A 72089-nucleotide genomic window follows, 5' to 3' on the forward strand; every position below is an offset into this window, starting at 1 on the left:
AAAAGAAGCACCGCATCAAAGAGCCAGTGAAACATTCTGCCGCTTGTATGTGTAATTTCTAGCATCAATTTGAGGGAGTACCACAAGACGTTTTCCTTCGTGCTGTTCGTACAAACCTGATAGATCTTGTAATAAAAACTCTCTGTCCGCCTCGCAAACCCCCCCCCCCCCTCCCATGTTTCACAAATACATAGAATCCCCAATCGTTGAATGGTTGATGATGGACGCGATTAATCCAAATACTCCTCCTATGTTTTAAGTATTTAAACAGCAAAGGGAGACACTGACCTAGTAGATATGCAATATTCTCTGTAGTTCGCTGCTCCGAGACATCGCTTCGTTGTCACCATCGCTCATTGCTCGGCCCTGCAATTGGCAAAGGCGATGCTCTTTGTGAGTGCGTTTTAAGTAAATATTCTAGTAACACAAAAACTCTAATGAATTGGCACATAATGTCGCTGAGTTTTTCAGCGCCATAAAACAAAGTGGCGTTCTAATCTGCTCTGAGCAATCAATTGAGGAAATACTTTCAAAAAGAGTTTTTGTGTATAGCGCACATAAAATACGCGTGAAGCAACTATGCCTGAGCCTGAAGTTCCCAAACGGCACCCTAGGAGATGTATTTATAAACCCCTTAGACAAAATACAGCAACAAATATCAAACTAGATTAAAAACATTTAGATACTTTTTTCAACGGCGAAGTGGAGAATTGGTAGAGAAAGTTCCACCACAATCAAACATTATTCTTCTAAAGAAAACATATGTAAACAGATTTATATTTTACCAATTTTAGAGACTTTGAACCAATATATAATTTATTTACACTTGTTTCGCTACGCATATAAAATATTTTGAAATGGCTTTCATATAAATCGATGGGCCAATTTGTGTTTCATATCATATGGCTGACGCGTTTGATGTATCTCATCGTCCAAATGTTAGGAAAGTTGCTCAGGGTTTTAAACATGTTCCACTTCCGCGGCAGAAAAAAAAACGCGCCATGTTTATTGTTAATGGGCAACCTACGATGGTAGGTATAAATGTGATGAAATTTATCTTAGGCATCGAGTTATCATATCTGCACAGCTAATTTTTTAGTCAAGTTAACACTCAATGTCAAATTCGATTTGTGGAAATATCACGCGGACGGCAGGCGTGCTAATCAGCTGCATTTGATTTTGTATGCTTTTTCGTCATTTTGTGCTTTTATTGTTTCACATCATTATTTTGCGGTTATTCTGCTATGCATGGGCTCCGTCGTCCGCCATTTTCCCACTCAAAGTTTCTCAAAAAATCATTCATAACTTTCAAATGAGATAACGGTTAGCTCTGAAACTTTGGCATCTCGTTCGGACCGCTAGGGCAACATTTTGGTCGGAGCTTGAGCGTTTGTCGATGCATAGTTTATAATTGCTGTGAAGAAAACCCTGTAAATTTTCTTTTCGCTTCTTCTTTTTTCTTTTTTTTTTGGGGGGGGGGGGGGGAGGACACCTTGAATATAATTTCTGACAGATAGCAAACTGCAAAAAAGAAAAACGTGTGTTAACGCATGGCAGCTCGAAACGTGCGCGGCGAAAACTCCCGCTGCAGAGCCCAGGGATCCTGGGTCCAACACCACTCCTGCCGGTTGCTGTCTGGATGAACATTTTACCGGCGTGCAGCCGTGTATCACTGTCGTGCTACACGTTAAAGACCTTGAGCTAGTGGTTGTACTGCACTGGCTAAATTGATCCTTTACAGCTGAGAGATAAGTCGCCCGTTGAGGCAGACTAAGTTCTAGGCTGTCTAAACGTACAAACAGCACAATTTATTATTTATTCTCCGTTTTGAGCTGCACGAAAAGGACGAAACTATGCCAGTATATCTTGTTGTTACTTGTCTTTCACACGCCTGTTGTGCTCGTCACTTTGGAGACAGAGGCGTTTCTTACATATCCTTTGCATCGAAGGACATCTTCATCGTCTTGACCCAGGACAAAGCGCTCCATCAGGTGCGGACTGCGCTCATATGCTGTACATATGCGTGATGACTACTCGTGAAATTTCGCTTTGCCTACTCGAATAGCCCCCGCGGCTTCTGGACCCAAAGGTAACTTTTCGCTCGGTTCTATACACAAATACTTTCTGTAGTCTGGTTATTATAGTTTTTTGTACGAGCCGTTTGTATGCACCAACATTAATCATAGGTACTCAAAGTAAAGAAAAAAAATCAAGTATGACAAATATTAAATTTAAATCTAAGCAGTATGGTAGAGTGAGAAGAATTTCGAAAACATTGCAGCATCTCCAACCGGCAATTATTTAGCATTATGAAAAATGAGGCAATAAAGAAAACCTTATTACACACATTGTAGCTATGCAATCATAGTGAAAGCATAGCTTTCAAATCTACCAGGTAAATAGCAGCATCTATGTTTTACAGTTATTCAAGGAGAGAAGAAGGTAGCTTTACGAAATACATAAAATGTTGGGCAGTTTCAGTATTCAGCTTTTTTCATTATAAATATTACATTACATGTAATGAGTCACAATCAACTAGCCGGCTAGTTGATGTTGGCTGGAACCAAAACAACTCTATTTCCATTTTTTCCAACTCTGCATTTTGTGAATGCTAAACAACGAGGGAACAAACAAAATAAATTATCATATACACAACATAAAATATCATTTACCTGGAACAAGAAGTCGAGCATCGTTGAACGCCCGTAAAGCGGACCCGAAACTACTCTGGCAAGGTGAGCAAGGTCAAAAGAGATAGCGACGGTACTCCTCCAGTTTCCGCTGACACAGATCAGAAACCAGTTCAAAGATGGGCATCGCTCGACGTAATAGTCGGTAAGAGTGCAGAAACGACCAGCTGGGCTCGTTGGTCTAGGGGTATGATTCTCGCTTTGGGTGCGAGAGGTCCCGGGTTCAAATCCCGGACGGGCCCGAATTTGTTTTTGCCACTTTAATGTAGACAACTCTTTTTGCAGTACCTGAGTTGAGATTTGTGACTTATCAGGCTATCGCGAGTTTAGGGGACAGGTGTTCCGGTTTGGTAGTTTAGGATGCTGTTGACATTGTTTCACTCGTCTTTTCTTATATTTTATATTATTACCGTTGATTCTGTGGAGCAAAAACTTGTTTATTTAGTTGTCTTATTTTCGTAGCCTGGAAATATTATGCTATAACTTATTTGTTTTCTTATTTTCTTATTTTTAGGTCCTTGTCTTATTTCCGTCTCCTGAAAATAATATGCCAGCATCGGGCGCATGCCATAACATACGCCCGATGAGTACCTGGCGTCGATTGTGCTCATCGCGAAGCAACTACCGGGGTCACTTCATAATCTATACGCCCGACGACGCCGGGAGAGGCGCGTGTATCGGTACGGCGTTGGATCTTTAGGGTACCCATACCATTCCCTGGATTTTTCCCTGTCGACTTACTACGCACGCAATTCCGCATATGCGACTTGGAGGTGACGCAGCGGTGGCTGCAAAATTGCTTCTATGGGAACGCGAGCCACGGGTATTCACTTCTTGCGCACCCACCATCGCCATGCGGCACGTGTCCGTGGACGTGTCAACAGCTGCTACAAACGGCATATATGGAACGAGTGGACAAGGCACGACTTCACTTATATCACCCCCTTCGTGCTTCTTGTGCCACCCACACGTAGTTCTATGGAAATTTAAGCGGTAGAGTACAGATATGCACTGACCAATCTTTGCTTGGGACGATTATTTTATTGTTGCTGCCGGAAAGCAGCGTTTTTTGTTGTTGTTGTTGTTCGTTTGTTTTTTATTTTTTTATCGATTTACCTTTGTGTAGCGTGACGGGAAACTGCACGCCGAAACACTGCCCGTATGCCCGGTGCGAGCAACCAGCACATCTAGAGTCACTCGTATCTTTCGAATAACATGAGGTGGCTTATTACGTTGACGCGTATTGCTTCGGGTTTTTTTCTTCGCAGTTTTATTCAGTTCCTAGAGAGTTTTAGGGAACTGTTTTTACGCATCTCATACGGTGCGAGGGTCCCTCTGGTACCAACTGCGTATATGTGATTCTTCTGTTGTACCACATACGCAGTTCGTACGGGAGGGCCCACCGTGCCATGCCGAATGTGCAAAAGTGGTTCTCCAAATCTCTAATAAGGGCGCCGAAGAACAAGTCACGTATCAAAGAACCTGAACATAAAATCCATACTGAGTGAGTCTTAAGTCGTCAATCATTATGGCTACAGTCGCTGTCGTTCTGGTTAGCGTGGTCAACATAAGTGCAATGAATTTGGTGGGTCTCTAAATGGCTGGTATGTTTGCAATCCTGCGGTGCATTATAATTCACAAAACCACGAAATCCCTGGGCATATTTAAAAACGCCCATGGTGTTGGTGCTGTCTTCTAAAGGTTAATATGGTGCGTGATTTCATTTACTTAGCAATCATCGATTTTGAGGTTAATCGATAATGACATTGCCAAGCGTCTCGCGTAGTGCCCGGTACAATGATATTACTCTGACAAAGACAAAGATATCTACGTATAGCAGAGGGTCGTCTGCGATCTAGGTGGTTCTTTGGTTTTCAGTTGAAATTACCTTAATGTTTACTAATCAGCATTCTAACTTTGCATGTACAGCATGGCTAATGTACAAGTAACAACAAGTTTTAAAGGGTATTTTTCTTTCCCGAGGGGGAAAATAATAAAGAAGAAATCTCCAGATAAAAAAATTATTTCTGCAAAACCAAAATAACGTTATCGACCATTGTTGACGTCATATTGCGATCAATAAATAAAATTAGCAATGTGAATACCTAGAATTATCGAGTTCACTTTCGAAATAATATTTCCAACTGTCATTACAATTAAGGATCCTTGCGTATTTTCAAACTATGTCATAGCACTATTCTTCGGCAATTTAAAGCTATGATCTCATGAGACACCGAAGTTATATGAAACAAAATGGCAAAATGTTAATTATGATAGTAATCTTCATTGGTTTCATGTTTAAAACGGGAGACAAGGGCAATGCAGCTTGACGGTGGTCCAGGCCTCTCCAACCGCAGAGAATTCTATAACACAAAGAAATACACTAAAAGAGGAAAAAAAATCCTCAGGGCACCTGGAAGCGACGTTTTGCTCCACAGCGGGAACGAGTAACGAGGCGCCGCGAGCCTGTACTGGTCACGTGACCGTAAAATAGACACATTTTGCTCTATCATTGCGCAGGCAGTTTTAGGTGCACCCTTTCTCTTAGTTTTTAGTATGGCCGACACAGCACAACTTTGCTATCGAATATCGCCAAGTAGCATTTAGTTGTCTTAATGTTAAGATCTGGCGTAGTACACTTCTGACGAGGAAAAACAAATTTATAATTAGCGTGTTGCAGCTGAAGCGAATATTTTCAAACCTAATTAGTGAATTTTAGGAGATCAGCTAGCTAAATAATGATCACTTTACCCTATCTACGTTACGTTCGCCCCTTATAGTCTCAATTGCTAACCTCATGCTTCAAACACTAAGCTCACCTCAGAGTTGCAAAAAATTTGAGCAAACAATAATTAGTAAGGCACCGCATAAAACTGCCAGTAAAAGATTATGCCCGTTGTGGTGTGTTATTTCTTGGATCAATTTCATTGAGTACTCCCAGACCTTCTCCTGCGCGCGGTTTGCACAAAACTCGGTAGATATTGTACAAAAAAAACCCTGACCTCCTTGTAAGCCCAACTCTCCCCCCCCCCCCCCCCCCCGCCCCCGCAGATGCACTAAATCTCCAATAGCTGAATAGTTGGTAAAGGACGTGTCTAATCTAAACAACCCTCTTGCATTTTATGGAATGTCTGTAGGCAGCAAAGTTAGACACTGACCTCGATATGCGAATTTCTCTATGGTTCAGTGCTTCGAGAGTTCGCTTTGTTGTCACCCACCACCCATAGTGCTCGACCCTGCAGTTACCATCTGAACTTCCCTTTGTGTCAACGTTTCAAGTAAATATTTTAGTAGAACGTAAACTTTTATTATTTTTCACATATGGTATGAGTTATTGACCACCATGAAACACATCGGCTTTCTAATCTGAACAATCAAGGCCAGGGAGGGAGTATTACTTTCGATGACCGTTTTATTCGGGATTCTACGTAGAGCAATGTAACAAACGCGACTAATTTAGACGACATGATTTACCATTGGCAGCATTTTTGATGCTTTATTTTATTTTTTATTTTTTTTTTTGTACTGGGATTTTTTTTTTTTTTTTTTCTAAATCGTGTTGTGAAGTTTATCTCGACCTGTAGGAGGTGAATATAAGTGCCTCTTAGGGTTGATGCAACAAAAAAGGTCAAATAATAAAAAACATTTAGATATTATTGTGAAAGACATGGTGGGGAATAAAAGTTTACGCAAGTTCACACTCAATTATAAATCCGACGCACGCAAATATCACACGGCAAGGCCTAGCGTTCTAATCCGTCGCATGTGGTATTCATTGGCAATTACTCCAATTTTATGCTTTTCTCGTGTTATGTGATGCTTCAGCGTATAATGTAATGAACAATATGATTCGAATTGTCTTTATTATTTTGAGAAACCCGGTGAGCACAAAATCGGTCGTGATTGTGATTACGCCTGCGTTATTTCTAGACTCTTTCTAGACGTTTCAAAGGCATTTGATTCTATTAGTCATAAAGTACTTAAGAAAAAAACTTACGATTACGGTTTCCGGGGGCCCTTTTTTGTATTCTTGAAGATTTCTTATCGAATCGGACGCAGCACGTTTCAGTTGGCAAAACCAGCAGTGTCAGTATAAATCTGAAAGCTGGAGTCCCTCAGGGGTCTGTTTTATCGCCACTCTTGTTTAATCTTTACGTAAATGACTTAGCCAAAGCTGTTTCCGGTTGCGATATTTATCAGTATGCCGATGATACTTTGTTAGTTTCTCGGCATATTAATTTGTGCAGTGCGATTTCTTTACTGCAAACCAATGCTACCCGGGTAATAGACTGGTTTGAGGCAAATTGTATTAAAATTAACATTGATAAAACAAAACTAATGTGTTTCAGGAGTCCCCTGAAACGCAAATGTCCAGAAATTCCCTTTGTGGTGCACTCATCGAAATGTACGCGCTGCATATGTCCACCTATTCAATTTGTTCCTTCCAACAAGTATTTAGGAATCTTCTTCGACAGTGTTCTGTCGTGGAATTCCCATCTAAGCTATGTTGCCAAGCGTCTGCGAAGTGTATCATGTATGTTGTATTCTACAAAGGCCTTTTTTCCATTTTCTGTTCGCAAGATGATAGTCAATGCTTTAGCCTACGGGTTGCTACGGTACGGTATTACTATTTATGCAAACTGTTCAGTGCTGTGGCAAAATAAAATCGACACGATCCTAAAAAGTATTTTGAGGGGTGTAGCATACGCGTCTATTTCTATGCCGAGTAATGAATTATTCGCATCCCTCTGCCTGCCGCGTTTCCTAGCTCTATTTAAAAAATGTGTAATTAGTAAGCATATCTGGCAAAGTTCGTTTAAAACGCCTCGTGTAGTGGAACGTGTTTTGAGAGACGGTGAACGTTTCATCACGTGTTTATACAAAATATGGAAAACGACTGCGCTCATTTTATGTACCCGAACTCTTTAACGGCTTACCGGACACGTTTTTTAGGATAACCACAAAGCGCCAATTAAAAAAAACTATAAGAGCAATATGCTAAAGTTATACTTACGCTCTTGTTTTCCAGTTTACATGCAATGTTAGTCCCCTTCGGCTTTATATCAATAATTTGACCCTAATCTTGAATAATCTGCAGATAGTCCCCGATGCTGACTTTAAGCTTGGTTTCCCTTTTGGCCTTTGCCTCCAATGAAATAGCAATAATCGTAACACGTGCTTGTCTCCAGTTATTGACAGGGTTTTTGTCTGCGGTCTGGTGGTTTTTTGGTATAGTTGTGTATGTGCTTTATATTTAAATGAGTGTTTTGCGGAAATTTTCATATGTATCCTGACTGCTGTGTGTTTTTTTTTGTTTTTTTTTCCTTTATCTTTCATTGTTGTTTTGCGTGATATCTTTCAATGACCCGTTTGATGTTTTATTACACCGCTGCCGGGTTCAGTCCCACAAGCCGCTATTGGCTTTTGACGGACCCGCATATGTATGTATTGTATCTATATTTGTGCAATAAACATTATTATTATTATTATTATTATTATTATTTGCTCTGCTTGGTCACGGGTTCTTTGTGTGATTTCGCATGCGCTGCACACAAGGCACACGATTGTGTTCTCCGGATTATTCAGAATAATCAAAACAAATCTAAATTCAATCAGGAGGGGAGTGTGTCACGAATATGCTTTGATAATAATTTCTTCAACGGCTCTTGCTTGTTTTGTTGTTTTTTTTTTGCGTGCATTTAGTATGCGCGGAACCTTCTATTTGTAACTGATATAACCATTACAGGCAGCGGTTTAGCGTGTCGTTTACGCTCCATGAATATTGAAAGCTGTCTGAAGTTGTGACATAATACACTCGCTGCACTATCCCGTGGTACGTTATAAGGCACCCCTTGACGAATCTACATCGGAAGCTACGCTTCGTGTTTCGGGAGATGCATTTGCGCATGCCGATTATCGTCTTCCTACTAAGTATGCTGGACTAAGTACCGCTAGCTGCGGATATTCGCGTGCTACCCGCAGCTGACCGTCGGCGGCAAATCATACTTAGTCCATATGCTTGCGCTCTCTTACATCTATTCCTTTGGCGCAGGTCAAAGACGTCAGACTGAGGCGCGCATGGGCCTGGGGTTAGATCACCGCTAAGCCCCTAGGTGAATCTTGCTGCTTGCAATTATAATTGTCCGTAGTTAGGATTCTGTCTAAATTATTACGACCAAGTATGCTTTCTAATTGCTTTGGATTCTTATGCAATATCTGCTGTGGACTTAAATGACTTTTGGTACCTTGGCCTGCGTGTAACGCTTTTTCTTGACGCTTGATCCTTAAATTTGTCACATGACGTCCAGCACCTAAACACGTTAAAAATAATCTCCTATAAAAATTACAAGATTAAAAATTGGCTCAGCCATTCTTTGAATGGGTTTGAACTAAGCTAGCCAAAGTGAATTACTTTAGCCCTTTGCGATTTTTTAGAGTAACTCCTGACAATATAAGAAAGATATAGTTGGGAATCCGTTATGGGGAAAGTAAATGTTGCGACATTTGTCATTCTGAAGCCCAACAATACCGCCGCGATGAAACCAGCATTCTTGAGCCTACAACTGATAGTCAAAACAAACTTCAGCTTATTTGACGATTACTCCAGTAAGATAACATCGTGAAGATGAAAATATTAACACACAGTGGTTTTCAAGCTAATGGAAAATCAACGCAACAGATAAGAATAAATAAAACATTTCTTTTTTAAGAAAATTATCCTTAATTATCTTCAAAGGTCAGGTTTTTATAAATTTTAAAACAAAAAAAATCAATATTTCTAGCTGGTAGTCTAGAGAATAAAACAAATTACGTTAAAGAAATATATATTCCCTGAAATTTTCAACCTTATGACATTTATGTACAAAAAAACAAAAACATAGTGGTCTTCTTAAAACAAATTACCTAAAGACGTCTACATTTGAGCATTAAGGAGCAGATATATTAGTTTTCCTTAAAAGTTACTAACGTGAATATCACATATTAAAATACCTTATGTTCACAGCTACACGCAAATGTTTATTTCATATATTTTTAAAGGTACATTTTACCAGAGCAATATGTATCGTATATAAGCAATATTCTTCGCAATTCTATGAGAAAAACAACATAAAGACAAAGGTATGTTTCTTTCTTTTATTTATTGCCTGAGTAATAGTCCATGCTATGCGAGAAAGTGAGCAGAATCGTTGGAGTCGACAAATTATAAAAAGTGACCATATTAAAAATTCAATTAACGTTATGACGTATTCCACAGCGTAGATTTTCAGATTTGTTTCCCACAAATGTGTTCGGATGTGCATCGGGTTTCACGCGAAGGACAGAAAGATGGCGCGAGTGGCTTAGCTTAGGTGTACACGTCCTGTTTCTACTTTAATGCCATCTGAAATCGCGCCACCACCAAGTACCATCGTTCTATTTTTTCGACGAGGTCGGACCAACGAATCTTTACAGGAAGGTTCTCTTAGACCTAGAGCCATCGCCAGCAGTCCTCTTCAGTACTCAACATCCGACGCGCTACAGATGACGACGCCTTCAGACTGCATTTTTTATGATATCGGGAATTGTACTATACTCCGTTTCACCCTCAGTCCGAGCGCAGCGGACGCTAGGAGCCATCCCAGCCTATCCATCGTTGAGAAAGTGTCATGTGACCTTGAGCTCCCTGTGTCGCTACCCCCCCCCCCCCCCCCCCCCCCCCGTCAGGTCGCGCGATTTTCTCCTGGCGCTGGATCGGCTGGGTAGCTCGAGGCGTCCACTGCGCTCGGACTGAAAGTGGAACGAAGTATATCACATAGTGATTGCACAAATTTAATAGACCCATCTCTAATGTTTCTTCCAAGTAAAATGAAACTGACTTACTAATGTTACACCCTTACCACTAATTTTAATAGTACCCAATGTTTTTGATATTCGGATCAGAACAGGTCCAGAAGCTTTAGGCATAGGGTCGCTGGTGGTGAAAGTGCCTTTATTATATATAATGTTATGTCAAACTTCTCGTTCTGTGCTTGTCTCGCCGGGCCAGGGAGGAGGGGTGAGCGGTTAAATTGAGGGAGGGTAAGAAGAGGAGGGACTGCGGGGTGGGTTGCAAAAGATTTTTATCGCCCACCTGAACAACTAGGTACTCATTTGTTGTTGCTGCGTAGTTATTGACGTTTATTTAATTTTAGAGATGCTGTTCTTGGTTTAGAACGTAAATCCCCTTGAAGAAAAGCGGTGATGCTGTGTTCGCACCAACAGCGTCCGACACTGTACATAAATGCATGCACGAAGCCATTTTAGCACCCCTTTTAGTGCTATACAGGAAGAAAAACGCAGGATCCAATATATTCTTCTGTGGTGACTGATAAATGTTCCAGACTACCTAGTAGGTACAACATATTCCAGGTATTCGCTCATATCTTCAAGAGCATGGAGAAATGCACTCACCTTATTACATAGAAATGCACTGCCGAAAGTAAATTCCAGTCTGCTTGCCGTTTGCTTCCATTTTAAACCAAACACTAGCACTAATTAAACCTCTAACGTACATCGTAATAAATTCATGGTAACATTAGTTCACTCCCAGGCTTGGCTGCCCAGGTCTTTTGTTAGGCATACCGTAGGTGGCGCCATGAACGTGCTAACGTATACATATATTGTTAGGATGACGTTGTCGGTAGATGAAATGTCAGGTCAGCACGCGAAGATAGAACACAGGATTTATGAAAGCCAGGCTAACACATAGGGCTTGCCGTGAGATGGTTGTGCGCTCCATTGCCATGTCATCGACATCACCTCCCTAACAGTACTCTTCTCGGGGAGAATGGCCGACCCGCCCTGTGATTATATGAACAATGAAGCAAACAACAAACAAACACACACACACACACACACTCTCTCACACACGCACACACAGACAGATACACACACAAAAACACACACACAGGCAAACTCAGAAGAACAAATGACAGCTGCCGACAGCGAGGGTAGCGATGAAGATGCTGGCCTGGAATGGACCCCCATCAAAAAGCATGTGCCGATTTAAAAAAAAAAAAAGTAATCCAGTGCACAGTTGTGGAACAATATTTGTCAACGCGGAATGTTCAAGCAGCGCGAGCGGGTATTTTGGACTCGTTTTCCTGCAGCACGAGGGCTTGTGAACCCGGACGCATTCGAACCCAAGAACCTCGCACTTCTGTTCCCCATTGCGCGGGGATTCCAGAAGTGCCAACAGACGGCACATTTTCGAAATGAGTCTATTTCGGCCTCCTCCAGAGCGTCACAGGCCTCAGCACCAGCCACAGCATCACGATGGGACGGTCCGGGCTAGGGCATTCACATCCAGAGGCGTCAGAACGTCGGGGGCTGGGGAAAGGGGCGGCGGATTATCAGTATGCATCGTCCGTTTCGGCTCGTCATAGCATCTGAGCAGCGGCTAAGCGACGGAGCCATGGGCTTGTGTTGATCTGTTGCTGCGCATGACTCCCACAACGAGGCGGACGAGCTGGATGATGGCGCCGACTATGTTAGATGCAGGAGGTGAGGATGACCCCGCACCTCCACCATTCAGTTAGGGTGATGCTGTCGGCAGCAGAAAGGACAGCACAGGACGCAATGCTAGAACAAAGGATTTACGAAGGCCGGGCCAGCACGTGGGACCGTGCGTGAGACGGTTATGGGCGCAACTGCCCCGTCGTCGTCGTCGTCTCCTTCTAAGCAATATACATTTTATTTATTTTTGTTTTTAAGATTTACAGATTTATTGAAACAAAGCCCTGAAAGTTACACTTATGTGGTTTGGGCAGATGAGTTATATCGCCTGAGGGACATAGTATAGGGGGCTAATCGTAAAAATGACTCGTCTAACTAATTAAAATATGTTAATAAACTTTTTAAATAAGAAAAATGGACATATGGTTCCATTTAGAGACTTGCTGAGCGTCATCGAAAACCACTAAATCAGTAATTTTCAGAAAGACTGAGCGCTTGAGAAGGGTAGTAGTGCACTAAAGGTACCACTCGTGGAGCATGCACAAGGCTAGCGGTTGCGGAACGCGTATGATTAGATTATCCTCGCGTTTCCGCCACTGCTATCTTTGCACCCGCTGCACGAGTGATAAATATGGTGCGCCCCCGACTTTCCCCCATCTTTCAAGTCTATTTAGTGGTTTTCAGTGACGCTCTGTAAGTTTATAATTGTAACCATATGTCTGATTTCACTAATTAAAAGTTAATTACCCAATTTTATTAATTAGCCGAATTATTGCTAAGATTATCCACCCACATAATGTCTGCGTGGCCATATAACTCACCTGCACAAACCGTATAAGAGTAACTTTCACGGCTTTTTCTAAACAAATATGTAAATCTTTAAAAACAAATACTCTGTATATAACAACAGCGACAGGGACTTCAGTTATGCTTGTGCATAATTCAGATAGTGTGATATTCGTACCAAGAAAAGAAGCGCACTTCCTTAAAAAAAAAAATTTAGATCACTTTTCTAGCGTGGACAAACATAAATAATGCGTTCTTTTCCGTTTTTTACAACGACTAATGTGCGTTTTTTTTTTTTCCTTCGAGTATGGATCTTTACTGTTTGACACATCGGTTGTCGTTTGATTTGTTGCCGAGAATAAATGTTGAAACTCTTTTGTTATAAATGTTGAAACTCTCTTGTGCATATATCACAATACACATAGTATAGGGGTTTATCAGTAAGTTTTGTCGCTGCGACCGAGATATCGGCTAGCGATTAACTGGGTGTTACAAATTCCTCTTCTAGCACATATCTTCACGATTTTTAGGGGGTCGGTGGCCTAGTGTGTTAACGCATCGCAGCTTGAAGCGTGTGGAGCGAAAGCTCGCGCTCCAGAACCCAGGGATACTGGGTTCAACCGAACTCCTTTCCCGTTTCTGTCTGGACAAGCCTTGTACCGGCGTGCAGTCCTGTTTCGCTATCGCGATGCACGTTAATGACCCCGGGCTAGTGGTTGTACTGCACTGAATAAAGTTATCATCTACAGCTGAGAAACAAATCACCCGTTGAGGCAGACTAACCCCAGGCTGCCTAAACGCACAGAGAGAAAAATTTAATAATTATTCGCAGTTTTGAGATGCATGAAAAGGACGAAACTATGCAGTACGTCTTGTTGTTCCTAGTTCTTGACAAGCATGCTGCACTCGCCACGTGGGAGCCAGAAAAGTTTCTTACATATACTTTGTATTGTATGACATCTTCATCTTCTTGAACCAGGTCAAAGTGCTCCCTTAGGTACAGACTGCGCTTATGTGCTGTCCATATACATGATGACATTTCCTCACATTTCACTTTGCTTCTACAAATAGTCCCCCGCGGCTTCTCGGCCCAAAGGAAACTTTTGGCCCGGTTCTAGACAAAGACGGGTTTCTGTAGTCCGGTTATCAGTTTTTTGTGCGAGCCGTATATATCCATTAAACATTAACCATAGGTACTCAAAGTTAAGTAAAAAGGATTCAAGTAAGACAAACAATCATTTTAAATCTGAAAATATGGCTGAGTGAAAAGTTTTAAAAACATCATGCCGTCTCCAACCTTTAATTATCCAGCAGTATGAAAAATAAGGCAATAACAAAGTTTTATTGTACACATTAATCTACGCGATCACAGTGAAAGTTTTCAAATCTACCACGTCAGGAGCAGAATCTTTGGGCTTAAGATATAGAGGGACAAAATCAGGAAGCTGGACGAAATAAATAAATGACCAGAGGACTTTCAGTGTTTAAATCTTTTTTATAAAGAACATATTACTCGTAATGAACCATAATCAACTGAAGGACTAGTAGGTTTTCATTGATACCAAGAGAACTCTTTTTTCTATTTTTTTCATTCCACATTTTGCAAATGCTAAACATCGAGGAAACAAACAGAAGAAATATTCATATACAAAACATCGAAATGCCATATACCAGGAACAAGAGGCCATGCAATGTTGAACGACCGTAAAGCGGACGTCAGTGAAACTATTCCGGCGGGGTGAGCAAGGTCACTTGAGATAGCGACGTGCTCCTTCATTTTTTCGCCGACACCGACCAGAAACCAGTTCAAAGATAGGCTTTGCTCGACGTTGTGCACGGTAAGTGCCCCAAGTCGAATAGCTGGGCTCGTTGGTCTAGGGGTATGATTCTCGCTTTGGGTGCGAGAGGTCCCGGGTTCAAATCCCGGACGGGCCCGCACTTTTTATCATTTCAATATACACATTTATTTCATTATCCAGTACCTGAATCGAAAATTATCACTTACCAGGCAATCACAAGTTTGGGATACAGGTAGTCAGCTCGGTGGCTTCGGCAGCTGTTGACACTGTTTCATTCGTCTTTTCTAATATTTTCTATTTTTATTGTTGATTTTGTAAAGCAAGAACTTGTTTCGTTGTTTTTCTTTTATTTCAATTTAGCAGAGTTTGGCGAACCTGATTCCTTTCGAACTTGTTTATCCTCTGCCTCGGTACCATGACCACCACTTCGCCCGTGCGCTCTCTGTCTCCAGACTGGCCCCAAGTACGACGGTTTCGGGCATTTCAGAAGTTGTAGCCGCTGCTGTGAAAGGAAAGACTGCCGTATGCACTAAGCTTGTGTCTAAGCATGAGAGCTACGCTTCTTTCAATGTATCTGTTGATATTAACGATTTTGAAACACTCAACCCCGCAGAAATTTGGCCGACTGGATGCCTTTTTCGACCCAATTTCGGAAAGTTAAGAAATATGCCAGATGATACTGAGATCGCCGGTGATAACTAACACAATGGAGTGCAGGGTTTATTACCAAAACGTACGTGGTATCAGAACGAAATTTTCTGAGCTGATGTCTGGAACTTTAGGAAGTTCCTTTACCGTGTTATGCCTTACAAAGACGTGGCTGGAGGAAGGTATTCCTAGCACCGATTGTTTCCCCCCCCCCCCCCCCCCCCCCCGTGTTATTCCGTTTTCGCCGATATCGAAATTACGCAAGCACGGGGCAAAAATATGGCGGTGGTGTACTTACAGCCGTGAATACTTCTTTGCGAACAGGGAGAACGCAAGATCTAGAGTCTTACTCGGAATGCGTTTGGGTAGGGCTTGCATCGAATGATGGAGTCAATTTCTTAATTGGAAACTATTATGTTCGACCCCAGTTTAGCTCTGATAATTTTGTGGCAGAGCTGAGAGCTCTAGAGCAAAATTTAGATGTGTCAATGTTTCGCGTTCACATTTATGGAGACTTTAATATTCCGGGGATAAACTGGGTGACAGATGTAACAGCGGATGGTAATGATCTTGAATCAAAGGCGTCAAGCGTAGTAGATTTTACGTATATAAATGGGTTTGAACAGTGCAATCAGCTACAGAACTCAGCGGTTAACATACTTGACATTGCATCAGTGTCTTCGCCAATTGATGGTATCAGTCCACTTGACAATCCCATAACACATGTCGATCATTTATGTCCTCCTTTTGTTGTTTCATTCTTGTTTCCACCCAATCAACATTTTTTTTTATAGCTTGACTTGGTTTTTATACAGCGAATCCCTATTGGAAAAACGTACAATAAACAAACCTGCAGCTTGTACACTTTTGGTATGACAACCCCATAATTTCTTGTTATTATACATGCAGCTAGTTTCGTTTGGCGTTCTCCATAACTGGAGATACCTGCACCGCTATGGCTCCGGGTCTGTCTATACTGGCAGCCGGTTTGCTCGCCGATATGATTCGGTATGGCTGGTATGATTTTGCGTCCGATGACGTAGGCGACAGACATCTTTCCAACAAAACACTTATACCACAAGACCACCGGTATAACCAAACAATACATGCAGAAAGACGACCGACATCTTCCAACAAAAACGTCCATCGTTCACCACCGGTATCGTTATATACACCATACATGTCGAAAAAGAGCATAAGCCGCGTTTACATGAATGCGACTTAGTCGCATTGAATCCAGTTGCCGCATTCAGTATGCGGTCATGTAAACGGCATAATGCTCAAAGCGCATCGCATTAAAGTCACTAGACAGAGGTGGATCGAGATAGCGAGTCCGCATTCATTCAGCCCATGTAAACGAAGATCGCATCGCATTTTAAAACGGGGAGGATTATCGGAAGGCGCTCGCTGAGGGAGCGAGTGAACAGATGAGAACATGGCGGCGGCCAACCTCGTCGGCGGCGCGGAGAGGGGTCCCGCAATTTTTTTCCCGAGAACAAACGCAAGCTTTTATTACGATCATAAGTAAGTGGAGTATAGCGGAGCTGCTCGGTGAGGGCGGCCCCGTCCAAACCTTTGCGAAGTACGACTTGCGCGTCCAATGGGGTCACAGAGGCTTCGGTGCAAGCACGAATGACGCCGAGAGCTCCGAGCACTGTAGAGCACTGCATGGTAGCGCAGAACGAGCAGCTCCTACCTCGGTGCCGTTCCTGGCTGCGCAAGAGCCTCTCGGACTCGGGGTCCGGTTGGTCCGCTCGCGATCGGCGAGGTCTGGCGCGGCGAAACGAGGAGGCTTCCTCAAAGCGTGCACTCACACGTCGCCTCTCGTTCAGAGTGGACCGGCGGCCCGGACTGGAGTCCTAAACGCCTTGGTTTTGATGCTTCTTCCGTCTCCCAACTTCTAACACAGCGCTGAAGACAGCGGGCACGAGCTTTACGTTCACTGAATGCGTCGAAAGGCCTCCACGTGCGATGCACCGGAAAAAGTGGTGCTGCTGGTGCCGGAACGGAACTGACGGAAATGCATAACTTCGAGCTTTGAACGTGCACGGCAACAAACCGATCGTGACACTAAGCCGCGGATACCGCATCGCCGGTCGACAGCGGCAAACGGCCCGTTGCTCGTATCGTGGGCCGTGACTCGTACTCGGCCAACTCGGCGTCTTTTCGTGGCCCCTCGCGTCGTCGCAAACAGCCGCAAACCCACCAGCCCGCGACCGTGGCCGGCGTCGGAGAAAAGCGAAACCGAAACGTAAAGCTTCCGCCCAGTGGCTTCCGCTGCAGCGCCTTTTCTAACTTCCCGGCCAGTCCCGGCTTCCACGCTTCCGGTCGTCGCGGAGATGGCGACGTAGTGGTTTTGGCATCGCTGGCTCCTTCTGCGTTTTACGGGACAGATGTTTTACGGTCCGTTTCTACTGCGTCTCTGGCTCTCAACTCGATGACGCCTCTCATAGTTCAACGAGGCGTGGTCAGCCGGGGTCAGCACAGCGCGGCCGGCTCGACTCGTCCGATCGCCGGACCGCAGGCGACTTTCAAATTCGGCCGTTAGGCCTAGGATCCGAAGGCCTCTGTCTCCGTGTAGCCGGTAGGGTGGTTCTCATTTGAACCCGTTCGCATTTCTACCTTCTCGTTTTTACCTTCTCATTTCAACCCAGCGCAAAACAACTTTCGCGTTTCTCCCTTTCTCATTTAAACCGTTCTCAAAACAAACTTTCGGGTTTTGACCCTTCTCAAGACGACTTTTCTCATTTTAATCTTTCTCCTTTCAACTTTTCTCAAAACATACTTTCTGGTTTTGACCATTTTCAGAAAGACTTCTCTTATTTTTTTTACCTCTCTCATTTCGAACCCATATTAATCCAACATCATGATCTCGCAAAATTTCTGCGGTATTTATGGCGAATTCGGGTAATTAATTGCCTTCGAGCCCTTGCCTGTGGCACCGGCGACCAAAAACGCGCCAGCGGTGCATCACGTGGCCCTCTCCACCCGAATGCAAAGCACAATGAACTAGCGTTTTTATTTGACTGGGTCGCGAGTGAGCTCTGTTAACTTATTCTTCGATCATTCTATGGTACCATTACCACGCTGCATACGCCAACAACATAAATTATGACTCTTTGAGATGTGTGTAAACAGAAGCGGCTTCATAAAGCTTTTCAAAATATTGGCATTACCACAGTCCGTACAGCTGACAGAATATTAAAATATAAAATCAATGAAAGGGCAGATGTATAAATCAGTGTGGTGCTGCCTGCACGCGCGTCAAATTTCAATAAACTTCGTTTGGATTTTCGATTAACTCTTGCCACGTTGGCTTGCCAGCGTCGCTTTCCATATTATGTTTACTGTTAGAGAGTTTTTGTAGATCGTTCCCATGACTCCGATAACGATACCCGATACTCCGCCACCGCCTCCCTTGCGCATGCATAGTATCGTTATCGGGGCTATCGGGGGTATCGGAACGATCTACTAAAACTCTCTAGTACCCTTTTTGGAATCCTCAGTCTTCTCATTGCACTCACCCTCCTTGAAATTGTAATGCGTGTTCAAGTTTCAAACTGCATCACTATGCATACTTTTTTTTCAGTGGTGTGATAACTTGCTATTACAGAGTTGTAAAATAAAGTGATGTATGATGCAACCCGTGTCTCAGGGCAAACATACCTAGCTCAGGCTGGATAAATTCTTCCAAAAATGTTGACTTTCTTTGAAACATAAATTATCTTTCTCTTCGTTGTTTTTGCTATCTTCTCTCAGAGCACAAAAGGGTGCCTGTCTCGTTGGCTTCGTTTGGCACTCAAACCCGCTATTTGTCGCCTCAGCGAGCATTGTTTCGTTTGGTTCCCTATCCCGATTCGGATGTGACGATACCGGATACAGTCTGGCAGACAAGCTGCCCGACCTCTTGGAGCTCGGGAAAACTTCTGGTGGTAAATTGCCGGTACACGCCTGAGAAGCGCAACCCGAAAAGCTTGCACCTGCCAGCCTTTGACCACGCGAACGCCCTTGCCGAAGATATGGGAAAACTTTTTTCAGGGAAAATGACCACCCGAATTGGCCTTTACAAGCAATAACACACGACTAGCACAAGGATCCATCCGCTCCACACGACGTCTTAACGACATACAGCGACAGAAGAGAAACGAAGTACCGAATCTGCGCTAGCACTTTTGAAACCACGTCACCATGTGACCACGCAGCTACGTCAACAGACTCGGGGTGGCACGCAGGCATAAGGAAAATTGTTTCATGTGCTTTGCAAGAGATGGTGCCGCTTCGCTTCATCTTCAACCTTCATCCTTCAACTGTTTTTCCTTCTTTCTATACCTCAATACGGTGTTCAAATGACAACGGGTTCAAATGAGAAAGGGTCGAAACGCGAAAGGTTAAAACGCGAAGGGCGTTTTGCGAATGGGTTCAGACGAGAAGGGTTCAAATGAGAATGGGTTCAAATGAGACGGGTATAAATAAGAAAGGGTCGAAACGCGAAAGGTTAAAACGAGAAGGGCGTTTTGCGAATGGGTTCAAACGAGAAGGGTTCAAATAAGAATGGGTTGTTTCGAAATACACCCGACACTGACCTAGTAGATATGCAATATTCTCTCTAGTTCGCTGCTTCGAGACATCGCTTCGTTGTCGCCATCACTCATTGCTCGGCCCTGCAATTGACAAAGGCGATGCTCTTTGTGAGTGCGTTTTAAGTAAATATTCTAGTAAAACAAAAACTCTAATAAATTGGCACATAATGTCGCTGAGTTATTCAGCGCCATAAAACAAAGTGGCATTCTAATCTGCTCTGAGCAATCAATTGAGGAAATACTTTCAAAAAGAGTTTTTGTGTATAGCGCACATAAAATACGCGTGAAGCAACTATGCCTGAGCCTGAAGTTCCCAAACGGTACCCTAGGAGATGTATTTATAAACCCCTTAGACAAAATACAGCAACAAATATCAAACTAGATTAAAAACATTTAGATACTTTTTTCAACGGCGAAGTGGAGAATTGGTAGAGAAAGTTCCACCACAATCAAACATTATTCTTCTAAAGAAAACATGTGTAAACAGAATTATATTTTATCAATTTTAGAGACTTTTTACCAATATATAATTTATTTACACTTGTTTCGCTACGCATATAAAATACTTTGAAATGGCTTTCATATAAATCGATGGGCCAATTCGTGTTTCATGTCATATGGCTGACGCGTTTGATGTATCTCATCGTCCGAATGTTAGGAAAGTTGCTCAGGGTTTTAAGCATGTTCGACTTCCGCGGCAGAAAAAAAAAACGCGCCATGTTTATTGTTAATGGGCAACCTACGATGGTAGGTATAAATGTGATGACATTTATCTTAGGCATCGACTTATCATATCTGCACAGCTAATTTTTTAGTCAAGTTAACAATCAATGTCAAATTCGATTCGCGGAAATATCACGCGGACGGCAGGCGTGCTAATCAGCTGCATTTGATTTTGTATGCTTTTACCTCATTTTGTGCTTTTATTGTTTCACATCATTATTTTGCGGTTATTCTGATATGTATGGGCTCCGTCGTCCACCATTTTTCCACTCAAAGTTTCTCAAAAAATCATTCATAACTTTTAAATGAGATAACGGTTAGCTCTGAAACTTTGGCATCTCGTTCCGACCGCTAGGGCAACATTTTGGCCGGAGTTTGAGCGTTTGTCGATGCATATAGTTAATTATTGCTGTGAAGAAAACCCTGTAAATTTTTTTTTCCTTTCTTTTTTTTTTGGGGGGGGGGGGACATTTTGAACATAATTTCTGACAGATAACAAACTGCAAAAAAGAAAAACGTGTGTTAACGCATCGCAGCTCGAAACGTGCGCAGCGAAAACTCCCGCTGCAGAACCCAGGGATCCTGGGTCCAACACCACTCCTGCCGGTTGCTGTCTGGATGAACATTTTACCGGCGTGCAGTCGTGTATCACTGTCGTGCTACACGTTAAAGACCTTGAGCTAGTGGTTGTACTGCACTGGCTAAATTGATCCTTTACAGCTGAGAGACAAGTCGCCCGTTGAGGCAAAGTTCTAGGCTGTCTAAACGTACAAACAGCACAATTTATTATTTATTCTCCGTTTTGAGCTGCACGAAAAGGACGAAACTATGCCAGTATATCTTGTCGTTACTTGTCTTTCACATGCATGTTGTGCTCGTCACTTTGGAGCCAGAAGCGTTTCTTACATATCCTTTGCATCGAAGGACATCTTCATCGTCTTGACCCAGGACAAAGCGCTCCATCAGGTGCGGACTGCGCTCATATGCTGTACATATGCGTGATGACTACTCGTGAAATTTCGCTTTGCCTACTCGAATAGCCCCCGCGGCTCCTGGACCCAAAGGTAACTTTTCGCTCGGTTCTATACACAAATACTTTCTGTAGTCTGGTTATTATAGTTTTTTGTACGAGCCGTTTGTATGCACCAACATTAATCATAGGTACTCAAAGTAAAGAAAAAAAATCAAGTATGACAAATATTAAATTCAAATCTAAGCAGTATGGTAGAGTGAGAAGAATTTCGAAAACATTGCAGCATCTCCAACCGGCAATTATTTAGCATTATGAAAAATGAGGCAATAAAGAAAACCTTATTACACATATTGTAGCTATGCAATCATAGTGAAAGCATAGCTTTCAAATCTACCAGGTAAATAGCAGCATCTATGTTTTACAGTTATTCAAGGAAAGAAGCAGGTAGCTTTACGAAATACATAAAATGTTGGGCAGTTTCAGTATTCAGCTTTTTTTATTATAAATATTACATTACATGTAATGAGTCACAATCAACTAGCCGGCTAGTTGATGTTGGCTGGAACCAAAACAACTCTATTTTCATTTTTTCCAACTCTGCATTTTGTGAATGCTAAACAACGAGGGAACAAACAAAATAAATTATCATATACACAACATAAAATATCATTTACCTGGAACAAGAAGTCGAGCATCGTTGAACGCCCGTAAAGCGGACCCGAAACTACTCCGGCAAGGTGAGCAAGGTCAAAAGAGATAGCGACGGTACTCCTCCAGTTTCCGCTGACACAGATCAGAAACGAGTTCAAAGATGGGCATCGCTCGACGTAATAGTCGGTAAGAGTGCAAAAACGACCAGCTGGGCTCGTTGGTCTAGGGGTATGATTCTCGCTTTGGGTGCGAGAGGTCCCGGGTTCAAATCCCGGACGGGCCCGAATTTGTTTTTGCCACTTTAATGTAGACAACTCTTTTTGCAGTACCTGAGTTGAGATTTGTGACTTATCAGGCTATCACGAGTTTAGGGGACAGGTGTTCCGGTTTGGTAGTTTCGGATGCTGTTGACATTGTTTCACTCGTCTTTTCTTATATTTTATATTATTACCGTTGATTCTGTGGAGCAAAAACTTGTTTATTTACTTGTCTTATTTCCGTAGCCTGGAAATATTATGCTATAACTTATTTGTTTTCTTATTTTTTTATTTTTAGGTCCTTGTCTTATTTCCGTCTCCTGAAAATATTATGCCAGCATCGGGCGCATGCCATAACATACGCCCGATGAGTACCTGGCGTCGATTGTGCTCATCGCGAAGCAACAACCGGGGTCACTTCATAATCTATACGCCCGACGACGCCGGGAGAGGCGCGTGTATCGGTACCGCGTTAGATCTTTAGGGTACCCATACCATTCCCGGGATTTTTCCCTGTCGACTTACTACGCACGCAATTCCGCATATGCGACTTGGAGGTGACGCAGCGGTGGCTGCAAAATTGCTTCGATGGGAACGCGAGCCACGGGTATTCACTTCTTGCGCACCCACCATCAACATGCGGCACGTGTCCGTGGACGTGTCAACAGCTGCTACAAACGGCATATATGGGACGAGTGGACAAGGCACGACTTCACTTATATCACCCCCTTCGTGCTTCTTGTGCCACCCACACGTAGTTCTATGGAAATTTAAGCGGTAGAGTACAGATATGCACTGACCAATCTTTGCTTGTGACGATTATTTTATTGTTGCTGCCGGAAAGCAGCGTTTTTTGTTGTTGTTGTTGTTCGTTTGTTTTTTATTTTTTTATCGATTTACCTTTGTATAGCGTGACGGGAAGCTGCACGCCGAAACACTGCCCGTATGCCCGGTGCGAGCAACCAGCATATCTAGAGTCACTCGTATCTTTCGAATAACATGAGGTGGCTTATTACGTTGACGCGTGTTGCTTTGGGTTTTGTTCTTCGCAGTTTTATTCAGTTCCTAGAGAGTTTTAGGGAACTGTTTTTACGCATTTCATACGGTGCGAGGGTCCCTCTGGTACCAACTGCGTATATGTGATTCTTCTGCTGTACCACATACGCAGTTCGTACGGGAGGGCCCACCGTGCCATGTCGAATGTGCAAAAGTGGTTCTCCAAATCTCTAATAAGGGCGCCGAAGAACAAGTCACGTATCAAAGAACCTGAACATAAAATCCATACTGAGTGAGTCTTAAGTCGTCAATCATTATGGCTACAGTCGCTGTCGTTCTGGTTAGCGTGGTCAACATAAGTGCATTGGATTTGGTGGGTCTCTAAAAGGCTGGTATGTTTGCAATCCTGCGGTGCATTATAATTCACAAAACCACGAAATCCCTGGGCATATTTAAAAACGCCCATGGTGTTGGTGCTGTCTTCTAAAGGTTAATATGGTGCGTGATTTTCATTTACTTAGCAATCATCGATTTTGAGGTTAATCGATGATGACATTGCCAAGCGTCTCGCGTAGTGCCCGGTACAATGATATTACTCTGACAAAGACAAAGATCACTACGTATAGCAGAGGGTCGTCTGCGATCTAGGTGGTTCTTTGGTTTTCAGTTGAAATTACCTTAATGTTTACTAATCAGCATTCTAACTTTGCATGTACAGCATGGCTAATGTACAAGTAACAACAAGTTTTAAAGGGTGTTTTTCTTTCCCGAGGGGGAAAATAATAAAAAAGAAATATCGAGATAAAGAAATTATTTCTGCGAAACCGAAATAACGTTATCGACCATGGTTGACGTCATATTGCGATCAATAAATAAAATTAGCAATGTGAATACCTAGAATTATCGAGTTCACTTTCGAAATAATATTTCCAACTGTCATTACAATTAAGGATCCTCGCGTATTTTCAAACTATGTCATAGCACTATTCTCCGGCAATTTAAAGCTATGATCTCATGAGACACCGAAGTTATATGAAACAAAATGGCAAAATGTTAATTATGATAGTGTAGGAATCAAAGTCTTGGCACTACATATTTATGTACATTATTTACAAGGATAAACGGGTCGGTGATGTTCACTGCTTGCCGGAACGGTCGAGCGCGCGGCTTGAGAGCCCGTTGATCTCTCGTGTCCCGAGCTCCTTCCTTCTCCCTTTCTTCTTTTTCATCTGTGGGCGGTCAATGTATGCCAATGCCCACAAATACTCACCTTCCCCTCCCTTCGCTGCGCCGCAACAGAAGAAGATAGACATTTATTTGTGCTAGTCCCATATGTGAGTAGGTGCTAAACACCACGAAACTTGTGGAGGTCGTTTTCGTTTGCGCTGTATCACGCTCGTGGCGCGAGCGAGGGCAGGCGCAGACGTTTTGGCTCCTAAGTGTCTGGAGCCATATCGGTTGACTTGAAATGGCGCGCAGGGCTCGTGGCGGTTGAAGTTGTAGGGCAGTATATTAGTTCGCATCGAATGACTTCGGGGGAATTGACTTGAAGGGAGGCAGCAGGGGTCAGTGGTTGGGCGAGCGGTGAGGATATGAGGATGGGCAGCGTCGTTTGCATTAGGAAGAAATTCTAGGTGAGCTGGCTTCAGACGGTCAACAGAAACGGTTTCTTGCCGTCCATTGTAGTCGATGGTAAAAGTTTTAGCTGCCCTGGAAAGTACTTTGTGAGGCCCAGAGTACGGTGGTTGCAGGGACCTCTTGGTTCCGTCTCTTCGCAGAAATATGTGACTGCAGTTGTCGAGGTCGTTCGAGACGTAAACTGCAGTTCGATCTTGTGTGCGCGGGAGCGTGGGCCGGAGGTTTTTCATTATCGTTCGAAGCTGGTTTGTGTATGTCATGGGATCGGGAGCTGGTTCTTGTAAGGCGGATGCAAAAAATTCGCCCGGTAGGCGAAGAGTTGAACCATATACCAGGTCGGCTGGGCTGTAGCCAAGGTCCTTCTTCAAAGCTGCTCGTAATCCGAGAAGTACGATGGGCAAGCTTGTATGCCATCTGTTTGGTTCATGTTGCGCCATTAGGGCCGCTTTAAGTGAACGATGGAAGCGTTCGACGAGGCCGTTTGCCATGGGGTGGTAAGCTGTTGTTCGAATGCGGCTTGTTCCTAAAAGTGAGAGTAGTTGGTGGAAAAGTGCAGATTCAAACTGACGTCCCCGGTCGGTTGTGATAGTGGATGGGACGCCGAATCGGGAAATCCAGCCCTGGATGAAGGTGCGAGCCACGGTGTCCGCTCGGATGTCTTGGATTGGAAGTGCCTCCGGCCAACGGGTAAACCTGTCGACGCAGGTAAGGAGGTAGCGGAACCCCTCACATGGTGGGAGGGGTCCCACAATGTCGATGTGGACGTGGTCGAAACGTTCTGTGGTAGTTGGGAATGACTGAAGTGGCGCGTAAGTATGACGCTGGACCTTCGACTTCTGGCATTCGATGCAGGTTCTGGTCCAGCCGCGTACGTCTGTGTTGATTCCGGGCCAGAGAAATCGCTCAGTTATAATTTTTTGTGTAGCCCGAATGCCAGGGTGGGAAAGGCCGTGCATGGAGTCAAAGACTTGTCTGCGGAAATCGGTGGGTATGAAGGGTCGTGGTGTGCCTGTTGACAGGTCGCAGACTATTTTCTTGGTAGACGTAGGTAAGATAATCTCATCGAATATTGAGTCGACCAGGGAATTGACGCATCTGTTGAAGCTCCTTGTCCCGTTGTTGCGCTGAGCTAATGACATCAAAATCGACAGCGGGCGGAAAGCTCAGTCCGCCAGAAAACGAAGCACACCGGGACAACGCGTCGGCTACAGTATTATCGACGCCTTTCACGTGACGGATGTTGGTTGTAAACTCGGCGATGTAAGCCAAGTGCCTTGTTTCGCGAGGTGAATATGTGTCCCTGCCACCTTGCAAGGCGTATGTGAGAGGTTTGTGGTCCGTAAGTACATAGAACTGCGTGCCTTGTAGAAAATTTCGAAAATGCCTTATAGCAGTGTAGATCGCCAGCAGCTCGCGCCCGAAGGTGCTGTAGCGTTGTTCCGCTGATGTGAGCGTTCTCGAAAAGAAAGCAATAGGCTTCCAGATTCCCTCTATCAACTGCTGTAGAACGGCACCTACTGCAACTTCAGAGGCGTCGACCATAATGTTCGTTTTTTGTGTCGTGTTGAGGATGTGAAAGAAGTGTAGCGTTTGCCAGTTCACCCTTAATTCGGCTGAAAGTCTGCTCTGCAGTCGAAGTCCATTCTAAGGGGGTTGACGGGGGCTTGCTCCCTTTTAGGAGTGTGGTCAGCGGTGACAGGACTGCGGCGCACTGGGGAACAAATCTTCTATAAAATTTGACAAGCCCAAGGAATTCCCGGAGTTGGCGAATGGTTTTAGGTATTGGGAAATTGTTGATAGCTTCCACCTTTTGTGTGAGAGGTCGTATGCCATGTTGGTTAACTTCGTGGCCCAGAAATTCGAGTGTTGTTGCTGCCAGCTTGCATTTTCCTCGGTTAATATTGACTCCATATTCGGCGAGGCGCTGGAACAGCTGCCGCAGGTGTTGGACGTGTTGGGTCTCACCCTGGCTGAAAACTAGTAGATCGTCGACGTATGCGAAGCAGAAAGGCAAGCCTCGAAGGACGGTGTCAATGAACCGCTGAAAGGTTTGAACTGCGTTTCTGAGTCCGAACGGCATCCGGAGAAACTCGAAAAGGCCGAAAGGTGTTGTAACGGCCGTCTTGGGAACGTCTGCCGGCTCCACAGGTATCTGATGGTAGGCCTTGACGAGATCTATTTTCGAAAATATAGTGGAGCCGCGAAGAGAGAGCGAAAAGTCGTGAATATGTGGTATTGGATATCTGTCCGGAAGAGTGGCGTTGTTAAGGGCGCGATAGTCTCCGCAAGGGCGCCAGTCTCCAGGTTCTTTCTTAGGCACCATATGGAGGGGCGAGGCCCATGGACTCGAGGATGGACGGATGATGCCCAATTCAAGCATATGCTCGAATTCGGCCCTGGCAATCTTGAGACGTTCTGGAGCCAGCCTTCGTGGTCGAGAATAGGTGGGAGCACCCGTGGTAACAATATGATGCGTCACATCGTGTGGTACCGGTTTCGAAAAATTATTAGGACACGTCAGACTCTTGTATTCATTAAGAAGTCTATCGTAAGGTGTCGGAGAGTGATGAGGAATGGACGGGGGAGGAAGAGGCGACGTCATTCTTACTCTCTGTACAGTCAAACGAGTGGTGTCGTCTATCAGGCGAAGACGAAGCATGTCTACAAGGAGGTGGTAATGACGGAGGAAATCAGCTCCAAGTATGGGGTAGGAAACCGCAGCGATGAGGAATACCCAGCGAAACGTTCTGCGGAGCCCTATGTCGAGGGTGAGGGAACGTTCTCCATAAGTTGCAATTGGTGTCTTGTTGGCAGCCTGCAATGTACACGGCTGTCTCTTACTCGGATGGATGCTTGGCGGTACGGGAAGGATGCTCACCTCGGCGCCCGTATCAACGAGAAAGCGTAGCTTGGAGTTTTGGTCGGTTACGAAAAAGAGGCGGGTGGGATGGCGAGCGCTCCGACTGGCCGCCTCTAGCGGGGCGCTGGGCAGTTTTCCGACGCCCTGCATGGCGCGCGACATTTTTGGGCCTTGCTGCCAAATTTCCAGTGGTACCAGCAGATTCCTGGCGGAGGGGAACCAGCTCGTGATGGTGGATTTGAAGATCGTCGTCTTGAGGGGGATCTTGACTCATGTCGTGATCTGGACTCAGCCCCTGTTACGAGTGCGTTCACTTGCAACGCCAGGCGGTTGATCTGCTGCCGCATGTCCTCCATAACAGTAGATTGTGGAACGTCATGTGTTGAAGCGTCGGTTGCTGATTTGTGGCAATTTCTGGATAATCTTCATTGGTTTCATGTTTAAAACGGGAGACAAGGGCAATGCAGCTTGACGGTGGTCCAGGCCTCTCCAACCGCACAGAATTCTATAACACAAAGAAATACACTAAAAGAGGAACAAAAATCCTCAGGGCACCTGAAAGCGACGTTTTGCTCCACAGCGGGAACGAGTAACGAGGCGCCGCGAGCCTGTACTGGTCACGTGACCGTAAAATAGACACATTTTGCTCTCTCATTCCGCAGGCAGTTTTAGGTGCACCCTTTCTCTTAGTTTTTAGTATGGCCGACACAGCACAACTTTGCTATCGAATATCGCAAAGCAGCATTTAGTTGTCTTAATGTTAAGATCTGGCGTAGTACACTTCTGACGAGGAAAAACAAATTTATAATTAGCGTGTTGCAGCTGAAGCGAATATTTTTAAACCTAATTAGTGAATTTTAGGAGATCAGTTAGCTAAATAATGATCACTTTACCCTATCTACGTTACGTTCGCCCCTTATAGTCTCAATTGCTAACCTCATGCTTCAAACGCTAAGCTCACCTCAGAGTTGCAAAAAATTTGAGCAAACAATAATTAGTAAGGCACCGCATAAAACTGCCAGTAAAAGATTATGCCCGTTGTGGTGTGTTATTTCTTGGATCAATTTCATTGAGTACTCCCAGACCTTCTCCTGCGCGCGGTTTGCACAAAACTTGGTAGATATTGTACAAAAAATCCCCTGGCCTCCTTGTAAGCCCAACTCTCCCCCCCCCCCCCCCCCGCCCCCGCAGATGCACTAAATCTCCAATAGCTGAATAGTTGGTAAACGACGTGTCTAATCTAAACAACCCTCTTGCATTTTATGGAATGTCTGTAGGCAGCAAAGTTAAACACTGACCTCGATATGGGAATTTCTCTATGGTTCAGTGCTTCGAGAGTTTCCTTTGTTGTCACCCATCACCCATAGTGCTCGACCCTGCAGTTACCATCTGAACTTCCCTTTGTGTCAAGGTTTCAAGTAAATATTTTAGTAGAACGTAAACTTTTATTATTTTTCACATATGGTATGAGTTATTGACCACCATGAAACACATCGGCTTTCTAATCTGAACAATCAAGGCCAGGGAGGGAGTATTACTTTCGATGACCGTTTTATTCGGGATTCTCCGTAGAGCAATGTAACAAACGCGACTAATTTAGACGACATGATTTACCATTGGCAGCATTTTTTATGCTTTATTTTTTTTTTTTTTTGTACTGGTTTTTTTTTTTTCTAAATCGTGTTGTGAAGTTTATCTCGACCTGTCGGAGGTGAACATAAGTGCCTCTTAGGGTTTATGCAACAAAAAAGGTCAAATAATAAAAAAACATTTAGATATTATTGTGAAAGACATGGTGGGGAATAAAAGTTTACTCAAGTTCACACTCAATTATAAATCCGACGCACGCAAATATCACACGGCAAGGCCTAGCGTTCTAATCCCTCGCATGTGGTATTCATTGGCAATTACTCCAATTTTATGCTTTTCTCGTGTTATGTGATGCTTCAGCGTGTAATGTAATGAACAATATCATTCGAATTGTCTTTATTTTTTTGAGAAACCCGGTGAGCACAAAATCGGACGTGATTGTGATTACGCCTGCGTTATAATTTGTTCTGCTTGGTCACGGGTTCTTTGTGTGATTTCGCATGCGCTGCACACACGGCACACGATTGTGTTCTCCGGTTTATTCAGAATAATCAAAACAAATCTAAAGTCAATCAGGAGGGGAGTGTGTCACGAATGTGCTTTGATAATAATTTCTTAAACGGCTCTTGCTTGTATTTTTTTTTTCGTGCATTTAGTTTGCGCGGAACCTTCTATTGGTAACTGATATAATCATTAAAGGCAGCGGTTTAGCGTGTCGTTTACGCTCCATGAATATTGAGAGCTGTCTGAAGTTGTGACATAACACACTCGCTGCACTATCCCGTGGTACGTTATAAGGCACCCCGTGACGAATCTACATCGGAGGCTACGCTTCGTGTTTCGGGAGATGCAGCTGCGCATGCCGATTATCGTCTTCCTACTAAGTATGCTGGACTAAGTACCGCTAGCTGCGGATATTCGCGTGCTACCCGCAGCTGACCGTCGGCGGCAAATCATACTTAGTCCATATGCTTGCGCTCTCTTACATCTATTCCTTTGGCGCAGGTCAAAGACGTCGGACTGAGGCGCGCATGGGCCTGGGGTTCGATCACCGCTAAGCCCCTTGGTGAATCTTGCTGCTTGCAATTATAATTGTCCGTAGTTAGGATTCTGTCTAAATTATTACGACCAAGTATGCTTTCTAATTGCTTTGGATTCTTATGCAATATCTGCTGTGGACTTAAATGACTTTTGGTACCTTGGCCTGCGTGTAACGCTTTTTCTTGACGCTTGATCCTTAAATTTGTCACATGACGTCCAGCACCTAAACACGTTAAAAATAATCTCCTATAAAAATTACAAGACTAAAAATTGGCTCAGCCATTCCTTGAATGGGGTTGAACTAAGCTAGCCAAAGTGATTTACTTTAGCCCTTTGCGATTTTTTAGAGTAACTCCTGACAATATAAGAAAGATATAGTTCGGAATCCGTTATGGGAAAGTAAATGTTGCGACATTTGTCATTCTGAAGCCCAACAATACCGCCGCGGTGAAACCAGCATTCTTGAGCCTACAACTGAGAGTCCAAACAATCTTCAGCTTATTTGACGATTACTCCAGTAAGATAACATCGTGAAGATGAAAATATTAACACCCAGTGTTTTTCAAGCTAATGGAAAATCAACGCAACAGATAAGAATAAATAAAACATTTCTTTTTTAAGAAAATTATTCTTAATTATCTTCAAAGGTCAGGTTTTTATAAATTTTAAAACAAAAAAATCAATATTTCTAGCTGGTGGTCTAGAGAATAAAACAAATTACGTTAAAGAAATATATATTCCCTGAAATTTTCAACCTTATGACATTTATGTACAAAAAAAAAACAAAAACACAGTGGTCTTCTTAAAAAAATTACCTAAAGACGTCTACATTTGAGCATTAAGGAGCAGATATATTAGTTTTCCTTAAAAATTACTAAGGTGAATATCACATATTAAAATACCTTATGTTCACAGCTACACGCAAATGTTTATTTCATATATTTTAAAGGTACATTTTACCAGAGCAATATGTATCGTATATAAGCAATATTCTTCGCAATTCTATGAGAAAAACAACATAAAGACAAAGGTGTGTTTCTTTCTTTTAATTATTGCCTGAATAATAGTCCATGCTATGCGAGAAAGTGAGCAGAATCGTTGGAGTCGACAAATTATAAAAAGTGGCCATATTAAAGATTCAATTAACGTTATGACGTATTCCACAGCGTGGATCTTCAGATTTTTTTCACACAAATGTGTTCGGATGTGCATCGAGTTTTACGTGAAGGACAGAAAGATGGCGCGAGAGACTTAGCTTAGGTGTACACGTCCTGTTTCTACTTTAATGCCATCTGAAATCGCGCCACCACCAAGTACCATCGTTCTATTTTTTCGACGAGGTCGGACCAACGAATCTTTACAGGAAGGTTCTCCTAGACCTAGAGCCATCGCCAGCAGGCCTCTTCAGTACTCAACATCCAACGCGCTACAGATTACGACGTCTTCAAACTGCAGTTTTTATGATATCGGGAATTGTGCTATACTCCGTTTCACCTTCAATCCGAGCGCAGCGGACGCTAGGAGCCATCCCAGCCAATCCATCATTGAGAAAGTGTCACGTGACCTTGAGCTCCCTGTGTCGCTACCCCCCCCCCCCCCCCCCCCCCCCCCGTCAGGTCACGCGATTTCCTCCTGGCGCTGGGTCGGCTGGGTAGCTCGTGGCGTCCACTGCGCTCGGACTGAAAGTGGAACGAAGTATATCACATAGTGATTGCACAAATTTAATATACCCATCTCAAATGTTTGTTTTAAGTAAAATAAAACTGACTTAATAATGTTAAACCCTTACCACTAATTTTAATAGTACCCAATGTTTTTGATATTCGGATCAGAACAGGTCCAGAAGCTTTAGGCATAGGGTCGCTGGTGGTGAAAGTGCCTTTATTATATATAATATTATGTCAAACTTCTCGTACTGTGCTTGTCTCGCCGGGCCAGGGAGGAGGGGTGGGCGGTTAAGTTGAGGGAGGGTAAGAAGAGGAGGGACTGCGGGGTGGGTTGAAAAAGATTTTTATCGCCCACCTGAACAACTAGGTACTCATTTGTTGTTACTGCGTAGTTATTGACGTTTCTTTTAATTTTATAGATGCTCTTCTTGGTTTAGAACGTAAATCCCCTTGAAGAAAAGCACTGATGCCGTGTTCGCACCAACAGTGTCCGACACTGTACATAAATGCATGCACGAAGCCATTTTAGCACCCCTTTTAGTGCTATCAACTGGAAGAAAAACGCAGGAACCAATATATTATTCTGCGGTGACTGATAAATGTTCCAAACTACCTAGTAGGTACAACATATTCCACGTATCCGCTCTTATCTTCAAGAGCATGGAGAAATGCACTCACCTTATTACATAGAAATGCATTGCCGAAAGTACATTCCAGTCTGCTTGCCGTTTGCTTCCATTTTAAACCAAACACTAGCACTAATTAAACCTCTAGCGTACATTATAATTAATTCATGGTAAGATTAGTTCACTCCCAGGCTTGGCTGCCCAGGTCTTTTGTTAGGCGTACCGTAGGTGGCGCCATGAACGTGCTAACGTATACATATATTGTTAGCATGACGTTTTCGGTAGATGAAATGTCAGATGAGCACGCGAAGATAGAACACAGGATTTATGAAAGCCAGGCTAACACATAGGGCTTGTCGTGAGATGGTTGTGCGCTCCATTGCCATGTCATCGACATCACCTCCCTAACAGTACTCTTCTCGGGGAAAATGGCCGACCCGCCCTGTGATTATATGAACAATGAAGCAAACAAACAAAAACACACACACACACACAATTACTCTTACACACACATACACCGACAGATACACAAAAAAACACACACACACAAGCAAACTCAGAAGAACAAATGACAGCTGCCGACAGCGAGGGTAGCGATGAAGATGCTGGCTTGGAATGGACCCCCATCAAAAAGCATGTGCCGATTTAAAAAAAAAAAGTAATCCACTGCACAGTGGTGGAACAATATTTCACAACGCGGAATGTTCAAGTAGCGCGAGCGCGTATTTTGGACTTGTTTTCCTGCAGCACGAGGGCTCGTGAACCGGGACGCATTCGAACCCAAGAACCTCGCACATCTGTTCGCCATTGTGCGGGGATTCCAGAAATGCCAACAGACGGCACATTTTCGAAATGAGTCTATTTCGGCCTCCTCCGGAGCGTCACAGGCCTCAGCACCAGCCACAGCATCACGATGGGACGGTCCGGGCTGGGGGATTCACATCCAGAGGCGTCAGAACGTCGGGAGCTGGTGAAAGGGGCGGCGGATCGTCAGTATGCATCGTCCGTTTCGGCTCGTCATAGCATCTGAGCAGCGGCTAAGCGACGGAGCCCTGGGGCTTGTGTTGATCTGTTGCTGCGCATGACTCCCTCAACGAGGCGGACGAGCTGGATGATGGCGCCGACTATGTTAGATGCAGGTGAGGATGACCCCGCACCTCCACCATACAGTTAGGGTGATGCTGTCGGCAGCAGAAAGGACAGGACAGGACGCAATGCTCGAACAAAGGATTTACGAAGGCCGGGCCAGCACGTGGGGCCGTGCGTGAGACGGTTATGGGCGCAACTGCCCCGTCGTCGTCGTCGTCTCCTTCTAAGCAATATACATTTTATTTTATTTTTTTTAAGATTTACAGATTTATTGAAACAAAGCCCTGAAAGTTACACTTATGTGGTTTGGGCAGATGGGTTATATCGCCTGAGGGACATAGTATAGTGGGCTAATCGTAAAAATGACTCGTCTAATTAATTAAAATATGTTAATAAACTTTTTAAATAAGAAAAATGGACATATGGTTCCATTTAGAGACTTGCTGAGCATCATCGAAAACCACTAAATCAGTAATTTTCAGAAAAACTGAGCGCTTGAGAAGGGTAGTAGTGCACTAAAGGTACCACTCGTGGAGCATGCACAAGGCTAGCGGCTGCGGAACGCGTATGATTAGATTATCCTCGCGTTTCCGCCACTGTTATCTTTGCACCCGCTGCACGAGCGATAAATATGGTGCGCCCCCGACTTTCCCCCGTGTTTCGAGTCTATTTAGTGGTTTTCAGTGACGCTCTAAGTTTCTAATTGTAACCATATGTCTGATTTCACTAATTAAAAGTTAATTACCCAATTTTATTAATTAGCCGAATTATTGCTAAGATTATCCACCCACATAATGTCTGCGTGGCCATATAACTCACCTGCACAAACCGCATAAGAGTAACTTTCACGGCTTTTTCTAAACAAATATGTAAATCTTTAAAAACAAATACTCTGTATATAACAACAGCGACAGGCACTTCAGTTATGCTTGTGCATAACTCAGATAGTGTGATATTCGTATCAAGAAAAGAAGCGCACTCTATTAAAAAAAACATTTAGATGACTTTTCTAGCGTGGACAAACATATATAATGCGTTCTTTTGCGTTTTTTGCAATGACTAATGTGCGTTTTTTTTTTTTCTTCGAGTATGGATCTTTACTGTTTGACACATCGGTTGTCGTTTGATCTGTTGCCGAGAATAAATGTTGAAACTCTCTTGTAATAAATGTTGAAACTCTCTTGTGCATATATCACAATACACATAGTATAGGGGTTTATCAGTAAGTTTTGTCGCTGCGACCAAGATATCGGCTAGCGATTAACTGGGTGTTACAAATTCCTCTTCTAGCACATATCTTCACGATTTTTAGGGGGTCGGTGGCCTAGTGTGTTAACGCATCGCAGCTCAAAGCGTGTGGAGCAAAAGCTCGCGCTCCAGAACCCAGGGATACTGGGTTCAACCGAACACCTTTCCCGTTTCTGTCTGGACAAGCCTTGTACCGGCGTGCAGTCCTGTTTCGCTATCGCGCTGCACGTTAATGACCCCGGGCTAGTGGTTGTACTGCACTGACTAAAGTTATCATCTACAGCTGAGAAACAAATCACCCGTTGAGGCAGACTAACCCCAGGCTGCCTAAACGTACAGAGAGAAAAATTTAATAATTATTCGCAGTTTTGAAATGCATGAAAAGGACGAAACTATGCAGTACGTCTTGTTGTTCCTAGCTCTTGACAAGCAAGCTGCACTCGCCACGTGGGAGCCAGAAAAATTTCTTACATATACTTTGTATTGTATGACATCTTCATCTTCTTGCACCAGGTCAAAGTGCTCCCTTAGGTACGGACTGCGCTTATGTGCATTACATATACATGATGACATTTCCTCACATTTCACTTTGCTTCTACAAATAGTCCCACGCGGCTTCTCGACCCAATGGAAATTTTTGGCCCGGTTCTAGACAAAGGCGGGTTTCTGTAGTCCGGTTATCATAGTTTTTTTGTGCGAGCCGTATATATCCACCAAACATTAACCATAGGTACTCAAAGTTAAGTAAAAAAAGATTCAAGTAAGACAAACAATCATTTTAAATCTGAAAAATATGGCAGAGTGAAAAGAGTTTTAAAAACATCATACCATCTCCAACCTTCAATTTTCCAGCAGTATGAAAAATAAGGCAATAACAAAGTTTTATTGCACACATTAATCTACGCGATCATAGTGAAAGTTTTCAAATCTACCACGTCAGGAGCAGTATCTTTGGGTTTAAGATATAGGGGACAAAATCAGGAAGCTGGACGAAATTAATAAATGACCAGAGGACTTTCAGTGTTCAAATTTTTTTTATAAAGAACATATTACTCGTAATGAACCATAATCAACTGGAGGACTAGTAGGTTATCATTGATACCAAGAAAACTCTTTTTTCTATTTTTTCATTCCACATTTTGCAAATGCTAAACATCGAGGAAACAAACAGAAGAAATAATCATATACAAAACATCGAAAAGCCATATACGAGGAACAAGAAGCCAAGCAATGTTGAACGACCGTAAAGCGGACGTCAGTGAAACTAATCCGGCGGGGTGAGCAAGGTCACTTGAGATAGCGACGTGCTCCTTCATTTTTTCGCCGACACCGACCAGAAACCAGTTCAAAGATAGGCTTCGCTCGACGTTGTGCATGGTAAGTGCCCTAAGTCGAATAGCTGGGCTCGTTGGTCTAGGGGTATGATTCTCGCTTTGGGTGCGAGAGGTCCCGGGTTCAAATCCCGGACGGGCCCACTTTTTTTGTCATTTCAATATACACAATTATTTCATTATCCAGTACCTGAATCGAAAATTGTCACTTACCAGGCAATCACAAGTTTGGGAGACAGGTAGTCAGCTCGGTGGCTTCGGCAGCTGTTGACATTGTTTCATTCGTCTTTTCTTATATTTTCTATTTTTATTGTTGATTTTGTAAAGCAAGAACTTGTTTCGTTGTTTTTCTTTTATTTCAATTTAGCAGAGTTTGGCGAACCTGATTGCTTTCGAACTTGTTTATCCTCTGCCTCGGTACCACGAGCACCACGGCGCCGTGCGCTCTCTGTCTCCAGACTCGCACCAAGTACGACGGTTTCGGGCATTTCAGAAGTTGTAGCCGCTGCTGTGAAAGGAAAGACTGCCGTATGTACTAAGCTTGTGTCGAAGCATGAGAGCTACGCTTCTTTCAGTGTATCTGTTGATATTAACGATTTTGAAATACTCAACCGCGCAGAAATTCGGCCAACTGGATGCCTTTTTCGACCTAGTTTCGGAAAGTGAAGAAATATGCCGGATGATTCTGAGATCGCCGGTGATAACTAACAAAATGGAATGCACGGTTTATTACCAAAACGTACGTGGTATCAGAACGAAGTTTTCTGAGCTTATGTGTGGAATTGTAGGAAGTTCTTTTACAGTGTTATGCCTTACAGAGACGTGGCTAGAGGAAGGTATTCCTAGCACCGATTGTTTCCCCCCGTGTTATTCCGTGTTTCGCCGATATCGAGATTACGCAAACACGGGGCAAAAATATGGTGGCGGTGTACTTACAGCCGTGAATACTTCTTTGCGAGCAGGGAGAACGCAAGATCTAGAGTCCTACTCAGAATGCGTTTCGGTAGGGCTTGCATCGAACGATGGCGTCAATTTCTAAATTGGAAACTACTATTTTGAACCCCAGTTTAGGTCTGATCATTTTGTGGCAGAGCTGAGAGCTCTAGAGCAAAATTTAGATGAGTCAAAGTTTCGCGTTCACATTTATGGAGAGTTTAATATTCCGGGGATAAACTGGGTGACGGATGTCACAACGGATGGTAATGATCGCGAATCGAAGGAGTCAAGCCTAATAAATTTTACTTATATAAATGGGTTTGAACAGTGCAATCAGCTACAGAACTCAGCGGTTAACATATTTGACATTGCACTAGTGTATTCGCCAATTGATGGTATCAGTCCACTTTACAATCCCATAACACGTGTCGATCATTTCCGTCCTCCTTTTGTTGTTTCATTCTTGTTTCCACCCAATCCAATCAACATTTTTTTCTTTTTTTTTATAGCCAGACTTGGTTTTTACACAGCGAAGGAACCTTTTTAGCATGTACTAATCTGCAAAGTTACAACTGGAATCCTATCTTGAAAGACACGTGTGTTGAATCAGCAACTGAGGCATTTACAAATATTGTGTCGAGCGCCATGGATAAATTTATACTCAAGCGCGCTTCACAGTCACACTAATACCCTCCGTGGTTTTCATGGGAGCTGAAATGCTGTTTACGCAGGAAATTGCACTATCACAGGACTTTAAAAAAAACGGGATTAGAGAAATATTACTTGAAGTGCAGCGAATGTCGCTCTTTTGCAAAGCTGCTGTTTAAGAGACATGAGAAACTTAACGTTTCTCAGACTGAGTCTGCTCTGAATTCAAACCCAAAAGACTTTTGGAAATTTGTACCCACTCAAAACAACAGCGTAGTAGTAGTGTTCCCCTCTTTCGGGGTAGTTCCGGCTATACATCGAACCCAAATGAAGTGGCAGACATGTTTACTCAGCATTTTATGTCCTGCTTCTCTTCTGGAACTAACACGAAGTCTGCCGTGAAATTCCCAAATACCTCTGATTTCTTTTTCGTTTATTCCAATAGATTAGCTTGTGATAACGACATGCATAGGGGCATGAAGTCGAGGTTAACTGCTGGCGTAGACGGAGTACCGAGCTTTATTATAAAAGGATGTGCTCATCTTTTAACTCCGGTGTTGCTTCATATCTTCAACCTGTCGCTACAATCGGGAAGGTTCCCGTCTGCATAGAAGCGCTCAGTGATAGCTCCGATATTTAAACCAGACGAAAACACAATTGTCAGCAACTATCGCCCTGTCTCTTTATTATCGAATTTCTCTAAAGTTTTTGAGATGACGCTGCATAATCGTCTTTACAAATACTTCCGTCAAAACATTTGTCCTGAGCAACACGGGTTCTTGAAGGGAAAGTCGGTGGAAAGAAATTTGTGCACATTCTTAGATTGTGCTGTGCCATTTGTTCATGGCCATCAACAAGTAGACGTCATCTACTTTGGCATGTCGAAGGCGTTCGACAAGGTCAATCATGACCGGCTCCTGCGCACACTAGATGACTACGGCCTATGTTCAACGTATTGTAGTTGGTTTAGGAGCTACATTAATTATCGTAGAAGCAGTTTTCGTGTATCGGGATCTATGTCAAAAAAACCTTTATTTCGGCCTTCAGGGGTGCCTCAGGGGAGCAACTTGGGTCCGCTTTTGTTTTTAATCTTTGTAAATAACATATTTCTTTTAAAAATTCTAAATTGCATTTATTGGCCGACGATATAAAGTTATTTTGCTATGTTAATTCGCATTTTTAATGCACACTTCTTTAAAGCAATGTGGATACCATAGATAGGTGAGGCTTTAATAAGGATCTCCTGCTTATTGAATGTAAAACACAAGCTATAGGTCTCTGAAAGCGAAAGCCCCTTTCCGTTCAGTTATATCTTAGATGGCGTCGTAATCAAACGAGTGGCTGTTGCTCGTGATCTTGGAGTTTTTATAGATAAGGCGTTGAATTTTAATCATCACGTGTCGGTCACATCCAACACATCACTTATAACATTGGCAGCAATTCCACGTTTCACAAGACAATTTTCTGCCTAAGCATGTATCGGTCGTTTATTCTGTTGTCTAATTGGCTTAAAGCTCGAGTTTGCATCTCTAATGTGTAATTATATAAATGATACAGCATCTTGCTCTATGCAGTGTGTACAGAAGCGTTTTATTTGCATCGTTTCCGATCGTTTTTTTTTTTTTTTTTTTTCAGCGTTAGCTTTATTATAATCACGATCGGCTGCTCAAGAGACTTGGTTTTTGTACTCTGACAGACGGCGTTGTCGGGATATCTTGTTTTTACACAAGATTGTCCATGGGCTTGTCGACTGTCCTGTCTTGTTAAACGCTGTATGTTTTCACACTCCACCCGCTCGATTCGTAATAGCAACTTTTTTTATCCATCCACGTTTTTTCACACGTCAAAATCATGCTGCATACGAATGCAGCATGATTTTAATAAGTTGGATTGTTCGCTCCTATACATATTTAGTGACAAGTCAACTTTCCGACGTAATCTAGATCTGTTTACATGATTTCAGTGGTTTCCAATTTTGAGCGTTTTAGGGGCGAAGCTCCTTAGGGTCTAGCCTTGTTCAGCGTCCGTGCTCACATCGATTGCAATCACATCTGTCTTCTTAAAAAAAGAAAAAAATGCTTGCGCAATCGATAGGATTCGAACCTGTGCGGGTATACCCCAATGGATTTCTAGTTCATCGCCTTAACCACTCGGCCACGACTGCAGGACGAGTAGGGGAGCTCTGAGATGTGGTAGTAACTCAAGAGCTGGGGATGTCATGGATGAAGCGTTGCATGTAGCCGCTCAGCGTCTATACAGGAGAGGGCGCTGCGGTCAAATGCTTCCATAATTCCGTTAAACTTTGCATGCATTGGCTCAACGTTTATAGGCGAGAGAGCACTGCGGTCAATTGCTCAAATACGTATATAACCACGTTCCATACCACACATCCCATACCATCGCAACCCGGAACTCAGCACTACCTATGAGCAATAAAAAAATCAGCACTATCAGCACTACCTATGAACAAAATCAGTATCATCAGCACCACCAGAGCTTCGCCCCAGTCAACATCATTCACCACGTGGAGCTGCGGTCGTTTTTCGCTCTTTTGGGGTTGCTGTATTTGTATTTTCAATGCCTCTTGTTCTTTTACCTTACCTCGCTTGTCAGTTGTCGCTATGTGTTCTATGATTGTTTTGTGAGTGCTTTCTTGGAATAGCTGTGTTTTCTCAGTGCTTATACTTCTATCTTGTCGGCTTTTGCTGCGTACCACACAAAAGGCCTTGCGCTGTTTGCGGACACATAAAATAAAGACTATTATTAGTAGTAGTAGTACTGGTAGTATTGACATTATAAAAGTGAAATCGCTTTTGTTACAGTATTTTTCCCATCAGTGAGCGATTTGTAACTTTCCAGTATACCTGGTGCAGTCCTATGTTCCAAGGTAAGTGTGTAAAGACAAGAGGAGGATTTAAGAAATAAGAACAGTATAGAAGACTGTAGGAGTTGTTCTGGGAGCGCCAACATGTCTACGACGCTAATATTGATAATCTGTGATAGTTTTATGCCACTAAAATTATACCCATTTACTAGAGACAAAAACTCGTAATACAGTAAAATTAAGCACGCTATATACATGTTTTTTTTTTAATTATTATTGTGCTTACCATATTGAACAGTAAGAGTTTTTGGCTTTTTCACATTTTAAAAGTTTTCGAGCATGCAGATATCAGTTTTAAACGCTAGAAAAAAATTACCTTCGCAGTCACCTGTAAGCAGCGGAGTGAGTAAAATTAATGTTATTTATTGCAAATATCACTTATTACTTGACTTTTTTTATTTTTATCGCCTACATGAGCCTCCTGGTACTCATCTAGTGTTAGTGCGTAGTTATTGATGTTTCTCTTCATTTTAGAGATGATCTTCATTTATTTCGCACGTACACCCCCTGCAGAAAAGCGCTGATGCCGAGTTCGCGTTAACAGTGTCCGACACTCTACATAAATGCATGCATGAAGCCATTTTAGTAGCGTTTTAATGTCATGAATTTGAAAGACAAGCGCAGTAACTTACCAATATTTTTTTCTGCAGTGACTCAGAAATGTTCTAAGCTAGTAGGTACAACTTATTCTAGATATTTGCTCTTATCCTTAAGAGCAGAAAATGATGCACTGCCTTTTTTTACATAGAAAAGCATTGCCGGAAGTAAATGCCAGTCTGCTTGCCGTCTGCTTCCATTTTAAACCGCACGCTAGCCCCAATTAAACCTCTAGCGTACGTTTTAATAAATCCTTGGTTACATGAGTTCACCCGAAGGCTTGGCTGCCGAGGTCCTTGGTTACATAAGTAGGTGGCGCCATGAACGTGCTAAAGTACACATATATTGTTAAGATGACGTTGTCGGTAGAATAAATGACAGATGAAGACCCGAAGATAGAACAAAGAATATGAAGGCCAGGCTCGCACGTGGGGCCTGGCGCGAGATGGTTTTGCGCGCCATTGCCCGGTCGTCGACTTCACCTTCCTAACAGTACTGTCCCCGAAGAAGACGGCCAATCCGCCCAGTGAATATATGAACAGATTAAGCACACACAAAAACACACACACGCGCGCGCGCACACACACACACACACACGCACGCACACAAAAGAACAAATGACAGCTGCCGACAGCGAGGATGGCGATGAAGATGGTAACCTGAAATATATCCCTTTCAAAAAGCATGTGCCGATTGAAAAAAGAAAGTAATCCACTGGACAATGGTGGAACAACCGGCAACGCGGAACGTTCAAGTAGCACGAGCGGGTATTTTGGACTTGTACTCCTGCTCGACGAGGGCTCGTGAACCGGGACGCATTCGAAATCAAGAACCTCGCACTTCTGTTCGCCATTGTGCTGAATTCCAGAAGTGCCAAAAGACGGCACATTTTCGAAATGAGTCTATTTCGGCCTCCTCCAGAGCGTCACAGGCCTCAGCACCAGCCACAGCATCACGATGGGACGGTCCGGGCTGAAGGATTCACATCCAGAGGCGTCAGGACGTCGCGGGCTGGGGACAGGGGCAAGGGATCGTCGGTCTGCGTCCTCTGTTTCGGCTCTTCATAGCATCTGGGCGGCGGTTGAGCGTCGGAGCCATGGGCTGGTGTTGATCGGCTGCTGCGCATGACTGCCACAACGAGGCGGACGAGCTGGATGATGGCGCTGACTATGTTAGATGCAGGAGGTGAGGATGGCCCCGCACCTCCACCATACAGTTACGATGATGCTGTCGGCAGCAGAAAGCACAGGATAGGACGTAGTGATAGAACAAAGGGGTTACAAAGGTCGGGCCAGCATGTGGGGCCTGGCGCGAGAGGGTAGTTGGCGCCACTGTCCCGTCGTTGTCGTCACCTTCAAAACAATATATATTACAACAGTGACCGCGGCTTTAGTTGTGCTTTTGAATAATTCAGATGGTGTGACATGCATACAAAGAAAGGAAGCGCACTGCTGTTAAAAAAAACATTTAGATAAGTTTTCTAGCTTGGACAAAAATAAATACTCCTATGGTTCTGTATTAAATAGCGCGTTTTATAAGGTATGAGTCGAGTTTTTCTTTTTCTTTTTTTTCTTTTTGCGTTTCATACAACTAACTATATGCGTTTACGTTTCTTCGAGTATGGATCTTTACAGTTTCACACCAGGGTTTGGCAGTATCGCGATACAAATGTATCGCTATAGTATTTCAGAAGTACATTTCGTATCTGTATTTGTGTATTGCGATACATTTTTTTCACCAGTATCTGTATTCCTGTATCGAAATACATTTGGAATGTTTCTTTATATCGCGATACAATCAGGATGAAATGTATTTCGTTATACTTCTTGAGAAATACTCCCCCCCCCCCCCCCCCCCCCCCCACACACACACACCGAAAAAAAAAGTCTGAACGCATTTTGTTTTTACTTCTGAGGGCACCAGGCTCAAGGAGATGCTGGGGCATTGTTACTATGCTGACCAAGGTTCCTTCTGATTCTCCAAACTATTTTTCTTTGCGTCCTCTCCTCTCTTCTGAGAACTGTTGCGTAGTCGGAGACTGGAACCAGGTGGCGTGCCAGCAATGGAGTCAGAGCATCTTCTGCGGCAGGTACTTAGGTAGGGATTTCTGAAGTCATTATTTGCTGGCATTCAATGCCCGCTGCTAATCGTCTCTCTTGTCTGAGCTTACACAGTACACCCAGACGGCAAAGCTGGGTCACAGTCTGTTGTACACGAGCCTGGCGGTGGTTGACTTGAAATAGTAGGATGACTCACGCAGTTAAGTTCAACATTTATTCGAATGCGTTTGCGGCTGCGCCCGTAATATTGCATGGCTCGAGGGTACGTCATCAGCGAATCCCGGACAAAAGCTCACCGGACAAAAGCTCACCGGACAGAAGCTCACCGGACAAAAGCTCACCGGACAAAAGCTCACCCATTTTTTCACAGACCCGGACAAAAGCTCACCCATATTTTCACAGACCCGGACAAAAGCTCACCACGAAAAAATTTTATGTTGGTCTTAACACGAGTGCGGACAACTTAGGTGCATGCGTGCGACACAAAAAGGCAACGATAAATTAAATCTGACAGGCGCATGGTTTGTTGATTTTAGTAGAAACAAGTTTATTTACCGATTGTTTAGAAGCGAATGCAGTGCCCCACTAGCTCCAGCAGCCTTGGTAGATCTCAATGTACATGCAAGCCCTCGCAAATATTTCTAAGACGATTCTGCAGGTGCAGAGTAATTTTTCGCACCCGCTTTACGGTGGGCTCACCTCTCCGGGCTTTTGTCAATGCCGTGTCAACGAGCGCCTGATTTTGCTGTAGGCATTCAATCAGCCTCAAGACGCTTGGATGGGCGTGGCCGACGGGCTTCTGGAACCCGGTACTCTATCTTTCGCAGGTGTTGCTCATCGGGTCTTTATCTTGAAGAGTGGTGTCGTACATATTCCTCAGTATCGGGGGAAACTCCGGTCGCCGTCGGCGCAGAGTCAGGCGAAGGGAAGAATCCGCTCTGGGTGCCGCCGCAGATGGAACAGAAGCATAACGGAAGCGGCCGTTGAAATACGTGCAATCAAAATAGTCCAGTAGGTAGCGATGTCACCGGTAGACTTTTTCCTGGTGGTCAGCTCTTGTGGAACAAGCTGTGGTGGAAGGAACCCGAGCCTATCTAAAATCCCGCACAATTTTTGAAATTGGTCATCTGTCTTCTACTTTTCCAAAAGGCCGAACTCCCGTTCTTTCACAGTATTTTTTAAAAAATCTCAACTCAATGGTGGATGAGGTACAAGTTCTCCTAAAAATGGTCCAATGTCCATTGCGTCCGCACTTTATTTCAGCCCGTGTTTCGCCCGGATAGTAAAAAAAAAAGAAATCGAGGTGAGCTTTTGTCCGGGTCTGTCAAAAAACGGGTGAGCTTTTGTCCAGTGAGCTTTTGTCCGGTGAGCTTCTGTCCGGTGAGCTTTTGTCCGCTGAGCTTTTGTCCGGTTACCGTCATCAGCTGACGTGAACATGACCCGCTGCTCTGGTGATCCAAAACCCAGGAAGGAGGCCAGACGTGGCCTCGCTAAGCCGACCCAGACCTCGTACACCTGAGACTCGTCTCGAGCGCGCTGTTTCTCGGAGAGCTCGCACCTGTGCCGGCAATATCAGGTCGCAATCCACAAAGTCTCTGTTTGGATGATGCTAGACGAAACTTGAGGACTGCAGTCTATGCGTCGGTAGCGGAGGTTCGGCAGGAAGAACCTTCACAACAGGGATGTCACCGTATACTATAGCGTTTTCGCAACCATAAAAGAAAATAAGACATGTGTTCCCGATGCTTTAGGTGGTCCACTATGCTCGAAAATTCCATCTGATAGTGCCTACACGATCTTCAACGAGGTAACCTACCAAGAGAGTACGTATTGTCCTTTCATACAGCAGCGTGGTAAAGTTTCATGTTCAAGGCCAAACCTACAGATAAAGAATACCAGTTCATTCCACCGCGACGCCATGTGATCAATGTTGACAGGGGTGTCCTTATTGAACAGGGGTGTGTTGGCGTTTTGAGGGGATTTGGGGTGAAATATAATTTATTTAGTGGTCGAAGCCTTTTCACATCCCTCGTCAGACAGACAGGATGTCAGGGAAGGGACCGCGGCCAGTCCTTGATAAAACGTTTTCTTTTTTTTTTTTTTTTTTTTTTCATTGAAGACTTTTTGTCGTCCAAAACCACTACCTTCAAGGCTAAGTGCCAAGCCTACGGGAAAGCAATTTCGGGATAAAAAACAAACAAAAAATCTTCCGCATCAAGCTTCATCTCAGTTGGCGTCTCAAACAAATTTGAAGAATGTATTGCAGTATATCAGTATTTCTGTATTTGTATTTCTGCCCTCCCTAAAATGTATTCCTGTATTTGTATTTCCAAATACTTTTTGCCTCTATTTAAAATGTATTTCCGAAACGTATCGCGATACATTTTTACAGATGTATTTTAGTATCAGTATTTTAGTTACTATATTAATGTATCCGAGTATTTGTATTTCCAAATACATTTTTGAGTATTTCTGCCCAACCCTGTTTCACACAATTGTCGTCCTTCGATTTGTTTACGAGAATGAGTGTTGAAACTGGCTGCGGTCTTGCACGTATATCACAATACACATATAAAGGTTTATCAGTCAGTTTCGCCATTGCCACCAAGATATCGGCTAGCAATAAAATGGGTGTTTCCAGTTCCTCTTCTAGTATACATATTCGTATGTTTTACGGAGTCGGTGTCCTAGTGTGTTAACGCATCGCAGCTCGAAGCACGTGGGGCGCAAGCTCGCACTGCAGAATCCAGGTATACTGGGTTCAACCCCACACCTGCCCGTTTATGTCTGGATGAGCATTCTACCGGAGTGCAGTCCTGTATCACTATAGTGCTACATGTTAAAGACCCCGAGCTAGTGGTTGTACCTCACTGGCGAGATTCGTCATCTACAGCTGAGAACCAAATCTCCCGTTGAGGCAAACTAACATCAGGCTGTCTGAACGTACTAACACTACAATTTATTATTTATTCGCGGTTTCGAGCTACACGAAAAGGACGAAACTATGCCAGTACGTCTTGTTGCTCCTTGTCTTTGACACTCATGTTGTGTTTTTTTACATGGTAGCCCGGAAGCGTTTCTTACATACACTTTGCATCGTATGACATCGTCTTCTTGATCCAGGTCAAATATGCTCCATTAGGTGCGGACTGCGCTCATGTGCTGTATATATACGTGATGAATACGCGTGACATTTCGCTTTGCCTACTCGAATAGTCCCCCGCGGCTTCGCGACCCAAGGTAACAAGGCCCGGTTCCAGACAAAGACGGTTCCTGTACTACGTTTCTTTTTTTTTTTTGTTTTTTTTTAGCCGTATATATGCAGCAAAATTAATCATAGGTACCCAAAGTTAAGCAAAAAAATATTTAAGTATAACAAAAATTCATTTCAAATCCGAGCAGTATAGTAGAGCGAGAAGAGTTTTGAAAATATGATACCATCTGCTATCTGCAGTTATCCAGCATTATTACAAATGAGGCAGTAAAAAAATTATTACACACATTCAAGGCTATGTGATCATAGCAAAAATATAGCTTTCCAATATACCAGGTAAATAGCAGCATCATCGTTTTTAATATATTCAAGGAAAGAAGCAGGAACCTGGACAAAGTAGACAAAAATACCAGCAGAGTTTCAGTAAAAAGCTTTTATTAGCCCGCCAGTTGATCGTGATGAATCACGATCAACTGGCGGGCTAATTGATTTTAACTGGAAACAAGACATCTCTTTTTCTATTTTTTCCACTTAGATTTCGTAAATGCTAAAGAACTTGTAAACAAACAGAAGAAATGATCATATACACACATTCAAATAACATATACCTGGAACAAGATGTCGAGCAACGTGGAACGCCCGTAAAGCGGACCTCTCCGGCGGGGTGAGCAAGGTCATTGGAGATAGCGACGGTGCTCCTCCAGTTTCCGCCGACACAGATCAGAAACCAGTTCAAAGATGCCCGGTACGAGCGCACAAGCAACCAGCTGGGCTCGTTGGTCTAGGGGTATGATTCTCGCTTTGGGTGCGAAAGGTTCAAATCCCGGACGGGCCCGAATTTTTTTTTTTTTTTTTTTTTTTTGTCAATTCAAAATACAGAAATATTTCATTCTCCGGTACCTGAATCCATAAATTGTCACTCGTCTTTTCTCATATTTTCTATTCTTTGTTGTTTATTTTGTAAGGCAAGAACTTGTTTCGTTATTTTTAATTTATTTCATTTTAGCTGAGTTTAGCGACCTTGATTGCTTTAGGACTTGTTCGACCACTGCACTAACATTCTTTTATTTAACCAGATCTTCAATATTAGCCATATCAATATCGCTGCGAAGCAAAGTTTGATTTCGATGATTGTCATCCGAGCGGGAGCGCAAGCTCAGAAAAAAAAATACCATTTTTTTTCAAATCAAATAAAGGCTGTAATAATAGGAATCTGAATTTTTCATTGCTGAAGTAATACCAGTTATTAATATTTCATCTCCAGTTGTTCTTAAACTGTCTGTATTATATTGCTTCTTTGACTTTGTTAATGCTACTACTTTGCCTTGTATGTGGGAATCAATAATAGGCATAAAGTTGTGAACTCACTTTAATTCATAAAACTTTGAGAGCAAAACACTGAAGTTGTATGGACAAAATATTTTGATAAGAATAACTGTATTATGTTTTGTATTTCTAGAAATATTTTGGAAGAACAGTGAGAGAGAGTGCCCCCAGAGACAGTGTCCCCGGAAGAAATACTGACGGCAAAAACTGAGACCCCTGACGTAGCTTAAGGTTAATAAAAAAAGGTACTGTTAAAGCGTTTTTTTTTTTTTTTTTGGTTTTAACATTAAGGTTGCGCTATGTTTTTAGCTTCACGATGGAGTGTTCCGATCCTTATGTATGTTATTGCAGCTGCGAATTTCTTATAAAGTAAAAAACGTGTTCAGATAGTGCATAGAAGATACTGAGCAGGGATGGGCACAATACATGCATATATGTATCAAAATACAAATACAAAATACTTCGTCAAAAATGTATTTAATAACAAATCTAATTGCATTTCCAGAAAAGCATTTAAGTACAAGATACAAATACAACCAAATGTATTTGGTCTCCTCGAAATACTTTTCCAAATATATTCCTCAAAATTTGCGTCAGCAACTTCAGGGCACCTGCAACGGGTTTCTGGGTATCCCATTTTAATTTTGCATCGCACACTCCAGAGTTACTGTGCAAGGCTCTAGTAACGTAATACAAATATAATCACAAAAAAAAATGTAATCAGCTTGGACGTAATAGGTGAAAAAAGTACAGAGCTTCAAGCAGCTTTTTTTGTCGATTACATTTTGGTGTAGACCAACAAAGAACCGAGACGACCAAAACGCGCAGCACTAGCTAAAGAATTTTTTTTTATTGTTGCAACTCGCACCAGTTACCAAACTCTGGACGACCCGCGCATTTAGAATGTTCCAGGCAAAAGTATGGATGGAAATTAGGCTGGAAAGCATCACAAGTTGTCACAGGCACTTATTTAGCCAGTCTGTCTGGGAACGTCGATTTCGTCACGATTCTTGCCCTGGACTAGCACCGTAATCACAAAGTTACTAAGCGCTTGTGCTTGATTGAGAGACACTGCATTCGGTGCAGACCGTAGTTTTCTTCCTGCTCTGGACAGTGACAATAAATTTGAGAAATGTATTTTCGCAAACAAAATTGTATTTAATTACAATTGTATTTGAAATACCCACGTTTTAGTATTTAAATACACACGTCAAATACATTACCCAATTTGTAATTAAATACGAATCAAAATACACAAAGTATTTGAAATACTGCCCATCCCTGGAATCGCAACTCCTCTTAATCAGATATGTTTGTAAGATGTCAAAATGATACCAAAAGTATATTAAATACTCCAGATTGTATGGAGAACTTCAGAGAGACACAAGTCTAGGCGAAAGTGAGAAGACTCGACGACTTTATTGCTTTCTTTACGACAGCAAATGTTGGCAGTGAACACGTCTCTTCATAGAATCGTAGTGGCTACCACCCGCAGCGGTAGATCCTTGACGATTTTCTGTAGAAAGAAAAAATCATTTAGAGTTTTAATTCATAACGCTGTACTAAATTTGACCATTGCTGTTACTTTAAAATCAAAACAAGTTCATCTACTCACACTTCTTCTTGCGGAGGAGGGTGGTGTAGTCTCCATAGGTACCGAGACCATATCCGTAGTTCAGACCGTAGCTGCCGAGGCCGTGTCCGTAACCGAAGTGGCCGGCACCGTAGCCGAGAGAGTTGACGCCGTATCCATAGACTGGAGCAGCGTGGGCGTAGGAAGCCACAGCTGGAGCGGTGTGGTATGTCTGGTAGCTAGCAACAGCTGGAGCGTGGGCAACGGTGGCGACGGCTGGGGCAGCGTGGTAGGTCTGGTAGCTGGCGACAGCTGGAGCAGCGTGGACGGTGGACACCCTGGTCACGGCTGGAGCAGCGGCGTAGGTGGCGACTGGAGCAGCGTGGTAGGCAGCGAAAGCTGGAGCAGCGGCATAGGTAGCGACAGCTGGAGTAGCCTGATAGGTAGCGACCTTGCTGAAAGCTGGGACAGCGGCGTAACTCGCGACTGGAGCAGCGTGGTAGGCAGCAACAGCTGGAGCAGCGGCATAGGTAGCGACAGCTGGAGCAGCCTGATAGGTAGCGACCTTGGTGACAGCTGGGGCAGGGGCGTAACTGGCAACTGGAGCAGCGCAGTAGGCAGCAACAGCTGGAGCAGCGGCGTAGGTGGCAACAGCTGGAGCAGCTTGGTAGGCAGTGGCCACAGTGCGGCTCAGGGCTGGGACAGCCACGCTGTAGCCGGTGAGACCAGAGTAGCCGAAGCCGTTGTTAAGTCCAACAGCGTGGCCGTAGCCAAGACCATGACCGTAACCGAGGCCAGAATAGCCAAGACCGTGGCGGTAGCCGAGGCCGGCGTAGCCCAGGCTGCCGTAGCCGAGGTCATGGCCGTAGCCAAGGCCACCCTGGACGTAACCAGCGATGGCGCTGCTGGCAAGGGCCAGGAAGAGACAGGCGTGGAACTGCAACAAGGATAATGCGAACATATTTACATTACCAAATCTTTGTCAATTCAGTATTGCTTATTCCACACAGTGGGTGATAACTGAATTGTTCTCCTTTTTATTAGCAACAATTCTAATGTCAGCTTGGATACTTTGGTTTAAAAACGCAAATACACACAATACACTGCAAACCATTTATAGTTTTCTTAAGACAAGCTCATGCTAAACGCGTTGGAAACTCCTGACTGGGTCGAGCGTTCTCAGAAGCGATGGATTTAGGTGATAACAGGATATAACTCGTGATATATCAATATATAAAAGTGGGCACCTTGCAGAAAAAAACGACAACGTTTCGCATGCATATGAAAACATTTATTTCTACCAAGCATTTTTTTAAATCTCTTCTTTACATGCATTCCTCCCATATCGCTTTAAATGAGAGACGGTTCAAATAAATGCCTGTTTGCCTTGCTTAAAGCGCACTAGGGGTATTGCTGGAGTTATTTGTTTTGATAGAGCTTCGAGAACAAAAGAGAATCCACCTTAGCGTCTTTGTCAGCTTCACCGGTATTTAATGAATGTAGACCGTCAATAAATATGGTGTACATTAGTGCAAAAAATTACTAGCGCGCATAACATTGCTCAATATGACCTTATGGTAAAGAACGCGTTGAGACTATCTCCAAATTACAAGAATCAAAGTAAATACGTGCAAAGTTTATTGTGTATTATATATTTAAAAATCATTAAGTATGTAAAAATACGACCTATACTCGACGGCCAACAAATAAAGAGCTCATGTTTGAAGGTAACATTCCAGCATAAATAGGCAGTCTAAAAATTTGAAATTTGCCTAAATATTAAAATAAAAAAGAAAACTGCAGCTCAAAATTTTTAATTTACGCAGCTTAGTCATGAAAAGCAACCATCTCCAGTTCATAAATTAAATGGCCAACTTTTTCTCTGCATAGTTAAGGTTAAAACCTTCTACAAATAAGAGAGTCTAAATAACAAGACTTATTGAAGAGAACGCAAGCTCTATATGCGGCATTTCCAAGTTGATGTACTCACTCCAGTCATGATGTAGGTCTACAGAAGAGGTATCCAACTGCGAACTTCGACTTAAAAGTTGGAGCTTATATAGGCGAAAAGCGAGTCAGAAACAGATATGCGTTCTATCAGAAAGCTGGAAAAACAAACAAGTAGATGAGAAAGAAAATACGTCATCGGTATTTGCAGGAAGGTGACCGTTGCGTAAGTTAAAATTATTCAGTTATTTCTAACATGTACGTGCACGCAATGAATCAATTCAGCACAATGCGGAGAATGCGTTGTGCACGGTAGCATTAACTGGTTTGAAGAATGCCTCTGTATTCTACTCTAGGCACACGATGGAACGCAGAAGTTTTATTATTATACAAACGCTGCCTCGCTGCATTCTCGAACAACTTTTTGTGATGTTAAACTGACCGTGTTTATTCAAGGTGACGTGAGCTCTTTTCAAATTACATCTTAAATAGCCTAATGACGTGCAGCCGATCAGAGTTGTAGCTACTGACGGTGTTAAAAACGCCGGTCGTAGCTTATGCTCGCGTTTAGATTCGCGATTTGTTCTTCGGCGTTTTTATCACCTAATTCCGCCATATCATTCGATGTTTGGCGATCATGTTCAAGATTCTCCATGCCCTGTCTTTCTTAAGGGACCGTGAAATGGCTTTTCATCTTTTTCCAAATGAAGGCCCCAGTTACTTTGCAATGTTCATAGAAACCGAAGCAGGAGTTCGTTTTCTTAATATTACTTCCAGATTTGCACACAAAAAATAAAAAGAAGAAAACTCACGTTTGATTTTCTCCTTGGCTTGACTGGACTCGGCTACCATGGGAAATAATGTGGCCGTGACGTAAAGTATTCCTTTCTAGCGGAAACGGAAATTCTTCCAGCCAAGCGAGGGAGCCGCGTCAGTAAAGCATCGCGTTGCGTCGACGTTTCGACGCAAGGAGGTCGAAACGTCGTCCCCTACTGAGGTTATCATGAACGCTGGTTGGTTCATGGGACTCGGTCCACGAACCTTGTGCGATCAACGCCGTGGATATGGATACATCGCAGCTGAGTAAAGTGCAGCTTAAAAAGTTATGGTATACTGAATGCCTTGGCCCTGCTCCGTACGCCGGGCCGCCCACATGACGAGAACTCGACCAACGAAAGCTGTGATAATTCGACGCCAGAATCGGCCGCGGAAGAGTGGCGATAACTCAGTACGAAATGGTACATTCATATTTTGGCTTCGAACACAAAAGGCTAGAAACGAACCTCTCGTGCTCTCCTTGACGCTGTGGCTTATGCAACCGATATTGAATTCGGTCATTTCAGTCGAAAGTATTCATCGATAATTTCATCGTTTTCGAGAGCAGTTTGAGTGACACACTACTCGTACCCAATACTGAAGCTAAATTCAAATGACGTGCTCGGAAAACAGGTTGAAAAAGAGACTCCAACATTGTTGATGTTGCGGTTACTTTGCTAAGTGAGTAAGCTACCGGTGATTAAAGAAATAATCGCCGCAACTCTTTTATTAATTCACCCGTCCATACACCATATTTGTTGTGATTGTTCGAGCGAGAGATTGTAAGAGATAATATTGTTTTTATTTGCAAAACTTTCATGCCAAAAATTTGGATTTTGCTTTTCTAATGTCATGTGCTAGATGTCTTTTGATCCCGTAAATTATATGCAGTCAGTAAAATTCTGTCTCAAATCGTTTAATGGTCCCTTTAAGCTGTAAGGGACGTGGTCTTGGGTGCGCGCTACACAGAAATACGGAAGGTGTACGTGCAAACAAACTACATCAGCCGGTCGAGAGGAAGCTTTCAGGAGCGCGTTAAATAATACATCCCTGCATTATTTAACGCTTTGCGTGGAACTTTAAGTGATTTAACATGCATTGGCGCGGTGAAACTAGACGTCAAAAATGTTTTCAAACGCTCGCTGGTACTACCTGTGGATAAAAAGTTGTAATCGTTTGCATAGTTCTTCCTTATGTATAATGATGTATGCAGTGTTTTCTTGGCTGCCTGGACCTACGCAAAAGCATTTCTGTTTTCGTGAGCCAGTACGCTATCTTCTGTAAATTTTTCTTTTCAGTAAATAAATTATTATTTATTTACTACAAGGGAAGAATCTCTTAACAACAAACTTGTTTTTTCTTGCATCGATCACATCAACGTCAGAAGTTCTGGAGTGTCTGCTAAGTCTTCTGTCACCTCGCAAAAGCTAGCCGACCATTATTTTGTGGTGTGCCAAATAAACGGCGGCATTCTATCAAAACAAGACAAGGAACGTCCAAGGCAAATTACAATCATTAACAGTCACACGTTTGACAGATTAATCGCATCATATGATTGAAATGGCTTAATAAGCATAGCGACAGTCTAACTGCTTACTCGGAGTTACTTGACGCGTTCGACTATTGTACAGAACAGAGTACGAAAGTCATTACGACTAAGAAACGAAGACAGCAGCATGTTTGGCTAACAGCAGATGTTCCCTGAGCTATTAAACTAAAAGATATCCTATGGGCACGTCTCCGCCGGTCACCTAACAATCCGCAAGTAAAACTACAATACATAAGCCAAAGAAACCGCGTAACTGCTGTCATACGCTCTGCAAAGCGAAAGCACTAACACAGTAAGTTAGTCGACGCGCGTTCTGATACCGCAAAAACTTGGTCCCTGGTCAATGAAGTGAAGTTCGGCAATATACGACGCACTATCGACGAAGTTATTAACAAACCTTTTACTCAAATATGACCCTTGTGGCGAATAGTTTAATTACTTTTTTGCTTCCATTTCTGGCGTATCTTGCCATGGACAAATTGAGACAGACAAATAAGAAAAATCTTGTTTAAACAGTGCCTATCTGCCAAACATGATGGAAAAAGATCTACATTCGCTGCTATTTAGCTTCCGGTCTCACAAAACCCCTGGCGTCGATAATATAAAACTGAGCGATTTGCACCGCAATTTTCACGTTTCAAAAAATGTTCTTCTCCACATACTAAAATTAATCATTATCACTGGAGTTTTCCCCCTAAATATTAAAAGCGCAATTCTAAGGCCCCTTTATAAGAATGGCGCACGTGACGATGTAAGAGACTATCGTCCCATTTCTATTCTTCCGTGTTTGGCGTTGGTTCTGGAAAAACACATTTTAAAATCGATGAACGACTTTCTGGATAAATACAACCTTATATCGCCCAACCAATACGGTTTTATTGCCGGCCGCAGCACACAATCCTTACTTGAGGACATGTCTGATATCTCGCACACGACGTTCGACAATATTCAATTTACATGTGCCCTTTTTCTCGACGTATCCAAATCATTTGATTCCATCAGTTACCAAATACTCTTAAACAATCTTTACAACTGCAAAGTTCGAGGCTCTTTTTTTTTTTTTTTTTTTTTTGCTGCTTCAAAATTTTTTGACAGACAGATCACAGCAGGTAATGGTTTGCAACGAAAAAAGTGCTAAGGTATTTCTCAAGTCAGGTGAACCGCAAGGGTCAGTTTTGTCCCCATGTTGTTTAATATTTACGTCAACGATCTCGCTAGATTAACATCAAGATGCTCAGTTTTTCAATACGCAGATGACACATTGCTGTTAACCACTTATGTCAGCCTGCGCAGTGCATTAAACACACTACAAATAAATTCTACAAAAGTCATGGACTGGTTTGATGCCAATCAAATCAGAGTGAATGTACAAAAAACAAAGCTTATTTGTTTCCGCCTTCCACTCAAACGAGAGTGCATCGACATCCATTTTATATTACAGTCCTCATCTTGTGTGTCTTGCACCTGTACACCCATTCCGTACCACAATACAGTCAAATACCTGGGACTTTGTTTCGAGAGCGATCTCTCCTGGAACACATGCCTTGATTATCTGGCTAAAAGACTACGAGGTGTATCTTGTCTGTTATACTATACAAAAACGTTCCTCCCAATCTACGTCAGAAAGACAGTCGTGAATGCTCTTGCGTACGGAGTTCTTCGTTATGGAATTACTATCGTTGCCAATTGCTCAACCTTCTGGAGAACGAAAATTGACGCCATTCTGAAGAACATCGCGAAAAATGCTGCATATAATCCGAATCTAAACCAGGACGATGATATATTCCCTTATGTGGGCTTGCCGCGTTTTCTACCCCTTTTTCATAGATGTGTCATCCTAAGACATTATTGGCTCAGTTAATTTAAAATACCTAGAACTGCCCAACGCTCTATAAGAAACAGTGAACACTTTATAATTCCTCGTGTATACACTAAATATGGAAAATGTGTTCGGTCGTATTATGTTCCTCACATATTTACAAATTACCATAATTTCTTGATCAAATCGACTCTCAGCGTGTCCTAAAAAACGCACAAACAAATTGTGCTAGTAGCAGCCTATTGAATTATACACGACTGGAATCTCTCTAGGACCGACAGGAGGCTAGTTATTGTTACCCTGTAAGTGACTGTTCGACCATCAGCCTATATGTCCGCATTATGTTTAAGTCTGTATATGTATTTAAGTGTATCTTTACGTGTAGATCTAGGCATGCACGTCTGTATGCGTTGCGGTGCACTCGATGTTGTATATACACGAACTCATCTCTGTTACGTGACGGCGCGGTGGTGGCGCGTCGGTCGCACTTACGGTCTGGGGCTGTGGGCAGAAGTCCCCATGCCAGACGTGTATTCCTGCGTTGTTTTAAAAGGAACCAGACAAAAACCTGCCTTCACGTCAAAACGCCACGACTGGGGCTGCACTAAAAGAGTCGAGAAAGGTTCGAAGGCCAGTTTTCATGTGCTCGGTTCGTCCGAGAAGGTGGATATGTGCCGTGAAAAGGGAAAACCAGACGCCGTCGGACCACGATTGCTCGGGCGGGAAGCAGTTTGGATTGAATTCACGGATACTTCTAGTTATCAGATTTATTTGTTTTGTTCTAACATGAGCGGCGAAAAACCGCGAAGTTGTACGGACCACCTGCGGACTACGTTCAGTGCGTCTTCAAGTTCAAAAGGGCCGCTTGACAGTTCGAACTGTCGTCTGCTCTTTCAAACGTTTCTGCTTGTCGTCTGCTCTTTTAGACGACACCGTCCCGCAGACCAAACGCGGGCCCGGTACTTGCGATAAGAAGTAAGTGCAGGCCTCAAAATACTCAAGTTTGAAAGTTGATAAGCAGGCTCGATGTTAACAGTAAATAAAAGGATGTATTGATAATTGTTACCAGTGGCCATCACCGACTTGTTATGCCTGATACACTTGGTCCGATTCTGCTTGAGATTTTCAGCATCGACGTCGACCATCTCAGCTACCGTTCACGCTTTTGCAGCCCGGTCGACGTCCCGACTGAAAATTGCGAGCGAAATCTCATCATGCGAATCAGGCTTTAGCGCACATACTGCGGCGTCCACGCGGAATTAGTCACGCGAAGTTTTGCGCTGTAACGAACCTCGGTAATTTCGCTCAGGCCACTCAAGTAGTCAGACATCGCCAGAAAAACGTAGAATCTACAATTCGAACGCGAAAAAGGGCAGGGGGACTCACACCGACGCCGACAACATCGCATTTCAATGGTTTGTTTATGGGCGACGGCGAGCTTCTTGCCCACACCCCCATCGCGCATGCGCGGCGCCGGTGGTGTCCGCTAGGGGCGCTCCGGTTTGTTTGTAAACATGAGTTGGTGTATAAGCCCAAGTACTCATTTATTTGTGTGTGTAACCCGTGAAACAACTTTAAATTGTGTATAACTGTCTTGTATTCACGCCTGAGAACAATCAGTCTCATCACCACGGGGTCTAGTCGCACAAGCCGACCCTGGCTTCAACTGACCCGCCTCGTACGTGCTGAAGAAAGAACAAGTCGAGTAAAATTATTCCTCTTGCTCCGATCGGTGTGCGCAGAGCTATTGCCAGCAGTCTTGCTTACGGCGTTTTAAGATATGGAATCACCATTCTTTCCAATTGCTCCGTAAGATGGCAAATACGCATCGATAATATTCTGCGGAACTTACTGAAGAGCGTGGCGTATGACTGTGATTTGACAGAATGCGGAAGTATCTTTGAGTATCTTGGTTTACCTTCCTTCCAAAAGTTATTTGTGAATTCAGTAATTTTGCGCCACTTTTGGATGGATGATTTAAAAAAAAACTTACATGTCCTCCCGAGTTCTAAGAGATAGTCCTCGCTATGTTGTACTTCGTTCTTATACTCGCTACGGACAAGCTACTCGTGATATTTATGTCCCGAAAATATTTAATTCGCTTCCTGAGGACATATTTACGCTTACCTCCAAAAAGCAACTAAAAAAATTCCTAATTGATTGGACTCTACCTTAAGTACTCGTTAATGTTTCCTTACATTTTCTCTTTTTTTGACAACTTTGTCGGAACCTTTTTATTTTACCTGTATATATTTCTATAGTGTTTCTACCGGTTCACTGTGATTGACTATCTCTGTCAGTGGCACGTATATATCTATATGTGTGCTTTGTGTGTGTCTCTACATGTACCTGTACATATGTCTATAATGTTTCTACAGGTCTACTGTGATTTACTATCTCTATCCGTGCCACGTACAAAGTGACTGACTACCCACCCCTCCCCTCCCCCACCCCGGACAACTATGACTGTTTATCGGTGTTTGTTAACAAGATGTATATAATCGCTTACTACCTCTTCCGGGCCATGTCCCACAAGCCTACTTTGGCTTTGACGGGCCCGAAAATATCGAAAACAAACATGAAAGTGGAATAAATATTATTATTATTATTATTATTATTATTATTATTATTATTATTATTATTATTATATTATTATTAGTATGCCCATACATATAACATTGCATTTCTGATGGGCAAATAAAATTATTATTATTATTATTATTATTATTATTATTATTATTATTATTATTATTATTATAATATTCAATTAATTAATATTAATTAATTAATTAATATTAATTAATTAGTATTACTTAATTAATATTATTATAATTTTTAAATGTATTTTTCTAGGGCTTGTCCGTTGTGTGTGTTGTCCGTACTATTGCTTTATGCCCTGTCCTGCCTTACATGTTAACACAGTGCACCTGTACCAAGACCGCAAGGTTGTTCCTGGGCACGAATAAAACATTGATCGATCGATTGATTGATTGATTGATTGATTGATTGATTGATTGATTGATTGATTGATTGATTGATTGATTGATTGATTGATTGATTGATTGATTGATTGATTGATTATTAGTAGTAGTAGTAAATTATTTCAACACGCTGACGACACGGTATTGCTATAGCAACACATTGATTATGTTGCAGGAATCACTTTACTCCAAGACGACGCTTGTCACCTACCTGACTGGTTTCAAGCTAATTGTCTCACGATCAATATACATAAAACTAAGCTTGTTTGCTTTCATAACCACTTAAACTTATAACTACCGATTATCCACTTTATGTGCATACATCTCGGTGTACACCTTGCGACTGTCGTCCTGTGTCTCATGTGGATCAAGTTAACTATCTAGGAATACAATCTGAGAGTGACTTGTCGTGGAAAGCCCATTTATCACAACTTTGTAGAAAACTGCGAAAAGTATCCTGTTTTCTGTATAATGCTAAATCTCTAATACCCATTTCAACCAAAAAGACAATAACTAACGCTTTAGCATACAGTGTATTACGTTACGGAATAACTATTTTTGGTCACAGCCCAGGACTATGGGGCAAAAAAAATTGACTCAGTTTTAAAAGGAATATTTAAAAGCATAATGTACGGTGCAACGTCACAAACTGAAGAAGAAATGCTAACATGCCTGGGTTTGCCTTTTTTTTTTATCCTTTACTTGTACACACGGTTGTTCTAAAATACTTCTGGAGCGATACTTTTAAGATACCTCGTGTCTTATGTAGACCTCTTCGGCGTGTTGAGCGGTTTGAAGTGCCTTTCGAAGAAACAAAGTACGGAAAAAGAGTGCGAAATTTTTACGTTCCATTTATTTTCAACAATTTACCAGATGATATCTATGCTGTAGACTCTTTAAAAAAATTGAAAGAATCACTCCAAAATATTAGGGAGATGTTGTGACTGTATGTTTCTGTGTGCACATGTTGGAATAACCATCACCACCTACATTGTTCTGCATTTGTAGTTGAGTTTGAGTTTTGAACTACTTGTTTGTTGGGACCCTTGCAAGCATGAATTGTAGGGTGCTGTCCCACAAGCCGCTTCTGGCTTTGACAGGCCAGTGTATCTGCCTTGTTAAATCCGTGTTCAAATAAAAATGTATTATTTATTTATTTATTTATTACTTATTATTATTATTATGCATGCTGCGTCTGTCTCCGTGTGTTTTTCGGGAGGCAGCCCAGATTTCGCTGCGCCGAGTTCCGCCATCGCGTACGTCAAAGATGTTTAATGCTCGCGGCCGAGGAGCTCCTTCTTCTAACCAAGTGGGGTAAGCCCATTTATCTGCAGCCACTGCGATGGCTCCCTACCTGCTAGCCCTAACGAAGGGGTTGTTAGGGCTAGCGAGGAGTATGACCCCGGCGAGCAGCTGCCGGTGACAACGACGACGGCGACAACCAGAGGGACGGCGGCTCCCCCTCGACCGTTTCTTCCTGCACGGCTCGCGCGGCTGCCCAGCGCGGTGATCTTGAACAATCCCAACAGCTTCTGCACGGTCTCCTCCTCGACGCTTTGGAGGGGATCTCGTTTCTGACGGACCAGGTGGCCTGCCTGACCGAGGAAAATAGGCGGCTCAGGACTGAATGGGCGCGATCGACGGAGCAACAAACGTTGCTCGTCTGCTCGGTCTGGGACGAGGTCAAGGCTTGTCGCGCTCAAGTTGCAGGCTTGGGGAAGTCAAGTGGGGCATCGTCTTTTGCTGCCATTGTTCAGAGCCGCGGCTCCCCGCCCGCTTCTCAGGAGCGAAAACTGCCGCAGAGGCCCGAGGAGAAGCTACAGAGCTCGCCAACTGAATCTGGGATCCTAGCCCTACCGCAGTCAACGCAGTCGGCATCGGGGGCCAGGGGCAGTGCACACTCCACCCCTGCACACTCCACTGCATCATGCCAGGATGATGTTCGTGACGGGCGAGCGGCGCGTCTGGGGCCGACGCGCTCGAAGGCTCGAACCCCCGCGCTGACTGGGGCATCCGAGACCTCGAAACTGAGCGTCGCCTCGCCGTCAATGAGTCGGAGAACCTTATTAGTCACCAAACTGGCGCCGGACACCACCTGTGAGAATGTCTCCTCTCACCTATCCTCCGCCGGACTCCACAATCTGGAGTGCCGGCGTCTGAAGACTCGGCACGACTCATACTCCTCCTTCCACGTGTCCATGGCTGCCGAGGATTTTGTGAGACTTGCTGACCCTGCCGTGTGGCTGAAATCTTGCCTCTTCAAAACTTTCAGAGGCACCCTTCGACAAGCCCTTCTCCAAGTCTCAGGGGGCCCTCCCACGACCGACGAAAGTTGATGAGTCACGTTGATTTATTTTATCAAAACGTCCGCGGCTTACGCACAAAAACGGAAATTTTTTTCTAACGTTACCCTATCCAATTATTTTATATTTTGTTTGACGGAAACTTGGTTATGCTGTGACATTGGGTCCTCCGATTACTTTCCACCTTTTTTTGCGGTGCACCGGCGTGACCGCGACTTAGCCACGCGTGATACAACTGGAGGCGGCGTGTTAGTGGCCGTTGACAGGCATTTCCGGTCGAAAAGACCGGAAATGCCTGTAGAAAAGTTTCCCGAGAGTTTATGGGTAGAAATTGAGTATGCAAAGAAAGTACGCCTTTTTATCGGCCTATTTTACCTGCCTCCGCAAACGACGCCCGACGACTTTCGCACGTGTCTCGCTGGAATAGAGAACACCGTTAACGAGTTACACGGGTGTAATGTCTTAGAGTTAGGTGATTTTAATGCTTCAGGCATCAACTGGACGCAGTTTAACGTTTCTACTGACAAATTTTGTTGCAAGCAGAAAGGCAACAATCTCCTAAACTTTGTTTCTTTTTTTTAGATATTGCACAACACAACGATATTCTTAACCACCAAGGTAATGCTTTAGATTTATGTCTCTCAAACATGGACTGCGCGCGTGTAGCCCGAAGTGAAGTCCCTATGGTTCCTCTGGATAAGTATCATCCTTCCCTTGATTTAGTGCTTTCTTTTGTTTATTCCTCGATTCGCGCTCCTATTGAGGCTTCTTCTCCAGGCATCTTATACAATTTTTCATCAGGAGACTACATCGGGATGTTCCACCACGGAGTGCGCACCGTCCTAAGCTTCCCCTGTTTTTTACCTGCTTTAGAGCAGTTTGTACCTGCTTGTAGATATGCCTACTGAAACTGAAACAGGGAAGTGCCAGAAAAAATAGACAAAGTTTGGAAAGCTTGTTCGCTCTCTCCAATTTCTCAACTCTCTAGTGATTGTACCATAATAAATGCACTAACGCCTCTTTCCAAAATAACAAAAAAGCACTATGTTCACTACGTAAAAAATAGTATCAGTTCATGCATCTGTGGGCAGGTAGAAAATCTTGCCCCAATTTATTCACACCACATGACGAACGCAACAAACTCGCACGAAATTTAAAGGAAAATATCAGTGGTGACTTAAGTTTCCCTGAAATTCTGTTAACCGGTCGTTTGCAGGACCGAGTCATCTACTCGAGCTGTGTGCGTCGCTGTGCAAACGCAGTCCAACACGAAGCATAAAAACGGCAGATCTAGGACAACAATCCGGAATCCATTGTTCAATTTAAACAACGTAAATTTGTTGAAAACGAACGCAGCTTTTTACTCACGGTATGCGTCGGGATACTTCCACATTTTGAAACGAAACGAAGGATGATTTACTTATTAAAACGCTCGCTGCGTCCTCCCGGACCAGCTGGACCGGATCAGCTGACGACGACGGGACTGAACCGGTATACGGGTTCAGTCCCTCAACCCCACAACAACCAATTCGCGCTCCGTGTTAGTGAGGCGTTCTACCTCCAAGCACTGCACCACACACCACGAACACTTCAGCTCTTTGTCGCATCGCCGCGTTGCACCAAACAGAACGAGATCGCCGAAGTCAACGCAGCGCTGTCGTGAACCTTGGCTTGTGGTTGCGCACTCGTGGACCCTGTGACTCCCTTCGCTTTCCAAGCACACACGACGATTACGAATGATGCTTTCCATCGTCCGGGAACATCACAGGGGCACGTCTCCCGGTCACGTCTTCGCTACATGTGCTCGCCAAACCGAGCAGCTTCCACCGCTTCCACCCTTCTCGTCCAACCAAAAGAATACCGGCGCCACGTTAAACGTGCGTTGTTGCCAGATTTTCTAATAAAAACAACGACAGAAAACCGGTTCTAGCTTCCAGCTTACATCGGCGTTTCGTCGTGGCCAAAAGTTTTCTGTCAGCGCTAACTTAAAGATGACCTACAGATGCAGCAACACTGGCCATCATGGAGCGCCGTAAATTCTGAGGAGGATGCATGGGAAGTGGCGGCACCTTCGCTTGCAGTTGAAGGGTTGAAGCCAAAACGAAACCAATTGCAATGTCACTTGTTCAGGTCGAGGGCACGCTTTTTATATCCATTGTAACTGTTTAGAACGAGTAATTAGACCCCTAGCTTTATTTGAGGTGTGTAAGAAACAATTATCAAGACCCCTAAAATAAATACAAACAAGGGCGACATAAGGGAAGCCGCATTGCCATCGTCGACCACAAACAATGGCAGCAAGCACGGTAAGCGCGGGGTTCGCCCCGTCACGCGTCATGGCGTAATTCCTTATGTTGCATATCTGCCTCCGAGACATGTTCCTTTCCGCGGAATTCGTCTCCACGGTCCGTTCTAGGTTTGTTCCCAAGCATTCCGATGCTTCGGTAGCCGGCAATGCTGCGGTCGTCGCCGGCGGTGGTGCGTGTTTTTGAGGTCGGCTACACGGCTATGCGTGTATGACCGAACCAAAACACGTTTTTTACAACCTCGCATGATTTTTGAACGAATTATTCGTTACTCGACGTGTAAATTTCTGGTAATTTGTGTAAATAGCGTGTTTTTCACCCCAAATATTCACCAAGTACACGGGACTTGCTAACAGTGTAGCTCATTTTCTGTCCCACCGCAATCTCTCTTTCACGATACCTGGATTCTTCAGTGCGACATTTTCTCTCCATGTGCTCCGATATGCGGTTCGTCAACTCATTAGGCCACCAATCCCCATCACACACAGAGAGTGTTCCGAAAGAAATGCTGGCGACAGAAACTGAGATTCTTAACCTAGCTTAAGGTTCAACAAGAATGGCTGAGCAAAATAACCTTTTTTTGCAAAGTTAACATTGCGGTTGCGTTTTGTTTTCTGTTCATGCTTTGTCATTTCCGCTTCATGACTACAATGGGCTCAACTTCGCGTTGGCGTGTACCGATCCTTATGTCAGTTGTTCCAGGAGCATATTTTTTTCAAAAATTAAAAATAACTTATTTTAGATAATGAATACGAAATACTGAGAATTGTTGTGATCTTAGAGTAGCAATTACTCTTAATTAAATACATTTTCAAGATGCCAAAATAATACCGACATATCGTAAATACTACAGCTTGTGTAGAGAAGTTGAGATAGACACAAGTCTAGGTGAAAGTGAGAAGACTCGACGACTTTATTGCTTTCTTTACGACAGCAGATATTGGCAGTGGACACATCTCTTCATAGAATCCTGGTGGCTACCACTCATGGCAGTAGAGCTTTGGAGATTTTCTGTAGAAATATAAAAAATACATTTAGAGAAATAATTCATAAGGTTGTACTAAATTTCACCAATCCTATTATTATAAAATAAAAACAAGTTCATGTACTTACACTTCTTCTTGCGGAGGAGGGTGGTGTAGTCTCCATAGGTACCGAGACCGTATCCGTAGTTCAGACCGTAGCTGCCCAGGCCGTGTCCGTAACCGAAGTGGCCGGCACCGTAGCCGAGAGAGTTGACGCCGTATCCGTAGACTGGAGCAGAGTGGGCGTAGGAAGCCACAGCTGGAGCGGTGTGGTATGTCTGGTAGCTAGCAACAGCTGGAGCGTGGGCAACGGTGGCGACGGCTGGGGCAGCGTGGTAGGTCTGGTAGCTGGCGACAGCTGGAGCAGCGTGGACGGTGGACACCCTGGTCACGGCTGGAGCAGCGGCGTAGGTGGCGACTGGAGCAGCGTGGTAGGCAGCAAAAGCTGGAGCAGCGGCATAGGTAGCAACAGCTGGAGCAGCCTGATAGGTAGCGACCTTGGTGACAGCTGGGGCAGTGGCGTAAGTGGCGACTGGAGCAGCGTGGTAGGCAGCAACAGCTGGAGCAGCGGCGTAGGTGGCAACAGCTGGAGCAGCCTGGTAGGTAGCGACCTTGGTGACAGCTGGGACAGCGGCGTAACTAGCGACTGGAGCAGCGTGGTAGGCAGCAACAGCTGGAGCAGCAGCGTAGGTGGCAACAGCTGGAGCAGCACGGTAGGCAGTGGCCACAGTGCGGCTCAGGGCTGGGGCAGCCACGCTGTAGCCGGTGAGACCAGAGTAGCCGAAGCCGTTGTTAAGACCAACAACGTGGCCATAACCGAGACCAGAGTAGCCAAGACCATGGCCAAAGCCGAGACCGGCGTAGCCCAGGCTACCGTAGCCGAGGGCATGGCCGTAGCCGAGGCCATGGCCGTAGCCAAGGCCACCCTGGACGTAACCAGCGATGGCGCTGCTGGCAAGGGCCAGGAAGAGACAAGCGTGGAGCTGCAACAAGGATAGTGCCAACATATTTACATCAGCAGAGTTTTTTTCAATTTAATATTGCTTCTTTCACACTGTGGGTGATAACTGAATTGTTTTCCTTTTTATTAGCCTTAATTCTAATGTCAACTTGAATACTTTGGTTTAAAGACGCAGATACACACGATACGCTGAAAACCAATTATAGTTTTCTTAAGACTAGCTCATGCTAAACACCTTGGAAAATCCTGACTGGGACGAGCGTTCTCAGATGGCACGGTTTTAGGTGGCACCACAATATAACTCGAGATATATCAATACAGAAAAGTGGGCACCTAACACTATAGACAAGTCAACATTTTGTACGCATAAGAAAACAAATATATCTTCCTCGCATCATTTTTTTAGACCTCTTTTTTCTATGGATCCCTCTGATATATCTTTAAATTAGAGGTGGTTAAAAAAATGGATGTTGGTTTTGCGTAAACCTCGCGGAGGTTTTCGCTGGATTTTATTATTTTAATAGAGCTTCGAGAACAAAATAGACTCCAGGTTAGCGCCTCTGTCAGCTTCACCGGTATTGAATGAACGTAGACTGTCAATAAATAGGGTGTACTTAAGTGCACAAAGCAACTAGCACACTAAACATTGCTCTTTGTGACTGGAGCAGCGTGTTAGGCAGCAACAGCTGGAGCAGCGGCGTAGGTGGCAACAGCTGGAGCGTCAAGAACGCGTTGACAATATCTCAAAAGTAGTAGAATCAATGTAAATATTTGCAACGTTTAAAACTTAATATGGTTGCAAAAATACGACGGTATACTGGACAGTCAACAAACAAAAAGCTCAGCTTTAAAGGTAATATTGGAGCATAAGTATAGGCAGCTATATCTGACATTTTGCAACCTGCAGACAATACTAAAATTTAATTAAAAATGCGACGCAAAATTTCTTTTTAGGTTTACGCGACTTAGCTATAGAGCAACAACCTTAAGTTTAAAACTCAAATGCCCATTTCTTCCTATGCATTGTTGAGGTTATAAAGTTGTACGAATAAGTGAGTGTTGAAATTAAACAGACTTATTGAAGAGATAGCAAGAAAGATCCATATGCTGTATTTCCATGTTTCTGTACTCACTCCAGTCATGATGTAGCTCTACAGAAGAAGTATCCAACTGCGAACTTCGAACTAAATGTTGGAGCTTATATACGCGAAAGGCGAGCCAGAAAGAGATATGCATCCTATCAGAAAGCTGGAAAAACAAAGAAGTTGAGGAGAAAGAAAATATCTCATTAGTATTAGCAGGAGGGTGACCGACCGTAGACTGCGTTAAAATTATTCAGTTATGGCGAACATGTACGTACACGCAGTGAATCGATTCAGCACAATCCGAAGAATGCGTTGTGCGTACCAGAAATAACTGGTTTGAAGAATACGTATTCTACTCTAGGCACCTGATGGAACGCTTAGGTTTTATTATTATACGAACGCTATATGCCTCGCTGCATTCTTGAACATCCTTTTGTAAGGTTAAAGTGCCATTTTTTATTCAAGGTGACGTGAGCTCTTTTAAAATTCTTTCTTCGACAGCCAAAGAACTTGCGGCCGATCAGGGTTGTTGTCACTGACATTGTTAAAAACGCCGGTCGTGGCTTATGTTCGCGTTTCTAGTTTCGCGATTTGCTCTTCGGCGTTCTTATCACTTAATTCCACCATTTCATAGGATGTGCGGTGATCAAAAGGTGTTCAACACTCGCCATGCCCTGTCTTTCTGAAAGGTATTAGGAAATAACTTACTATACTTTCAAAGTGAAGGCCCCAATTACTTTTCAATGTTCCTAGAACCCGAAGCAGTAATCCGTTTTCTTATTATTGCCTTCATGTCTGCACGCAAAAAAAAATATGATGAAAACTCACGTCTGCTTTTCTCTTCGACTCAGACGGACTCGGCCACCAAAATGTGAAATGACGTGGCAGTGATTTAAAGTATGCCTTTCTACCGGAAAAGCAAGTTCTGCCAGCCGAGCGAGGGAGCCGCGTCTGTCAATCATCGCGTTCCCTCGAAACGACGTTTTTGCCTCGACATTTCGACGCAAGGATGTCGAAAGGACTCCACTTACTGAGGTTTCCATGAACGCTGGTTGTTTCGTAGAACTCGTTGGTCCGCCACGCTTGTGCAAGCAACGCCATGGCTATGGATACATCGCAGGTGAGTGAATGGCAACTTAAAGGGTTGTGGTACAAAGAGTGTATTGGTCTTGTTCCATATGTTGGGCCGGGAACGTGGCGAAATGAGAACTTGTCCGGCGAAGGCTGTGCCAGTTCGGCACCGGAACTGGTCGCGGTGGAGTGGCGATAGCTCAGTACGGAATGGTAGATTCACATTTTGGCTGCGAGCACAAAACGCTAGAAACCAACGTTACTAAAACACTCAGTTGGGAAACTGGCCGTCGAAACCTGGGCCGGTGGCGTCCACCGAGACCGAGCTAAATGCGACAACAGCGCCACTCTTTTTCGTTTGTCTGTACTATGGTCACCTCGAGCTTTTTGAACGCCTGTATTTTGCCTAAAAACAAACGGAAAAGACTCTTTTTGTATGAAATTTATTGGAGTTTAGTACCAAATGATGGGCGCGAGATGTTTTTATCATCTTTAGTTCGCAAGGTTTTGCGGAACAATTAATATTGTTTTTATAAAACCATGCCTCAGCGGGCCTTTCAGGTAGCGCGTCCCGACCTAGGTGCATTTTAACTTCGGGAGTTCAACGCGGCGCGTCGGCCGGGGAGACGGGGCTTCACCCCTGTCAAAGCCAAAAATAGAAGTCACGTGCAGTTTTTCGAGTGGCCGTTGCGGGAGAAATGGTGGCGTTGTGTTCGTCATTAGCTCGGTGCTCGGAGACAGATTGGGGCCATATTTTTAGGGCTGTCTCTATGGGAGTTTCCCAACTGAGTGTTTTAGTAACGTTGCTAGAAACCAACCTATCGTGCTCTCGCTGACGCTGTGGCTTATGCAACCGGATATATAACTCGGCCATTTTCGTCGAAATTATTCATCGGTAATTTCATCGCTTGCAAGCACAGTTTTAGTGGCACACTACTACTGCCCAATACTGAAGCTAAATTTAACTCACTCGATCGGAAAACAGGGGAAAATAAATACTCCAACAGTGTTGATGTTGCGGTTACTTCGCTAGGTGGAGCAAGCTACCGCCCTTTCAAGAAAGATTCCTCAAAACTCATTTATTAATCCACCCGTCCATACACTAAGCTTCGTTGTGAGCGTTCGAGGGAGAGAGTGCAAGAGATAGTCTTCTTTTATTTGCTAAATGTTCATGGCAAAACTTAAAATTAGTTTTACTAATCTCGCTTGCTAGTTTTCGTTTCATCCCGTAAATTATATGCAGTCACAAGAATTCTGTCTTAGATCGTGTTATGGTCCTTTTAAGCTGTCTGTGACGTGGTTTGGGTGGGCGCCTCACACAGAAATACGGTCCGTATACGTGCAAGCAAACTACATTGTTAGCAAAAATAGCACGCCCAGACGTGTAAACCGTTGTCCCATGGCGGGCACGTCAATACGTGTTCGTTTTACACGCAGTCATAAGTGTTATTCGTCTACACATGTGGTGCCATGTAAACTTTAATGCGATTCACCGTGTCTGCCTTCCATGAAACACGGTTGCCGTGCTCCTCATAAAATATGGTGGCCAGCTATGTTAACAAGTTACGTTACAAACATTAATTTGTAACATAGCTTTCACACCTGCTTCATAGCTTTCACACACGATTTCCTTTCGTGACTATATCGCTCGCTTCAAGATTTCATCGTCCCAGCAGTCCCAATTTTACAGCTGCGAGCGAGATCACTTTCATACTGAGTGCAGTTATGGTGACGGCCATCTTGCTTATCGGAAAAAGTGCTCGAACCTCTTTTTCGCAACTAGAGATATTACCCATATAAACAACTCAAACTCAACACATAATAAGCGTAAAACAGCTAGACGCCCTTCTTAGGTCTGCCCTAGCCTTCACGCAAAGTCACCCTCAACGTATCGGCTCAAAATGCGAAGGTTCTCTCCATGCACGCTTCCGCCGCGACAGCTTCGCACACGAAAATGCGCCGCAGTCTGCTGAACGCTTCTCATGTCGAACGCCAGGTTCCTCCGCTAGGGGCGCTACGCGCGTTTGTCAAAGCGCCCCTTATAGTTTCCGCACAGAGCGTATAGACTCTATTTATGGCAAACGCCACCGGGTGGTGCTCCATTCTTTGACTTCTCAAAGAACTTCCGGTTTATAAAAAAGTCCTCAAAAACCACCTTAACACCGCTGATTGAAGTGTAGATGAAACGTTTAAACCACCAATTCTTCAGGTGAACACCGAAAGAACGAAAGAGTGTGAGATCTGGGTAAATGCTTCGACTATTCATGTAAACCAACATGCCTCCTCCAAAATGTTACACCGTACAACCGAAGGCCCTCATTAAATCTCCAACTTTGTTGTCCGTGTAGCGTTTATTCTTTCTAGTACTTGCGACATAAGCAAGCTCAACCGGCTTGCAAAGACGGTGCAACCGGAAGTCGCTTGGGACGCAAGCGGCCCTTCATACTTGCAAACAGCAAAAGGGTCTATACCAAATGATTGACCAAAGAAAAGTAAGTGCATTGTACCAAAACGTTTTTATATCTGAAAGACTTTGTACGCTGCCGTTCCGGCGGCAGTATCTGCATCTCCAATCTTTACCGGGAAGCGCATGCGGTTGGCGCTACGTGCTTCAAATTGTTAGCGGGGCTAGTGGCGTCACTCCACACTTCATACACTGCCGTTGCCGAGGCACATTGCGCAACCAGAATTTTTACCGAGAAATTCATGCGTGGAGTGCTACGGGCTTATCATCGTTCGCGCGCGTTTTATAATCTATCGCGAGATTTAGACACTTCTTTTGTGGTTGTCTTATTGAAACAAGTGTCAAACCCACATGTAAATACTAAAGCGAGTGCAAACGGTTATAAGGCGCGTGCGATGGGTTTTTGTGGAAGCACACGAAAAACCCGACCGACCAGTCACTTACAGCTTCGCTGTAAAATGAAACTATATATCGCGGTTTGCAGCCGGTAGTGGTGGTCATGAAAATTATAGCGCGAATTATAGTGTGCCACCAGACGGCACGGTCAAGCAGAGAAATGCAGTCATATGGGTTCCTAGTGAGCTACGCGCATATCTCGAGCGGCGCCAAAGGGTGGTCGGACGACAGGCGCTAGGGTGTCATGGACAAGTAGCCAATGAACTGGCAGAAAGCGACGTTGGCTGGTCTTCCTTTAAGGCGCGGGAGGCCAACAGCAAGCTTCAATACTACACACGTCTCCGGTACATGGACGGAGACCGATGGGCTAAGCGAGTTTTTATATACAATCACCTCAAGCATATCAACTCGACGTGGAGGAAGCGAGTCACTCGTCTTGGGACAAAGCTTAAGATCTTCAGCTTGGCCACTGAACCTCAAATAGAAAAGGAGGGGATGAGCACGATGCGGGAGGAAGTGAAGAGGGTTGAGAGGGACCGTCGGATGAGCGGCATGCTACAACACCCTTTCATGCACATGTATGCGTCTCTGAAGACTGAGATTGCCTCGGTGACTTTCTGCGAGAACACGCTGGGCAGTCGACTGCTTATTGAGGCCCGTGGTGGTACCCTACGTACCCGCCTATACTAAATCAAGTACGATAGCAGCGTGACTGAAACGGTATGCAGTGCGTGTGGAGCGGGCGAAGAGACAATCGACTACTTGCTGCTTGCTTGCAGGGCACTACACCCAACGCCAATCGTGAGTGCCCGCTTGGAGCAGGAACTTGGTTTCACCAACGAACACACACGTGTAGTATACTCCAAGCGGAGGCTTGAGGCATGGTGGCAGACTCGCCTGAAAAATCAGTGGCGTGACCAAGGTGACCAAGGTGACCACTAGCCGCTGCCTTAATTTTGGCTGAAGGGGCAAACACTAACTTAAAACGACTGTGTGATGTGAACTGATTAGCTTTGACTGTGCGAAAGGGACGGTTGGCGAACATTGGACATACGTGCTAACCATTTCTATTTCGTTGTTGTCTCTTTTTCCTTTCGTTTTTCTTTTTTGCTTTTATTGGCGTCTCTTACATGACTCTCGATACAAAAAGAGATCGCCGCAAATATAACGTACATACATACATTGCAAGTAGCTAAACTAGGTGGCGCTAGGTACCGCTTAATCCTTGTTCTGCAAAAATATTCCCATTTGCTCACGCCACCATTTCCGCTTCGGGAATCTTTATTATACACACACGTAAACTCATTAAACATACTACAAGCATCAGCTGAACATATCCATTGATCGCATACACATACACGACACCTACAAACGTCATCGCAACAACACACTTTTATACTGGTCGTTTTGAACGCACGGAATTTCTCGGTGACCGCCTAATCAATAAAAAAATATTCCCAG

At 43.7% G+C, this 72089-nt stretch overlaps 2 protein-coding genes and 4 non-coding genes across 6 annotated transcripts; 4 read left to right on the forward strand and 2 right to left on the reverse strand.

Annotated features, from left to right (window-relative positions):
• The first annotated feature begins 2860 nt into the window (after positions 1 to 2860).
• On the forward strand, positions 2861 to 2932 carry Trnap-ugg. Its single transcript has one exon. It is a non-coding gene; the product is annotated as a tRNA-Pro (tRNA).
• Positions 2933 to 14813: 11881 nt separating this feature from the next.
• Positions 14814 to 14885, forward strand: Trnap-ugg. The gene has a single exon. It is a non-coding gene; the product is annotated as a tRNA-Pro (tRNA).
• A 7650-nt stretch (positions 14886 to 22535) lies between these two features.
• Positions 22536 to 22607, forward strand: Trnap-ugg. The gene has a single exon. It is a non-coding gene; the product is annotated as a tRNA-Pro (tRNA).
• Positions 22608 to 36738: 14131 nt separating this feature from the next.
• Trnap-ugg lies at positions 36739 to 36810 on the forward strand. The gene has a single exon. It is a non-coding gene; the product is annotated as a tRNA-Pro (tRNA).
• Positions 36811 to 49743: 12933 nt separating this feature from the next.
• Positions 49744 to 51638, reverse strand: LOC121046578 (cuticle protein 16.5-like). The gene is made up of 2 exons (XM_042290528.1): positions 49948 to 51638; positions 49744 to 49848 (listed from the first exon to the last, which is right to left on the reverse strand). Coding segments are annotated over exons 1-2 (921 nt in total). The 5' UTR covers positions 50867 to 51638; the 3' UTR covers positions 49744 to 49846.
• Positions 51639 to 64517: 12879 nt separating this feature from the next.
• LOC115314113 (cuticle protein 16.5-like) lies at positions 64518 to 66786 on the reverse strand. Its single transcript, XM_029973152.4, has 3 exons — positions 66746 to 66786; positions 64740 to 65634; positions 64518 to 64637 (listed from the first exon to the last, which is right to left on the reverse strand). Coding segments are annotated over exons 1-3 (906 nt in total). The 5' UTR covers positions 66755 to 66786; the 3' UTR covers positions 64518 to 64635.
• Between the last annotated feature and the right edge of the window lie 5303 nt (positions 66787 to 72089).

This window comes from Ixodes scapularis, unplaced genomic scaffold, assembly GCF_016920785.2.
Source record: "Ixodes scapularis isolate PalLabHiFi unplaced genomic scaffold, ASM1692078v2 PGA_scaffold1__304_contigs__length_218370807, whole genome shotgun sequence".
NCBI classification, from domain to species: Eukaryota; Metazoa; Arthropoda; class Arachnida; order Ixodida; family Ixodidae; genus Ixodes; species Ixodes scapularis.

Excerpts from the sequence above, each read along its gene's own strand:
- LOC121046578 (XM_042290528.1), bottom strand. The coding sequence starts at position 50,866 with ATGTTCGCATTATCCTTGTTGCAGTTCCACGCCTGTCTCTTCCTGGCC.